General features: G+C 39.0%; 4 protein-coding genes and 1 long non-coding RNA gene across 10 annotated transcripts in view; 3 read left to right on the top strand and 2 right to left on the bottom strand.

The window, feature by feature from the left end:
* Nucleotides 1-10373, bottom strand: part of LOC131547540 (uncharacterized) — a 12737-nt gene extending 2364 nt beyond the window's left edge. For 3 of the 5 annotated variants that reach the window (XM_058788195.1, XM_058788192.1, XM_058788193.1), the window contains exon 1: nt 1-6336. This exon is cut by the window's left edge. In XM_058788195.1, the coding sequence (XP_058644178.1) occupies nt 4116-5777 (1662 nt within the window). In that variant the 5' untranslated portion in view covers nt 5778-6336 and the 3' untranslated portion in view covers nt 1-4115. The other 2 variants (XM_058788196.1, XM_058788194.1) reach the window with 2 other exon arrangements.
* A 6835-nt stretch (nt 10374-17208) lies between these two features.
* LOC131547490 (interferon alpha/beta receptor 1a-like) lies at nt 17209-41154 on the bottom strand. The gene is made up of 7 exons (XM_058788093.1): nt 41007-41154; nt 37228-37357; nt 25371-25561; nt 25046-25209; nt 23972-24119; nt 23460-23599; nt 17209-17532 (listed from the first exon to the last, which is right to left on the bottom strand). The coding sequence occupies exons 1-7, from the start codon at nt 41062-41064 to the stop codon at nt 17455-17457; spliced, it is 909 nt and encodes a 302-aa protein (XP_058644076.1). The 5' UTR covers nt 41065-41154; the 3' UTR covers nt 17209-17454.
* On the top strand, nt 30430-36890 carry LOC131547491 (uncharacterized). The gene is made up of 4 exons (XR_009272955.1): nt 30430-31422; nt 31716-31806; nt 32095-32173; nt 35441-36890. It is a non-coding gene; the product is annotated as an uncharacterized LOC131547491 (long non-coding RNA).
* Nucleotides 41155-52040: 10886 nt separating the features above from the next.
* Nucleotides 52041-57593, top strand: LOC131547189 (uncharacterized). Of its 2 annotated transcripts, none has more exons than XM_058787574.1 (6): nt 52041-53017; nt 53648-53704; nt 53788-55949; nt 56171-56360; nt 56437-56548; nt 57413-57593. In XM_058787574.1, the coding sequence occupies exon 3, from the start codon at nt 53837-53839 to the stop codon at nt 55487-55489; it is 1653 nt and encodes a 550-aa protein (XP_058643557.1). In that variant the 5' UTR covers nt 52041-53017; nt 53648-53704; nt 53788-53836; the 3' UTR covers nt 55490-55949; nt 56171-56360; nt 56437-56548; nt 57413-57593. The 2 variants fall into 2 exon arrangements, 1 of the variants encoding a protein (XP_058643557.1); XR_009272866.1 differs by having other exon boundaries at nt 52457-53017; nt 55895-55949.
* Nucleotides 57594-66875: 9282 nt separating this feature from the next.
* Nucleotides 66876-72089, top strand: part of LOC131547208 (E3 SUMO-protein ligase RanBP2-like) — a 67557-nt gene continuing 62343 nt past the window's right edge. The window contains 1 exon segment of the mRNA XM_058787601.1: nt 66876-67126. Coding sequence (XP_058643584.1) covers nt 67055-67126 — 72 coding nt within the window. The 5' untranslated portion in view covers nt 66876-67054.

The following is a 72089-nucleotide window of genomic DNA, read 5'->3' as shown; positions in this document are numbered from 1 at the left end:
GTGTGTGTGTGTGTGCACTTGGATGGGTTACATGCATAGCACAAATTCCGAGTATGGGTCACCATTACTTGGCCACACGTCACTTCAATTTCACTAAACTTGTTTATGTCTGGCTGCGCAAATTATTTTGCTCCAGACTGTTTTCTGAATGAGGGACAATTCAAGGCAGGTTTTGTTAAAAAGTTAAAACTCAAGGATGGATCAGTACCCATTGTTCATGATCCAGCTGCACCTCCAGAAGAAGTCAGTCTCACACTTTATATTTTTTATGATTATTTGCGAATCGCCTTTGCTCTTCCACAGAAGAGAGGGGCAGGGTGAGCAGAGCTCATTAGCATGTAAAGAGATATGCAGCGAAACGAGGTGCTGTGAACAGAGCTGTTTTTGACGAGGTAAAAAGGGTGTTATTTTTCACGACCACTGAGACCATTTCGAGAAGACCCTAAAGAATCATAGCAACTTGTGGAAAATGGGCATCCGATGTCCCCTTTGAAGCACAGCCACCACAAAATCAGACTTACTTTAAAGTCATTCTGAGGTTAAATACAGATTTAAAATCATAAGATATAGTTTAATAGCTATGATACTGCTTTTGAAATCAAATCTTTGCATAGCTATGATGGGAAACACTGGCATCTAACAATGCCTTAGAAAAAAAAGAGTTAATCTTAAAAAAAAAAAAAAAAAAAAAAAGCATATACATAAACCCATATAGGAAATATAAGAGTTATCGGATAAGCATGTTATAAACTTCTGAAACATTGATCTTTCATATTTTAGAGCAGTTACTACAATTTATGAAAGAAATCAATTAAATCTGTATGTGGGAGTGTGTGTGAAAGACATCAGAAGTAACCCCCTTTGTAATCCTTAATATTTTCATAAATAACTGTAATGTAATTACACATTTTTTCTTAGTAACTGTACCTAATTACAATGACTTTTATTTTGTAATTAAATTACGTAATTCCGTTACATGTAACTAGTTACTCCCCAACACTGTCAACGCTACAAAAGGCGATCAATAAATTACAGCTGCAGTGGTGTGGACGTTAAACGCGTGCCGTAATATTTTTTTTTACGTGGTTGACCCAGATTCGAATCCGCCCTTTACAAATCTCATATCACATTGGAAAGACATTTATTTTTTAATAATCGAAAAGGTGAAAATTAAGAAAGATAGGGGTAGGTGTAGGGAGGGCTTGTATTGTCCCAAATAATGTGGCATCCATTGAATAATTTGAATTTAATTGATAATTTACATTTAATACGTTATTGCATATTGTTTTATAATGTACTACAATTATGAGGTGCAAATAATTGCCACTCTTTGCAATAAGTAGTTTAACAATTTAACTTTCACCCCTAAAAAGAGCTTTCTGTATAAACTGACCCAGCTCTATGTACCCACCTCCATCTGTCAGCGGATCACCAGCTTCCTAACAGAAAGCCAGCAGATATAGTGAAGAATGAGGATGGGATAATTCACATCCAACACCCACACCATCAGCACTGGAGCTCCTCAATGCTGCGTTCTCTCCCCTTTGCTCTTCTCCCTCTACACCAGGGATGGGCAACTTCGGTCCTGGAGGGCTGGTGTCCTGCATAGTTTAGCTCCAAACCTATTCAAACACACCCGCCTGTAACTTTCTAGTGATCTTGAAGACATTGATTAGCTTCTTCAGGTGTGTTTGATTAGGGTTGGTGCTAAACTCTGCAGGAATGAAGTTGCCCATCCCTGCTCTACACAAAAGACTGCACATCTAATGAACCCTCTGTCAAACTCCTGAAGTTTACAGATGACACTACAGTCATCTGTGTCATCCAGGATGGCGACAAGTCTGCTTACAGACCAGAGGATGAACAGCTGGCTGTCTGATGCAGTTATAACAACCTGGAGCTGAACACGCTCAAAACAGTGGAGATGATTGTGGACTTCAGGAGGAATCCCCCTGCTCTCCCCCCACTCACCATCATGAACAGCACTCTGGCAGCAGTGGAGTCATTCAGGTTCCTGGGAAGCACCATCTCCCAGGACTTGAAGTGGGATGGACCTCTCTCACCCCGGCCTCAACCTGTTTGCACATTTCCCTTTAGGCAGACATTACAGATCTATAGGCATAAAGAACATCTAGGCATAAATAAAAAAAAAAAATTGCATACACCCATGCCATCTCCAGCCTAAAAAGCTGAAACTGAAATTATTACATTCAATTCAATTCAATATTGCTTTATTGGCATGACTGTAAAAAATACAATATTGTCAAAGCTTGAAATATATGTGGAGAAATACAATACCAATGAAAAGATCAAAATAATAGAATAAAAACCTTATAACAATATAAACTTAAATAAACAGTGTAACAAATAAGAACTTATTATGTGAACATTTCATACCACAGTGTTTAACACATAAACACACACAGGCTGAGGGTCACTGTGGTAGACAGCAGGGAAACACTTTGAGGTCAGATGTAATACACATATTACACACATTACACGCATTCACCTGCTGTCTCTCAGGCTGTGGCACGTCCACACACACACACACACACACACACACACACACACACACATTCACCACACGTATCTCGCAGCCAGTGCTGCTGTCTGTCCCTCTCCTAGTATTATCTTTATTTGTTCTGTTTCACTAATGGTTGTAAAGTTCTTTATTAAGTTGGTGAGTTTGTTGAAGTAGAGGTTTCTTATTGATATGTATTTATGACAGTGAAGGAGGAGTGCGTCTCTGTCTCGATCTCTCCTGTCTCACAGTGAGCACACACCCTTTGTTCTCTGGGTAACCAGCTCTTTCTGTGTCTGCCGGTCTCGATGGCTAGTCTGTGCTCACTGAGCCTGTACTTGGTCAGGATCTGTCTCTGCTTTGTGTTTCTGACACTCTGGAGATAATCTTCCAATTCATAATTTGATTTTATGGTCCGATATAGTTGTAATTTACTTTGTGTTTTAGTCTCTTGATCCCAATGTTCCAGATATATATTTTTAGATTGTTTGATAATTTGATTTATGTTGATGTTTGTGTGAGAAGCAGTGCTGGTCTGAGACTGGTTAGTGTTAGTAGAGTTAGTCAGGTTAGTAAGTCTCAGAACCAGCTGACTGAGTGGACTCTTTTCAGGGTTCAGTTCTTGGGTTTGTAGTGCTTTAAAATGTAGCGATTCTGTGGGACTCGATTTAAGATGCATCCAGAATTTGAGGGATCTTTTTTGTATATTTATAATCAATGGGAATCGGCCTAATTCTGCCCTACATGCATTATTGGGTGTTCTCCTGTGTAATTTTAGGATCATTTTGCAGAATTCTGTGTGTAGGGCTTCTGTTGGATGTCTGTCCCATCTAGTGTAGCTCTGATCACTGAGTGGACCCCAAACCTCACTTCCATACAGCGCTATGGGCTGAATCACACTATCAAAGATTTTACACCAAATTGGAAGCGGTATTTCAATATTTTGGAATTTTTTCTTGATTGCGTATAGAGCTCTTCGAGCTTTATCTTTGAGAGCATTCACTGCCGTACTGAAACTCCCCGATGCAGTGATGATCAGGCCGAGGTACGTGTACTGCATCGTGTGTTCTAGGGCGGTGCTGCCTAGACTGAACCGGTATCTGTGTTCCTGACATCTGGGCTTTTTCTGAAAGACCATAATGTTGGTCTTTTTGAGGTTTACTGCCGGGGGCCCAGTTCTGGCAGTAGTTCTCCAGCAGGTCTAGGTGCCGCTGTAGTCCCTGTGGTGTAGATGACAGCAGCACTAGATCATCTGCGTACAGCAAAAGCTTGATGTTTTTGTCTTGTAGAGTGAGTCCAGGGGCTGTAGACTGGTCCAACTGCACCGCTAATTCATTAATGTAGATGTTGAACAGTGTTGGACTCAGGCTACAGCCCTGCCGCACTCCTCTTTTCTGGGTGAAGAAATCTGTATGTTTGTTGCCAATTCGAATTGCACATTTGTTGTTTGAATATATTGATTTTACAATGTCATAAACTTTACCCCCTACACCACTTTGTAAAAGCTTATAATATAATCCATCGTGCCAAATAGAATCAAATGCTTTTTTGAAATCGATAAAACATGCAAATATTTTTCCATTTTTGGTCTGTTTTACGTGTTTATTAATTTGAGCACAGCTGTCTGAAGCTCAGGTGTGCTGTGTTTCAGCATTTCACCTGGAATGCTGTCAGGACCACAAGATTTCTTACATTTTTGGCTTTTGAGTTTGTTTGTTAATTCTTTATATGTAATTGGGAAGTCAAGTGGATTTTGATTATTTTTAATTGTGTCTTCACAGGTTTGTAGATGTTGTTTGATCAGATTATAATTGTCATTGAGTTGTTTTGGTGGGATTTCTTTATACAAATTTTCAAAATGCTTTGTCCAAGTATCTCCATCTTGTATTGGCAAGTCTTGTGGTTTTGTTGTGCTCAGATTATTCCACATATCCCAGAACTGATTATGATTTATTGAATGTTCTATTTCTTGTAAACTTTTGGTCAGATGGTGTTGCTTTTTTGCTCTTATTGTGTCTTTGTATTGTTTTAGTTTTGAACAGTATTCAGTTCTTATGTTGGTGTTGTATGGTTCTTTATGTTTCAGATTTGATAATTTTCTAAGTTGTTTTCTTAATGTTTTGCAGTCTGAGTCAAACCATTTTTCACCTTTTGGTGTTTTTTTCTTGGTGTATTTTTTGCCTTTCTTTTTCAATTCACTTATATATGCTGCTTTTCGAAATATGTAATTGATTTCATTTGTAGCCAAATTAACACCATCTTTAGTTGTTTCAAATTTTTTATTCATAAATATAGTGATTAGATTCTTCAGTTCTTCAGAATTCAGGGCTTGGATAAATTTTTCTGCTCTGTCTGAAGTCCATTTGTATCTCTGCTGGACCTGATACAAGTTGCAGGTTTCCTGCTTGTTTTGTTCTGGTGTGTGATGTGTTTTAATATAAATGTTAGTTTGGTTATGGTCAGAAAGCGGAGTTTGTTGTATGACAGTGAATGCACTGAAGGAGGAGGGGTCCATGTCAGTGATGGCATAGTCAACTACACTAGCTCCAAGACCTGAACAACACATGAACCTCCCTAAAGAGTCCCCTCTGATCCTGCCATTAAGCATGTACAGGCCTGAGGCTCGGCAGAGCTGCACTAATTCTCTACCATTTTTATTTACAGTTTGGTCAAGATTGTTTCTTGGTGGGAGGTTTTTTGTGAGACTCTGGGGGTTTTGGCCAAAGACATGCTCATTGCCCTTTGGATCTATGTTATCAGGTTCAGATCCAGTTCTTGCGTTCAAGTCTCCACACAGCAGCACGTTTCCCTGGGCCTGGAAACGGCTGATCTCTGTGTGGATGTTGTTCAGATATTCCTCATCATGGTAAGGGGACTCTGCTGGAGGGATGTAGATGGCACAAAGATAAGTGTCAGTGGTTGAAATGCCAATTTGATTGTTTAGTTTTAACCAACAATGAAATTTACTAAGTGTAATTATAGAAATGTGTTTGGCCAGAGCTTCCTTGTACCACACCAGAATTCCTCCCGAGTCTCGTCCACGGTGGACTGTACTTAATTTAACTGAGGGTACAATTACTTCATAGTAGCCTGAGGGACAGTAGGTAAGTGCATCATTTCGACACCAGGTCTTGGTGAGAATGATAATGTCAGCATCTTTGTTATTTTTCAGAAAAACTGGGTCTGTGCTTTTAGGACCAAAAGTCGAAGAATGAAGACCCTGAATACTCCAACAACTTATATGAAATGAACGCATTAGTATTTTAGTAATATTAAAGATAAACCTATTTGGTAAGACAGAGAGAATATAACCTGTGAGAATGTATATGGTAAACAATTTACATCTAGTGCAGTTTTCGGTCAATCGGTCAATTTACATCTAGTGCACTGTGTTTGTGCCTATTGTCCTTATCTGTTCAGGAGCTGGTTGCACAGTGTCTGCAGCATCTCTCTGATCTGGCTCAGTTCGCTGGCAGTTGTGGAGGTGCTGGGTGCAGCAGGGGGCTGGGCTGCAGCTTCAGCATAGCTCTGTGCTCTCGGCTGTGGGGGCTTCTCTTGGTGTGGGGTGGTTTTTGGTTTCTTCTTTCTTACGGGGGTTTGATGGGCAGCGGGTGGATGTGAAGTTGGTGACTGCAGGTTTACAGGTGTGTAGGGAGCCATTGCTGGGTGTGGTGGACGACGTGCAGTGTTTGTCCAGGCGATGTCTGTCCTCACCGGGGCCAGAGGGGGATGTCTGGGCATGTAGTGGTGAATGGGCCGGTGGTATTGTGGAGTTGGTAACAGGTGTCTCGGTGATGCTGGACTGCGGCCCAGGGCTGCATCTTTTAGGGTCTTTGCAAAAGTACGGACTCCATCTTTGTGTAGGTGAAGTCCATCATACAGGTGTTGGAGGCCGATGTGGTAGTGGTGGGCCAGGTGTACATTGGGGAGCGCAGAACAGCCACGGAAATTTCAGCATTGATGCTGTAGATGATGTGCGGTGGTGTGTCGTGTCTTGGGAGAAGCGTGGAGATTATGATTCGGGACTCTGGGAACTTTTTGCTGGTGACTTCTGCCATTTTCCTCACCGCATCAGAAGTACTGTTGCGCAGCGAGTGAAGGTCATTAGTCCCAGTATGAATGATAATACATGAGGGGTGTCCTGTGAAGTCTCTGATGATCTGGTGGGCGTGGCCTGTTGTGCTACATCGCTTTGCAGTGACTTTTTGGTGTGGAAAGAGTTTCTTAGGGTCTAGGAATTTTCCATTAGAGTCCATGAGGAGGAGAACATCTGGATCAGGTTCTGGAGTCTGGGCAGGTGAGGCCTGTGTTGCTGCAGGTGTCTGTGTGTTTGTCGTAGGCATGCATTCTGTGTTTGTGTAGTTTGGTTTGTCTGGAGCTGTATTGTGAGGTGCATCGTCTTTTGTGGTTTTCTGTAACTGTTCTTTCATTTCTTGCAGCTGACTGGAAAAGTTCACTTCCTTTTTCTCTGTGTCCTCCTCTAGTTTGCATAGCTGTAAGCGGAGAGTTCGGTTTTCTTCTTGAAGTCCTCTGAGAGCTCTTGTGAGTTCAGTGATGGAGGAACTGGTGTTTTTCTTCAGCTGCTGGAGTTCATCTTTGAGCTCCTGGATGTAAATGTTTGTGTCGTGTGTGCCTGAGAGTTTGGCCTGAGTGTGTTCTCTGAATTCAGTGAAGTCCAGTTCTAGTAGGGCTAAACTGTCTGAAGGTGAAGGATTCACTGGGCCTTCCTCCTCAGAGTCTGTGCAGTTCACATGGGTCTCGTCTCTCTCCTTCTCTACTCTGGCTTTTAGCAGGGGGAAAGTCTCCTCAAATGAGTTCAGGCTTGCTTCATTGCCTTGCAGTAAGAAGGTGCCTTTAGTATAGTACGTTATAGTGAGAATGGGGTTGTCTGTGTCTAGCATTTCATCTTCACAAATAGTTAACCTTCCACCTCGGCCAATTCCTTCTTTAAAAACATGCTTGTATTCCTCACAGATGGTCAGTTTCCAAGCATTAATCATAGTGGTGTGGAAAATGAAGTTGTTCTTGATTCGTTTCCCATTGAGCTGAATATAGTCAGCGTACAGAACATCAGGATTGTCTCTGAGAGTTTTCTCTTTGTGTTTTTTATGTGCCTGTATACTTCTGCACTTCTCTGGGTAACACACCTCCCTGCACTCTGTTTGCGCCAGGGTTGCCATGGTGATCAGACTAGGCACAGAGCCAGAACTGCAGCTAACTTTAGCTTTTAATGATGAGAGTTTTTACTTCAATACAATTAAATATTCAGTTTTTGTTCATGTTTTATGCCAGATAGAGCTCACCTCTTTGTTTAGCAACTGAAGATCAACAATTGTGGAATGTTTTTCAGTTGTAGTTCCTTTAAAAAAGTCCTTGGGTGTTTTGGAGGGAAATCTGCAGATAGCTGGTACAGTGGTGATCCAGTAGCCAGATGCTAATCCAGAGGTTGTAGTCTTCTTTTTTGTATTAAAATGTATTTTCTAGAAGAAAAATAGGTCTTTACACGAATCCAAGTTGTTCTTCTGTTGTTTTTACTTGTTTGTTGTCATTATTCTACTCTCTGTCTTACTTTTTTGGGTTAATCTTTTGTAATTTTTCAGGAGCTCATTCTTAGAGTGGCTGACCACTCTCTCTCTCTCTCTCTCTACATGTGTTCTGTGATTCTTCTCCATCTCTAAATATTGCCTCTCTCTGAAGTACTATGTAAATGCATATACAGATTTTTTATACAGCCAGAGTAAATAATGCAAACATCTGTACATATATCTTAAGCTCCAGATTCAAGTACATTATTATTTATTGTTAAGTCTTACTATTTAAATGTTTATTTTCTCATGACAGATTTGCATGTATGTGTGTCTCTGTGTGAGTGTGTGTGTGTATATATGTATGTTTTATTTATATATATATATATATATATATATATATATGAGGAATATCAAGGAATATGTTGTGTGTGATTTTTTAAGGAGCTCTTGGTGTACACACAGACACACACATAAATATATATATATATTTTTTTTAGAAATTAAACCGAAACATTGCACAGCAATATTATATATTACATTACGTTGTAACATTGTACATAACATTAACATTGTGTGTTTAGTATGTGTTGCCCTTTTGTGCCTCGGCTGCACGAACGTGCCGCTGTGATTTAATATGCTGAGATATGTCGTTTTTCCCACCATGTCCGATATGAAAATTAGTGCGACACACTTTGCAAAAGGCGTGGGCGTTGTTCACATGGCTTCGAGACAAGAAATTAAATTCTTCCGTCCAGCTGTTGTTAAATTTACACTAATATTTTCTTCGCCGGAGCACTAATTGACTCTTCTCCTTCCATTCTACCACTGATTCAACTTCCCGCGTCTACTACTTGCGCAGAAATCTACAGCGCAACTGGGTTGTAGGTTGCCAGGTTGAGGTCACAAATGGTTTGAAATTTGTGTATTGTGTCGATTGTGTGAGGTGATGCGTTGGGTGATGCATTTCATACAAGATCTGGAATAAAATATTGGAATTACCTTTGAATAAAATATTGATGTGATGATTATTCGTATTAGATTTGGGCAATACAAATTTGTTTGTAGTTTCCCGGGAGAAATAACAAATCGGGAGGTTGGCGGGAGACGGGTGTGAAATACGGGAGACTCCCGGGAAAAACGGGAGTGTTGACCGGTATGGTTACAAGGTCTCAGGTGTGAATGGGGAACAGGTGTGTTAAATTTGGTGTTATCACTCTCACTCTCTCATACTGGTCACTGGAAGTTCAACATGGCACCTCATGGCAAAGAACTCTCTGAGGATATGAAGAAAAGAATGGTTGCTCTACATAAAGATGGCGTAGGCTATAAGAAGATAAACTTATTTGGTTCAGATGGTGTCAAGCATGTGTGACGGCAACCAGGTGAGGAGTACAAAGACAAGTGTGTCTTGCCTACAGTCAAGCATGGTGGTGGGAGTGTCATGGTCTGGGGCTGCATGAGTGCTGCCGGCACTGGGGAGCTGCAGTTCATTGAGGGAACCATGAATGCCAACACGTACTGTGACATACTGAAGCAGAGCATGATCCCCTCTCTTCGGAGACTGGGCCGCAGGGCAGTATTCCAACATGATAACGACCCCAAACACACTTCCAAGATGACCACTGCCTTGCTAAAGAAGCTGAGGGTAAAGGTGATGGACTGGCCAAGCATGTCTCCAGACCTAAACCCTATTGAGCATCCTCAAACGGAAGGTGGAGGAGCGCAAGGTCTCTAACATCCACCAGCTCCGTGATGTCATCATGGAGTCAAGTCAAGTCACCTTTATTTATATAGCACTTTTAACAATACAGATTGTGTCAAAGCACTTAACAGTATCAAATTGGAGGATTGAGTGTCAGTAATGTTCAAGATTAAACACTCAATTTTCAGTTAAAGACATTTCATTGTGTCATTGTCTAGCTCAGTTTAGTTTAAATAGTATCTGTGCAATCAAATCGACGATAATCGCTAGAAATTAAGTGTCCCCAACTGAGCAAGCCAGATGCGACAGCGGCAAGGAACCAACACTCCCTCTGAGACAGAATGGAGAAAAAAAACCTTGGGAGAAACCAGGCTCAGTTGGGGGTCAGTTCCCCTCTGACCAGACGAAACCCGCAGTTCATGTCAGATTGTGTAAAGGGCTTATCTGATTCCCGTGGTCTTGTCCCGATGGAGCATTTTAATTTATAATTTAATGTATTTGTTATATTTGTGTTTTATTCATTATTTGAAGTTTTTCATTTATATGATTTATTCTTTTGCTATAATTGTAATGTATAGTTTAATGCATTGTGTTTCTCTGTCTATTTTTATAATAGATACAGTGGGGCAAAAAAGTATTTAGTCAGCCACCAATTGTGCAAGTTCTCCCACTTAAAAAGATGAGAGAGGCCTGCAATTTTCATCATGGGTATACCTCAACTATGAGAGACAAAATGAGAAAAAAAAAATCCAGAAAATCACACTGTAGGATTTTTAAAGAATTAATTGGTAAATTCCTCCGTAAAATAAGTATTTGGTCACCTACAAACAAGCAAGATTTCTGGCTCTCACAGACCTGTAACTTCTTCTTTAAGAGGCTCCTCTGTCCTCCACTCGTTACCTGTATTAATGGCATCTGTTTGAACTCGTTATCAGTATAAAAGACACCTGTCCACAACCTCAAACAGTCCAACTCCAAACTCCACCATGGCCAAGACCAAAGAGCTGTCAAAGGACACCAGAAACAAAATTGTAGACCTGCACCAGGCTGGGAAGACTGAATCTGCAATAGGTAAGCAGCTTGGTGTGAAGAAATCAACTGTGGGAGCAATTATTAGAAAATGGAAGACATACAAGACCACTGATAATCTCCCTCGATCTGGGGCTCCACGCAAGATCTCACCCCGTGGGGTCAAAATGATCACAAGAACTGGGAGCAAAAATCTCAGAACCACACGGGGGGACCTAGTGAATGACCTGCAGAGAGCTGGGACCAAAGTAACAAAGGCTACCATCAGTAACACACTGCACCGCCAGGGACTCAAATCCTGCAGCGCCAGACGTGTCCCCCTGCTTAAGCCAGTACATGTCCGGCCCGTCTGAAGTTTGCTAGAGAGCATTTGGATGATCCAGAAGAGGATTGGGAGAATGTCATATGGTCAGATGAAACCAAAATAGAACTTTTTGGTAAAAACTCAAAGAATGCTGAGTTGCATCCAAAGAACACCATACCTACTGTGAAGCATGGGGGTGCAAACATCACGCTTTGGGGCTGTTTTTCTGCAAAGGGACCAGGACGACTGATCCGTGTAAACGAAAGAATGAATGGGGCCATGTATCGTGAGATTTTGAGTGAAAACCTCCTTCCATCAGCAAGGGCATTGAAGATGAAACGTGGCTGGGTCTTTCAGCATGACAATGATCCCAAACACACCGCCCGGCAACGAAGGAGTGGCTTCGAAGAAGCATTTCAAGGTCCTGGAGTGGCCGAGCCAGTCTCCAGATCTCAACCCCATCGAAAATCTTTGAGTCCGTGTTGCCCAGCGACAGCCCCAAAACATTACTGCTCTAGAGGAGATATGCATGGAGGAATGGGCCAAAATACCAGCAACAGTGTGTGAAAACCTTGTGAAGACTTACAGAACACGTTTGACCTCTGTCATTGCCAACAAAGGGTATATAACAAAGTATTGAGATGAAGTTTTGTTATTGACCAAATACTTATTTTCCACCATAATTTGCAAATAAATTCTTTAAAATCCTACAATGTGATTTTCTGGATTTTTTTCTCATTTTGTCTCTCATAGTTGAGGTATACCTATGATGAAAATTACAGGCCTCTCTCATCTTTTTAAGTGGGAGAACTTGCACAATTGGTGGCTGACTAAATACTTTTTTGCCCCACTGTATTGTTTGTTTATTATAATTTAAATTTATAGTTTAATTCATTTAATATATTTCTGTTGTGTGTGTATATATATATATTTTATTTTTAATTTTTTATATACTATTTATTATTTTAGAATGTATTCATGTTTTCATATTTGTATATTAATGTTTTAATTAATTTTAAATGTATAAATGTATTATATTTCAATTTTTTATATTCTTGCAATTTCTAACAATAATAGTATTATGTAGTTAGGTATTTTATTATATTTTTAGTTATTTTGTTATATTTTTAGTTTTATTGTATTTTAGTCGAGGTCTTCACTGGGGATCAGTCTCTGGGGCTCATCTAGGTGTTCTGGTCTCCGCTGACGATCAGGGCTGTAGACATCATCTCTTGGTGCCGATCCACCATCTGATCTGGAGGAGTGGAAGAGGACTCCAGTGGCAACCTGTGAAGCTCTGGTGAACTCCATGCCCAAGAGGGTTAAGGCAGTGCTGGAAAATAATGGTGGCCACACAAAATATTGACATTTTGGGCCCAATTTGGACATTTTCACTTAGGGGTGTACTCAATTTTGTGGCCAGCGGTTTAGACATTAATGGCTGTGTGTTGAGTTATTTTGAGGGGACAGCAAATTTACACTGTTATACAAGCTGTACTTCTGTGAGATACTGTAATTATGTGTAATTATGGAAAATAAAATATTTTGCATTTCCCATTTTTCTGTTCTTTACCCTCTACCTTATTTACAAAATTATGGTTTCATCCCTACTTCCTTGTTTGCCCCATTTATCTAGTGACTGACAGCACCATTTTCCATTGGAAAATGTCCTTTTGTGCATACACAATTAGCATAGTATATTTGGCATGGTAGTTTATAGTAAATCCATTTAAATATACCACTTGTGAAGAAGAGTATGTTTATGAGAAATTTATTTTAAATATAGAAACCACCAGTTCTTTACCGTTTAACAGGTGTTTTTTGTTTTGTTTGTAAATGTTTGTTTGTACTCATTGTTTAAGTGGATTATTCTTTATTTTATTTATCAAAGTGAACATTTTCTTTTGTGAATTTAGTGTCAGATATATTTTGAATCTTATTTTGTATTACTTTCTGAGCCTTTTGCATTTTCTTTAGTTTGTATTTCAGTTTGTGTACATTTCTTATGTCTATTGTCACGAATCTGGTCTGCACTCCCGTTCATTCACCACTAGAGGTCACCCCCTCACCACATGGACCTTCACACCACACATCACATGGACTCCAATTCCCATCAGCCATCTCACCAATCACACGCACACAGCTGTCACCAATCATTCATTGCACTAATCACACGCACACCTGATCACACAGCATCTCTATCACACACACTATTTCAACCCTGGACATTCTCTCCCCTGGGCCGAGTATTGTATGCATTATCGCTGCTCTACGAAGTCCCGTTGGTTTCCCTAGTTTTGCCTCGCCTCGCCTCGCCTAGCCTAGCCTTGCCTTTGTTGGATTGTGTTTGCCCCTGCCTGGACTATCGCTGACGTTTTGACTACCTCTCCTGTCTCGCCCCCTTGGATACTGTTCGCCTATCATCGACCCACACTTGTCTTAGATCACTCTTCGTCTCGTCCTTGTTATACCTGTTTGCTGTTATTTGACCCTGCCTGTACGACCACGTCTCTTGCCAATAATAAAGTCTGCAAATGGATCCGCACGCCTCTCGTCTCGTCAGCCCCGTAACAGAATACTCGGCCCCACAAGGATCCAGCGGCTGTTCAAGTGGATCATGGCCAGGTATGAACACCGCGATCTTGTTGCTAGCCCTCAAGCAGGGTACACGATCACTTGAGGGTTACATTACGGAATATTTGGCTTTGGCTAATGGCTCAGGATTGCCGGACAATATGTTGATTGACTTTTCTGCGATGGCCTTAATCAGCCTCTAAAGACTAAAGTAATTCATAAGGGTCCGCTCGTCACTGCGTGCGTTTGTGGAATATGTTCTGTGGACTGTTGGTTCAGCTTTCACTGTGGGTGTCGCGGAGGAACGCGACACCGCACTCTCTCGTTGGATAGCAGCCACACTGGAGCAGACACACAAAGTGGCAGCGACAGCGAAGCCCGTTCGCAAAATGGCGGCCACAACAAACCCCTGTCTTGTCATCGCTGTCAGTCAAGAGCCAAATCAAGCCTCAGTTAATGTCAAAGAGCTAAGTCAAGTCACAGCTGACCGTCATGAGTCAAGCCAAGTCACAGCTTCTCTTCATGTATCAAGCCAAGACACAGCTGATCTTCACAAGTCGAGACAAGTCACCGTTGATCGTCACGCATCAAGTCAAGTCAGAGCTGATCTCCAAGAGCCCAGTCAAGTCAGAGCTGATCTCCAAGAGCCCAGTCAAGTCAGAGCTGATCTCCAAGAGCCCAGTCAAGTCAGAGCTGATCTCCAAGAGCCCAGTCAAGTCAGAGCTGATCTCCAAGAGCCCAGTCAAGTCAGAGCTGATCTCCAAGAGCCCAGTCAAGTCGCGGTTGCTGTTAAAGAGCCCAGTCAAGTCACAGTTGGTCGTCATCAACCGAGTCACGTCTCAACTGATCTCCCAGAATCTTGTCACGTCACGGCCGCTCGTCCAGTGTCACAGCAGCACGACACAGCCGCCCGTCCAGAGTCACAGCAGCACGACACAGCTGCCCGTCCAGAGTCACAGCAGCACGACACAGCTGCCCGTCCAGAGTCACAGCAGCACGACACAGCTGCCCGTCCAGAGTCACAGCAGCACGACACAGCTGCCCGACCAGAGTCACAGCAGCACGACACAGCTGCCCGTCCAGAGTCACAGCAGCACGACACAGCTGCCCGTCCAGAGTCACAGCAGCACGACACAGCTGCCCGTCCAGAGTCACAGCAGCACGACACAGCTGCCCGTCCAGAGTCACAGCAGCACGTCTCAGCTGATCTCCTAAAGTCAAGTCACGTCACAGCTGCTCGTCCAGAGTCACTTCACGTCTCAGCTGATCTCCTAAAGTCAAGTCACGTCACAGCTGCTCGTCCAGAGTCACTTCACGTCTCAGCTGATCTCCTAAGGTCAAGTCACGTCTCTGCTGACCGTCCAGAGTCCCAGCGTCACGTCTCCGCTGACCGTCCAGAGTCGGGTCACGTCTCCGCTGACCGTCCAGAGCCACAGCCCGTCACGGCTGACACACTCAGATCATCAAGGTCAGTCTACCATTATCCTGATTTGATGTCTAGTTTGAGGGATGTACCGCTGGTGTCTGCACGCGCAGCTGGTATCCCCAAACCAACTCACTCTAACTTTCCTGTTCTTCTGCATATTCCCCTGTCCGAGACACTTCCCCTGATGGGAATCGCTTTGTGTTGCGTTTGGGCTGCGTACACCACCGCAGAACTGCCCGAGGTGGCGGCGCCTGCTGTAGCTTCTCTAGAGGTGGCGGTCCACACTGCAGAACCTTCAGAAGCAGCGGGGCTCGCGTTGGCACCTTGTATGGTGGAGGCACCCAGCAATGAACTCTCCCTGTGTCCTGAGTTTACCGCTGTAGAACCTCCAGAGGTGGCGGCAGCTGCTGCAGAATCTCCAGAGGTGTCAGCGGTATCCGTCAAAGAACTCTCGTCCTGTCCTGTCACGGCTAGAGAGGCCGTCAATGAACTCTCGTCCTGTCCTGTCACGGCTATGGAGGCCGTCAAAGAACTCTCGTCCTGTCCTGTCACGGCTAGAGAGGTCGTCAATGAATTCTCGTCCTGTCCGGTCACGGCTATGGAGGCCGTCAATGAACTCTCGTCCTGTCCTGTCACGGCTATGGAGGCCGTCAAAGAACTCTCGTCCTGTCCGGTCACGGCTATGGAGGCCGTCAAAGAACTCTCGTTCTGTCCTGTCACGGCTATGAAGGCCGTCAATGAACTTCCTATGTTCCCTACCCCAGTCCTTGTGTCTGTGCATGTTCTGTCTTCTCCTTGTGTCTCCGTCCTCCCTAGGTCCCAGGCTCTGCTGTGGGTTCCTGATCCGCCCTGGTGGGCTCAAGTCCCGTCTGGTCCGCCCTGGTGGGCTCAAGTCCCGTCCGTCCGTCCGCCTGGTGGGCTCAAGTCCCGTCCGTCCGCCTGGTGGGCTCAAGTCCCGCCCGTCCGCCCTGGTGGGCTCAACCTCCGTCCGGTCCGCCTGGTGGGCTCAACCTCCGTCCGTCCGCCTGGTGGGCTCAACCTCCGTCCGGTCCGCCTGGTGGGTTTCAACCTCCGTCCGTCCGCCTGGTGGGTTTCAACCTCCGTCTGGTCCGCCTGGTGGGTTTCAACCTCCGTCGGTCCGCCTGGTGGGTTTCAACCTCCGTCCGTCCGCCCTGGTGGGTTTCAACCTCCGTCTGTCCGCCTGGTGGGCTCAACCTCCGTCCGTCCGCCTGGTGGGTTTCAACCTCCGTCCGTCCGCCCTGGTGGGCTCCAGTCCTGTCTGCTCCGCCTGGTGGGCTCCAGTCCCGTCCGCTCTGCCGGCTCTACCGGTCCCAGATCACTCCCTTGCCACAAGGACCTGGCCTCCATCCTCCCCTGTTCCGCCTCCGCTCCACCTCCCTCCTGGATCATATCTGTGTGGAGCGCCTGGAAGCCGCCTTGGGGGCTCTGTCACGAATCTGGTCTGCACTCCCGCTCATTCACCACTAGAGGTCACCCCTCACCACATGGACCTTCACACCACACATCACATGGACTGCATTTCCCATCAGCCATCTCACCAATCACACGCACACAGCTGTCACCAATCATTCATTGCACTAATCACATGCACACCTGATCACACAGCATCACTAATCACACACACTATTTCAACCCTGGACATTCTCTCCCTGGGCCGAGTATTGTATGCATTATCGCTGTTTCACGAAGTCCCGTTGGTTTCCCTAGTTTTGCCTCGCCTCGCCTAGCCTAGCCTTGCCTTTGTTGGATTGTGTTTGCCCCTGCCTGGACTATCGCTGACGTTTTGACTACCTCTCCTGTCTCGCCCCTTGGATACTGTTCGCCTATCATCGACCCACACTTGTCTTAGATCACTCTTCGTCTCGTCCTTGTTATACCTGTTTGCTGTTATTTGACCCTGCCTGTACGACCACGTCTCTTGCCAATAATAAAGTCTGCAAATGGATCCGCACGCCTCTCGTCTCGTCAGCCCCGTAACATCTATAGAGCGGGAGATTACACACTCTGTGGGAATTTTGTCCAAGTGGACTTTACTGTAACCATATACATTGGTTACGGTACACTGTTAAACAGATAATAATTATGAAAGGACTACACAAAGCACACGTGTCAGCACTTTTAATTCTCAAAGAAAACAGTGCAATAACAAGGTAAAAGTGACAATATAGTACTGATCAGTGCACAAAAACTAAATGTTATAAATGTGAAGAAATTGTCCAATTATGGTTGGATAAGAAATATAAATATTTTCTATTGTATGATATATTTAATCAGGTTTGTTGGAAAAAGGCATTTAAAAATTGATTTTTGGGAAGTTTATGCAGCAGCTTAAACATTTCAAAGGAAAATTTAAAGTTTTACTTCAGCAGCTGCGGTAGAATGATTCAGTTGGTGCCATTTGATTTTGGTGCATTTCCATCCTTTGACCTAAAAAAAAAAAAAAATACAGAAATTTTGTTTTAAATTTGAGTTTAGACAAGGATTGAATGCATGTTATTGGAGTTATCCATGTACAAAGGAGGGATGTGATTAAATAAGTCTGGTGAGTCTGTGACCTTGTTAACCTGTGCTGGTCAGGGGGTGTAGCTCAGCTTAAAAAGGAGGATGTAAACTACATAGCAATTATTATATGCACAAAAAAAGGAATAACATATAGTCTGTTTATAACATAAGTTTAAATGAATTAATGAATTAATGAAAAATAAGATCCTAATAAGTAGCCTACATACAAGTAAATGTGTTATTCATTTTTTTTTTAATCAATTGTCACTGCTATAATAAGAATTTGGTCATAATTTTATTTTATTCGTATGATGTCACATGCCTCATAAAAAGTGTGTTACAGCTTGTTATTTGCGTATATATAAACACATATGTGAGAAACAAATGCGATTAACTATTATTATTCTTTATAACATTCCTTTGCAAGTTCAATGGGCAGAGTAATACAGTGTTTACTCACGGATTGAACTAATAAGAAATTACAACAGCAATGTATCTTCATGCAGCAGAATATTCAATGTAATATGCATTTAACAGCTTTATTTTGCCAACTCGCAGCTTTATTCTTAAATTTCTGCTTATTACTTTAAATGTCGACAACGCTTCGATGTAGGCTCCTTGGTGCTTGCTGTGTGGAACGTCGAAAAACATTCAGTAAAAAAACGAAGAAAAGCCGGACAAAATGCATTTAAAGTTGCTGCATATTAATGTGTGAGGCGCGTGCACACGAGGGGGATTGGATTTCGGCGCACACGCGCAGACAGACGGGACACAGTAGAAATGACAGTAAGATGGTGACTGTGATCAAAGTGAACATGTTCCTGCAGAACATTACTCTTACCTGTTTTTGTGTTTTTATTCGTCTTTACTAACTTTTTAACAAATTATGTAAGGTTTTTGCCACTGCTGTTCTAAACTAACAGCATTGGTGATTACCAAAGTCATTTTTTAGCTTTCTGTAGGCCTTTTGGTTAGCTCTGTAACAGTAATTGGCTATTTCTAATGCTATAATATACACTGAACAAAACTCAACACTTTTGTTTTTGCCCCCATTTTTCTTGAGCTGAACTCAAAGATCTAAGACTTTTTCTATGTACACAAAAGGCCTATTTCTCTCAAATATTGTTCCCAAATCTGTCTAAATCTGTGTTAGTGAGCACTTCTCCTTTGCCGAGATACTCCATCCACCTCACAGGTGTGGCATATCAAGATGCTGATTAGACAGCATGATTATTACACAGGTGTGCCTTAGGCTGGCCACAATAAAAGGCCACTCTAAAATCTGCAGTTTTACTGTATTGGGAGGGTCCGGGGGGGTCCGAAAACCAGTCAGTATCTGGTGTGACCACCATCTGCCTCACGCAGTGCAACACATCTCCTTCACACAGAGTTGATCAGGTTGTTGATTGTGGCCTGTGGAATGTTGGTCCACTCCTCTTCAATGGCTGTGTGAAGTTGCTGGATATTGGCAGGAACTGGAACACGCTGTCGTATACGCCGATTTGGTTGTTTCAGTTTGTTATTTGCCCAATAAATGACAAAAAGTTTTTGATTAAAATTTTTTTTGACAGATTCCCAAAATATTTGTGTTTTCTCTTTATTATTAAAGGTGGTGTAATAAATTGTTAAGCACTGTATGTTTTCATAGCATTCAGTTGGCACGTTTGTTTGAAGGACATTGGACAGAATGTGTAATAGTGTGTTTTTTGTCAATAAAATAAAAAAATATTTTTTTATCCGATTAATCGAAAGAATAATCGGCCAACTAATCGATTATCAAAATAATCGTTAGTTGCAGCCCTAGTTGCTATTCTGCTTCTCGCTTCACTGCTGCAATCCAGGCACGTTTCTCGGAAATCTAAACCCTTTAATTTCCGATTATTTATAAATTAACGTTAGTTCCAGCCCAGAAGGAGCACCCAACCACCAAGCAACAAGGATCTCAATTTTAATTTTGACATTTTAAACAGCAGGATTAAATAAATTATTGCAATCCCACAGTGCATCAAGCGCCTGCCGCTATTGTTTTTAATGCGCTCGAACACTAACTGGAAACGTCCAAGGACCAAAGACGTCACTTCCTTAAACAGCTGAACAGCCGTTGAAATGGTCTATAACAAAATGTGGGGTCCCTCAAGGATCTATATTGGGTCCAGTATTATTGAACATCTATATGCTGCCTCTGGCTGATATTTGTCAGAAACACATCATCTCTATGCTGATGACACTCAGCTTTACCTCCCTTTAAAGGTGGGGGACAGTTTGGATCTACAATCCTTCTTTAGTTGTTTTAATGATATTAAAGAGTGGATGGCAGCCAGTTTTCTTCACCTGAATGAATCAAAGACTAAAGTGTTAGTGTTTGGCCCTCCGAGTTGATCCAAACCTTTAATTTACTAATCAAGTAGGCCTCTTCTGTGGTTCTTAATCCTGGTCCTGGGGACCCCCACTCTGCACATTTTGTATGTTTTTTTTTTTTTTTGACACACCCAGTTCAGTTCATGGAACTCTTTCCAAATGAGCTGAATCAGGTGTGTTAAATAAGGGAGACACACAATGTGTAGAGCAGGGCGCCTCCAGGATTAAGAATCACTGGGCCTCTTATTCAAAGGTAGACAATCAAGCAAAGAGCCTTGGTATTAATGCAGAGTTTGATAAGCATATAAATCCTGTGGTTAGAAGTATAGGGTTCCTACGCATTTTCCATTTCAAAATTCCATACTTTTCCAGACTCAAATTTCCAAACCTCTCAGTAGATTTTCAGACCATATTTAACATAAATGGTTCATAGAGCATTATTTTCAGCTTTATATTTGGTATATAGTTCAGTCATCTGTAAATATTTTTATTTTCTCAGGGTTTTTTCATTTATTTTCTCGAATTGACAACATACAGAGTCCCTCAAATAAAAAATAATAAATAAATAAATAAATAAATACCGACTTTTACATGCACACAAGAAACTTTTTTGTACCCTTGAGAAACTATTCACATGTGCATGGTAATGTTTTGCATGCTTACGCATTACAATTTCTAGTTTTATATAACCTATTTCCTTTGTGCATCACTGCCATCTTACTATGAATAAAATGAGAGCATGGGTGCAAATGAATTTGATCAAAAGTTTGCTTTTCTTATGTAGTCCCTCTAATATCAAGGCCTGATGTCCGATTTAACACATCCTCTGTGGAGGCAGAGAGACCATGACACGAAATGGACTGATGGCATAACATTTGCCAAGTTCAAAGGTCTATAAAAAAGACTGGTACTGTAAAAAAGGGTTTAAAGGGTTAGTTCACCCAAAGATGAAAATTCTGTCATTAATTACTCACCCTCATGTCGTCATACTCTCCAAAATGGCGCTAGGGTGACACAGAGGAGATGAATTGTTGAATAAAGTTGTTATTTTTTAATAATTATGTGACATGGATTATTTTACCGATCTCCTTGCTACTTTTCTGGACTTGGGAACATTGCAGTTGCCTTGCTGTCTATGCAGGGTCAAGACAGCTCTCAGATTTCATCAAAAATATCTTAATTTGTTATCCGAAGATGAAGGAAGGTCTTACGGGTTTGAAACAACATGATGGTGAGTAATTAATGACAGAATTTTCATTTTTGGGTGAACTAACCCTTTAAGATTCAGCTTTCATTGGGGCAGTATGCCATATTTCAAGGCCTTAGGTAACGCATACTATGTGGCGGCCAAGAAACCACACCGCAAAATGGGTTGATGGCACAACAGGCTCAGTGTGAATTGTCCTATATGCTAAATTTAATGGTTCATTGTACGCACATAAAAGTCTGTATATTTTTTATTTTTGCAAGGTCCTTGAGGTTATGTAATACGGTGCAAAGAATATAGTGTGAAGAAACCCAAAATGCTTATAACCTGCATTTTGCATAATAAATATAGTGCACCTTGAATTCATTCAGTCATATTTGGCGATCAATAAAGAATCACTAAACAGCTGCCATGAAACCTGAAGAAGAAGAAAAACAAAACAAAAATTTTCCAGACCTGGAAAATACTTAAATCAAATTCCATACTTTTCCAAACCCCATAGGAACCCTGGAAGTAGATCCTCTCAAATCAGAAACATTGAATCCTTTTTTGTCTTTAAAGGATTTGGAAGTTGTTATGCATGCTTTTATTACATCCAGACTGGACTATAGTTACTCGTCATCATTTCACGCCTGCAGTTGGTTTAAAATGGTGATGCTAGGCTTTTGACTGGGACAAAGAACTATGCAAATGTATCCTCTGTATTAACATCCCTCCATTGGCTTCCAGTCAAATTCAGAATCAAATCAAATAAGTTATTTGTTTAAATGGGTTGGCACCCAACTTCTTCAGTTACACATGTCCTCTAGGCCATTAAGATCTGTACAAAGGTTTCAGTTAAATCTTGGTTAAAATCGAAAGGCATTCTCTGTTGCAGCTCCTCACTTATGGAGCAGCTTACCTCTTCATTTTAGATCTTGTGCTACTCTTGATGCATTTAAATATCATTTAAAGACTCATTTTTTCACTTGTATTTGACTCTACTTAATTTTGTATAATTTTGTATTTATTTAATAATCCTACGAATGTGTTAGGTCCTGATATGTAAAGCCAACACGTGTTATATAAATAAATGTGATTGATTGATTGATTGATTGATTGATTGACTGACAAAAATGCACTTAACTGTGTTTTACAGAGAGGGTAAACTTTTGATATATGACTAGAAGGGCCAGGAGCACCCAATGAAGAAGAAGAAAAACAAAACAAAAATTTTCCAGACCTGGAAAATACTTAAATCAAATTCCATACTTTTCCAAACCCCATAGGAACCCTGGAAGTAGATCCTCTCAAATCAGAAACATTGAATCCTTTTTTGTCTTTAAAGGATTTGGAAGTTGTTATGCATGCTTTTATTACATCCAGACTGGACTATAGTTACTCGTCATCATTTCACGCCTGCAGTTGGTTTAAAATGGTGATGCTAGGCTTTTGACTGGGACAAAGAACTATGCAAATGTATCCTCTGTATTAACATCCCTCCATTGGCTTCCAGTCAAATTCAGAATCAAATCAAATAAGTTATTTGTTTAAATGGGTTGGCACCCAACTTCTTCAGTTACACATGTCCTCTAGGCCATTAAGATCTGTACAAAGGTTTCAGTTAAATCTTGGTTAAAATCGAAAGGCATTCTCTGTTGCAGCTCCTCACTTATGGAGCAGCTTACCTCTTCATTTTAGATCTTGTGCTACTCTTGATGCATTTAAATATCATTTAAAGACTCATTTTTTCACTTGTATTTGACTCTACTTAATTTTGTATAATTTTGTATTTATTTAATAATCCTACGAATGTGTTAGGTCCTGATATGTAAAGCCAACACGTGTTATATAAATAAATGTGATTGATTGATTGATTGATTGATTGACTGACAAAAATGCACTTAACTGTGTTTTACAGAGAGGGTAAACTTTTGATATATGACTAGAAGGGCCAGGAGCACCCAATTAAAAAAGAAGGGGAAAAAACAAACACTTGGAACAACAGAGGAGCAGCTGATACAAAGAGCTAGATGAGAAATAACCCTAATCCTACTATATGCAGCAATAATGAGTCAGGAGACCCTACATCATACTGTACATGTAAAATATACAATTCATTCAGAACGGCTCTCTACACCATCTTCTGTCTTTTCCTGAAGAGAGCTGATAAATGTATTTGGACAAACAGTTCATCTACACATAACTACTAAAATGCAGAAACTGACCTGAGACGCATCAAATGTATTTGAAACCGTACAATATCAGATGAATTTGAAGCAGGTAACAGAGTATAAATGTTCTGTACCTCCTGAATGTGATCCGGGAGCTGAATGGCTGGGCAGAAGGTGTTCTTGAGGAGCGGAAACATCTTCTTAAAGCAGAAGTACAGCAGCAGCAGCAGAGAAATCAGGAAGTACAGGAATATCTGCCAGTACGGCATCTGACCTGAAATCACACACAGCGTTCAGTCGTAGTGTCACTGTATGTCACACACACATTCGTCTGACAGAAGATTCACTTGCCGCCGTAAGCACTGACTCTGCCTTATGTAACATCATCCATACATGTAGGGAATTAATGCTCATAAATGTGGATGAATAACCATGTAAATTACTTACAAGAACTCACAGGTATGAGTTTATGACATTTATTAAATGAATCGTTTTCCCAAAACGGTAGCCTTTACTAGGTACAGTGCCAGATGTTTGAGGTTAAGTCGTGCCGCTGGAGCACTGTTTTTTCTTTCTGTGGCTGCATGTTACACACATTTTCTTCAATCTGACATGATGTAATCGTGTGTGTGACGGAGCTGCTGACCTTCAGTGCGTGTGCAGTGTGTGTCGCTGAAGACACTGCTCTTCTCACTGAAGTCATCACGGCTCTGAACTCTCACACAGTACCACGTCTGTCTGTCCAGCTCAGTCAGCGTCACCACATTATTCTTCGTCTCCAGGACTTTAGCCGTCTGCAGGGACAGTCAGAGCAGGAAATGATGTCACTCAGCAGTGCCATCTACACAGTAATACTGCATTGAAAACACAGCAGTCACAGCCGTAAAATAAGAAGGTCCGTGAACACGACTGAATGCATCAGGTATTCTGAAATAACAATGAACTATACTTTCACTGCACTTATTATTCCTGCCTAGATTAACTGTTGATCAGCACACACTTTAACTGATGTGAACATATTTTGTTTTGTGGCACATCTCATGATATAATGAAACCATTCACCCGTGAGATGGGGAAACACTCAAACTCTCTGATGACTAAGCAGCACAAACAGACACTGATACTGCTCATCAAATGATGCTATGCAACAATTACCCTTTACACACAGCACCGGTGAAACACAAACCTGCAGACTAGTGCGAGTTCACCTCTCAGTGTGCTGTGAGAAGCCCGATACTTCATTTACTTTATACACACTTGATGAAACTGGTGAATATCTAAATAATAATAATCATCGTTAGACATTATTATGATTAAACAAAAACACAAACTAAAATTTTAGCAGTTAATATAATATTTAGAAACTATTTCTTCTTTGTTTTACCTTTTTCAAAGTCCCAAAATTTTATTTAAAGCTTTAAAAAGAGAACAGTTCCCACATGTTCACAGACTATTGGAGCCCAGTGTGTGTGAGACAATAGTTTTAACTATAAACATTTTGAGAGGAATGAATCTGGTTTGAGATCAGAAACCACCATCTTTCTACAGGATGTGGTCATGTTACTTAGCAGCAGTTCTGAGATTGAAACTGAAGATAATTTGAAGTGCTTTGTGTTCACAGCTTCTACTAGTCCTCAGCAGACGCCACATTCAGACAGTATCCACACGCAGCTCTTGCTGAAACCATGCGAGAGCTTTCGGCGCGAATGTGCACATATACCTGAGGCTCTTCAGAGCGCCTCCAGTACTGGATGTGGTAGCTAAACCTGTTGTCCAGCAAAGTTTTCATGGACTGGTTAGTGCTGCTCAGAGGGTCGGTGATGATGATCTCTAGATCTCCTTCAACCGAGTTTAGCGTCACGCTGGAGGGAGGACCTAAAGCAGCTGACAGCAGAAGAAAAGAACCGGGGTCAGCATCAAAGAATCAAACGCCAGTGCCAGGAACAGAGAAACAGACAGACAGAATAACAAAGACAGAGTACTGACAGACAAAGTACTGACACTGACAGACTGACAGACAGACTACTAACAGACAGACAGCTCACCATGTTTATCAGGACAGAATCTGATCTGGACCCAGCCGGAGGTCTGCTGTGACGTGTTGGCCTGCACACGCAGCAGATATATGCCTAGGTAATGCAGAGCAGCTCCAGTCAAATCACAGTGATGCTCCAAAACATTGACACACACTGATTTCCAGTACTTCTCATAATTCTTCTTCTGTGTCCGAAACTCCCTGTTGGAGGAAAGAACGACATGAGTGCACTTGATCTGTCAGTAAAGCAGTGCTTCCCGAGCCTGTTCCTGGAGCCCCAGTGCTGTCTCCATCAAACACACCTGATTCATCTCATCAGCAGACACTGAAAGGAGTCTGTCAGATAAAGGAGATGTGCTAGATGTGGTTGTGTGGGGCTCCAGGTCAGTTGGTCAAGAATCATTTCCACGATCAGAGACACTTCTATGAGCTGCGGCGATGTTGCATCACACATTAGACTGTGATCATGTGCTCGACCTCAAACTATCTATTACAGAGTGTGTGATGTCTCATGACCTGTACAAATTATTAGCTGTATTTTTTTCTTCACTTTAACAGCTGATTCAGTCACAATGTTATTGTTATTAAGCTGTTATTAAGCCTCATTAAAAAAACCACAACCTGACCCCAAAGAATTAATTAATTACAGACCGATCTTGAATATCCCTTTTCTGTCAAAGATATTAGAAAAGGTAGTATCATCACAACTATGTTCCTTCTTAGAGAAAAATTATATATGTGAGGATTTCCAGTCAGGTTTTAGACCATATCATAGTACTGAGACTGCTCTCATTAGCGTTACAAATTACCTGCTCTTATCATCTGATCGTGGTTGTATCTCTCCATTAGTGCTACTGGATCTTAGCGCCGCAGATCCTTTGTGGGTGGCAGATCCTTTTGACACTATCGACCACAACATTCTTCTAAATAGACTAGAAAATTATGTTGGCATTAGTGGAAGTGCACTGGCATGGTTCAAATCTTACTTATCTGACCACCATCAATTCGTGGCAGTAAATGAAGAGGTATCATATCGATCACAAGTGCAGTATGGAGTACCTCAAGGCTCAGTACTAGGCCCCTTACTTTTCACGCTTTACATGTTACCCTTGGGAGATATTATCAGGAAACATGGTGTTAGCTTTCACTGTTATGCTGATGATACTCAGCTCTACAGTATCTCACAGAAGTGAGTACACTCCTCACATTTTTGTAAATATTTTATTATATCTTTTCATGACAACACTGAAGAAATGACACTTTGCTACAATGTAAAGTAGTGAGTGTACAGCTTGTATAACAGTGTAAATTTGCTGTCCCCTCAAAATAACTCAACACACAGCCATTAATGTCTAAACCGCTGGCCACAAAAGTGAGTACACCCCTAAGTGAAAATGGCCATATTTTTTTCGAAAAACATGTTTCTAGCATTTGTAAAAGTGCATATCTAAATTACGACCCATGCTCTCAATGTCAAATGCAGAAACATTAATTCATGCTTTCATGACCTCAAGGTTAGATTATTGTGATGCTTTATTGGGTGGTTGTTCTGCACGTTTAATAAACAAACTTCAGCTGGTTAAAAATGCAGCAGCTAGAGTCCTTACTAGAACCAAGAAGTATGACCAAATTAGCCCGGTTCTGTCAACACTGCACTGGCTCCCTATCAAACTTTGTATACATTTTAAGATCTTTCTAATTACCTATAAGGCCCTGAATGGTTTAGCACCACAGTATTTGAGCGAGCTCTTATTGCATTATAGTCCTTCACATCCGCTGCATTCTCAAAACTCTGGCCGTTTGATAATACCTAGAATATCAAAATCGACTGCGGGCGGCAGATCCTTTTCCTATTTAGTGCCCAAACTCTGTAACAATCTACCTGACACTGTTCAGGAGGCAGACACACTCTGTCAGTTTAAATCTAGATTAAAGACCCATCTCTTTAGCCTGGCAGACACATAATACACTAAAACATTTCTATAATTCAAATCCGTTAAAGGATTGTTAGGCTGCATTAATGAGGTCAACTGGAACCGGAAACACTTCCCATAACACCCAATGTACTTGTTTCATCATCAGAAGAATGGCATCTACGCTAATATTAGTCTGTTTCTTTCTTATTCCGAGATCACCGTAGCCAACCGGATCCAGACTGTATCCAGATCAGATGGTGGATCAGCACCTAGAGATGACCTCTACAGCCCTGAACGTCAGCGGAGATCAGGACACCTAGATGATCCCCAGAGACAGATCCCCAGTGAAGACCTCGTCTCCTAGACGGCCATCAGGACAAGACCACAGGAACCAGATGAGTCCTCTGCACAATCTGACTCTGATGCAGCCTAGATTTAAACTGCTGATTGTGTCTGGCCAGAGGAGAATTACACTATTTCGACACACTATTTCCGCATCTAAATACTGTAACGCCCGTTTCACAGCCCAAGCGTGAGCAGCGTGTATTTTTTGGCGCCCATGTTAACAAATGAGTGCATTCACACCGGGAGCAGGAGCAGCGCGTGAGCGTCAAGCAGGAGTGTCGCGTGAGCAGCGCTGCAGCGATGGTTTCAGCGCCGAGTCTATTTTTGCTGTGCCGCTCACGCTCAATTAAAGTGACAGCGCACTTTTGATGGACAAAATAAATATGATTTCACACAAAATGTGCTAAAAATGGACAGAATAAGCATGTCCAGTGTGTTTTAAGACGAATTGGAGTAGAGCCCTGCATTTCGGCCCGGGCCCGACGGGCCCCGACTTTTTTACGTCCCTAGGGCCAGGATTCGGGCCAATTTTCACATCATAGTTCAGACGAGGGCTGGGCCTCCGGCCTGTTTTAGTTTTCTCCTTATTTTTATATTTTAGACATCCATCAATGTCTAAGCCAAGTGCTTAGATATATAAATGTAAGGAATTATTATTATTATCAATTAGTGACGAAAAAAAAATCACCGCGCTGGTGGAAACAACACGAGACCGTGCCGGGACTGTGAAGAGCGGCTCGACGGTGTTTAGAGTCCAGCAGCGATCGCGCCGTCAGCGCAGCTGTTCTGCGTTCAAATACACGCAATAAAGCTTGCAGTAAAGCCCAAGCAAAAGTAATTACCACGAATGTGTCCAGGGGAAATAGTAAGGAGATATTTGAATTACTTACTAATAAACTAGTGTTTTCTGTGTCAGTGTTGCATCAGTGTGGATTCATCTCCTCATTAGACGCGCCTTTAGAGAGAAGTGCATCTTCACGGATTAATAATGAATGAGTTTTTGTTTTTGTTTTCGATTTGATTTATTTCGTTAAGTAGTAATTTAAAGCTTTCTACAGATATATTTATCATGTCTGTGAGGCATGTATTCGCTGACTTTCGGTTCATTATTGTGAAGCGCTCCTGTTCAAGACGAGACGGCAGAAAGCGTATCGTTTTCTTAAAAGCACGACGTTTTGTTGATATTGTGAGTGCACACAAATAAAAGTAGACCCTTTACAGTTCCGAATGATGTATTACTCTTACCTTTATGAGCAAAAATGACGGCCTATTTTAAGTTGTTTCCATTGAAAAAAAAAAAATGTAATTGATTCCTCCACACAAACTATTGGATGCAGCGCACATTTATCTAGGTTTAACGTTTAAACATTTTATATGCTTGAACTGTTTTATTATATCTATAGATTTTATTTTAGGCAAGTCGTGATGATTTGAGAAGGCTAAATTGATCAAACATGCTGATCAACCTGCCGGTCTGCCGCTGGCCGCTTGGTCGTAACTTTAAGAAAGAAATATCTTGCTTAACGAACAAAAAATGCTCCAAATCGGGTCGGGCCGGTAATTCTGATAAGCTGTCGGACACGGGCCGGGCTAGGGCCTGAGCACCTCGGGCCAGGGCCGGGCTAGGGCCTAACTTTGAGGCCCGTGCAGGGCTCTAAATTGGAGTATGTCAGGAAAGAAAATGAACAATCAAAAATATGTATAGAAGATTTACCCATTTTAACTTGTTTTTCATTTTTAATTGCCATAAGAAAATTATAACTTTAAGCGTTTTATCAAACTCACAACGAAATTCATCTTGCTTAGGATCTTAAGTTACAATGGAGTATATACAGTAGGCCTACATAAGTAATTCATTATTCATTCATTACTGACAGCTTCTGTAAATATTGTATTCTGTAAAAACACGTGTTCACTTACGATTGACGTGACAAACTTGCGCCTTTTATTTATTTTCAGGAGCTAGACAGATTAATGCACATGAAACATACTGACATTCAACATTTGGCCAATGCTCAGCTCAGCGTGTTCACCTTGGTTAGAAACACATAGCCTATTTATTTTTTTATTCAGCTCTAAATAATAACTTAAACATTTTGACATTCTTACTTAGCCTATAAGGATTAGTTAAAATCCAACGAATAATTCACATTTCTCCCGATCAGTTACAAAAACGGAGCTTAATCACAAGTAATTTACATAAAGCATATTGACAGCTTCTATAAGAAATGGAGATTATGGGTAAAAGTATATATTATTAAAAAACAAAAAACAGTATAAACAGCACTTTCTATATTTGAGTGTGACTGAAACAACATGGGAGCTGTTTTTGTTGTTTACTATTTACACGCGAATCCCCAAGACTTCAAAACTTTCAAATTTATAACTGACCAACTTATAAAAACAAATTTATAGTTGTCTTTGTAAAGAAATATCGCTTTACCGCTGCTGTGACGCTGAACAAACGCTTCCAGTGCCCTTACGAAAATTAACCATGGTTTTTTGTAGTAACCATGGTTTAACTATGGTTTTTGCAGTAAAACCATAGTAACTACAAAATGAACCATGGTTTTACCACAGTAACCATAGTTAAACTATGTTTTTTGTAGTAAAACCATAGTAACTACATAATAAACCATGGTTTAACTATGGTTTTAGTAGTAAAGCCATAGTAACTACGAAATTAGATTTATCTATAGTTTTTGTAGAAAACCATAGTAATTGCAAAATGAACTATGGTTTACCACAGCATTTTTAGTGGAACCATTACAAAATAACCCATGGTTTTTCAAAAGTATTAACTACATATTTAGTTATTTCTTACTCTTAAAAAAAATAGGGCTCAATAAAATAATCATAATTAATCTCATGATTTCTGAAAATGAAATAATCAAATTTGGCAAATGTGTTGTCAGTTATTACAAAAAATACACTCTTAAAAAATGGTTCTTTGGCAGGGTGTATGGTTCCATGAAGAACCTTTAATATCCAAAAGAACCTATCCATTGCACAAAAGGTTCTTTAGACTATTTAATGGTTCTTCACAATCAACATTTTTGTAAATATTTTTTTCTGGAAAGTGAGATCAAGTGAGCTAAATGTTCCTAGCTGCCTGGTCCAGAACTCATTCCAGACTCATTTTCTTTTAGTTGTGTTCAATTAAAGCTCAATAAAGTATTAATTTTTAGTTATAAATAGTGTTTAATTAAAAACACACCAGTAGATCAGTCCTTTTATACTTTTTACTCCTATTTTAATGCTGTTTTGCATGACTCAAAAAATGTATTATGCTTATTTAGCAAAAGCAAAGTTTAGTATAAAAATCATGTTTTAAAATGAAATAAAAAGGCTCAGTGATACAAATCTTAAAATATTATTTTTTATTTTTTATTTATCCCACTATCATACATTTTGCACCAATGTATTGGTCGTAGAACTACAAAATGAGTTTCAAATTCGCGATTTAAAGAAAGATTTTAAGAGGTTTATGAATGCTGCATGACTGTGACGTGTTTAAACGGACTCGCGTGCTGAATTCGCGCGCTCATTCAAACGCTGCAGCGGAGGGAGTTTCCATGGAAACGGTACGCAACACTGTAACTGACGAACAGTAAATCTCCGTCTCTCGCTGCTGTTTTCACTGCTTTCAGATGAGTTTAGTCCCTAAAATCACACAAATATCACATACAACTGTTCCAGACACTTTCTTACATGTAACTGACATGTTTCTGTTGAATATTTACTTCACAGAAATGTTTTACAGTCTTCGAAAAAGTCCGCTAGCATCTGTTTTCAGGCGAGGTATGTTAGGCTAACTATGAAGCTTGAGCTCTTATGAAAGTTTGGGTTTTTAATCACATCTTTATGTGTAGATGAGAGGTTTTGATAGCTTTGTAAAGGGTTTGCTGTCAGTTTGTCAATGGTTTATTGGAAGTTATCTAAGTTATTTCACCTAAAATATGTGCTGTATACTGTTAATGGGTGACGTCACTTACATGAAGCACGAATTAACTGAATCTAACATTAGTTCAAAAGTGCTTTGATCTTTCATGGTAAACAAATATTGATAAATTAAAATTGTTCTGTGGTTTCAGGAGTGATAATATAATCTTTCTACAAAGGAAGAGAAGCTCCAAGATTTCAAATACCTGACGGGAGCTGCTGACAGAAATGCAGGAAACACAGGTGAGCATAGAAGAAATATGCATTCATATGCTTTTTTTTTTCACAACATATTTTCTTATATCACCATGCATCTGTTATATTACAGTTCATTAAAGGAAGGTTTTGACAGGTAGTGACACAAACCTAAATACATGAATGTTAATAATTTTATTTTAAGAAATTGTTTGTGTGTGTGTGTGTGTGCATGTACCGTTTTCTTTTCTGCGTTTCACTTCTGCTATAGCTTGTGTCCTTTAAATAAAGCTAAATATCGTTGGCTCTGTGATAAATTGCATATTATGTTTCTAGATTATGATGGCCGTGCAGCAGAGGAGTGCAGAGTCTCCTGTCGGACAACATCTCTAAGTCGCTATGAACCATGTGACTAGTAAGTAAAACCTCAAATATACAGGACACTACTGTTCAAAAGTTTATTTTTGATTTTTAAAAATGTTTTTTGAATGTGTTTTTTAAGTAAGTCTTCTGCTCACCACTACTGTATTTATTTGATTAAAAATACAGTAAGAACATAAATATTGTAAAATATTATCATTTAAAATACAACTTTTTTTATGTGAATATATTTTAAAATGTAATTTTTTTGCTGTGATCAAAGCTGAATTGTCAGCATCATTACTCCAGTCTTCAGTGTCACATGATCCTTCAGAAATCATTCCAAGATGCTGATTTGCTGCTCAAGAAACATTTCTGATTACTACCTTTGCTGAAAACAGTTTTTGCTGCTTAACATTATTATGGAAACAATACCATTCAAACATTTGTGGTAAGAAAATAAAGAAATTAATACTTTTATTAATCAAGGGTGTATTACATTTATCAGAAGTAACAGTGAAGACATTTATAATGTTGGAAAAGATTTCTATTTACTAAATTGTTTAATACATTTAATAAATGTTGTTAATTGTACTTTCTATTCATCAAAGAATCCTGAAAAAGGTATCACCGTTTCCACAAAAATGTTAAGAAGCAAAAACTGTTTTCAACTGTTTTAATAATCAGAAATGTTTCTCGAGCAGCAAATCAGCATATTAGAATGATTTCTGAAGATCATGTGACCCTGAAGACTGGAGTAATGATGCTGAAAATACAGCTTTTATCACAGGAATAAATTACAATTTACAATATATTAAAATAGACAACAGATCATTTTAACGTTTAATTATATTTTGCAATATTACTATTTTTTTTCATCAAAAACACTGTAATGTTTCCAAAATCTTGACAGTTACTGTATAATTGTTACTATATTGCTTAAATACCATTAATTGGATGGATTGGTGGTCCAAGATGCTGGGATAGGCTTCAGCCCCCAAGACCCTGGAGAGGATTTGGTTTGGAGAGTGAATAGATGGATGCATGAACTTCCAAAATACTTTGACTTGCTTTGATTTTGTTTCTATTCCGACTGTTGTTCAGCTTAAAAATACCTTTCCATTATGCTAAACCTATTAAAATTAATTCAATTCAAGTTTATTTGTATAGCACTTTTTACGATACAATCGTTGCAAAGCAGCTTTACAGGAAGTTAAGTTTCTACTATATATATGCATACGCATACGCACACATGTACGTATATATACATACATATACACATACACACAGAAGAAACCCAATATATTTAAGTTATGACAGACTTAACTTGGTAATGTGTTGTCTGAGGGTTGGCAAAATTAATTAATTCATCGCCGCGAAACCCCCTTTTTGGTTCTTTCTGTCACCTTTTTTTAAGAGTGTAGATGAGTGTGCAGAGGTGGGACCAAGTCATTGTTTTGCAAGTCACAAGTAAGTCTCGAGTCTTTGCATTCAAGTCCCGAGTCAAGTCCCGAGTCAAAATAGGCAAGTCCAAGTCGAGTTGCAAGTCCTCAACTTTTAACTTCAAGTCTTAAACAAGTCATTAGTGCTCTTTGCCCAAATTAGTGTCTCAGTATTAATTCCCATATTAAATTTATAGTAATTTATATCAGGAAGTCGGGTAGAATATGTTTTTACATAGTTTAATTTCATGTGAGATGAGTTACTAAAACTACTCAAATTCAATTTAGGGATTGTGGCAAAATAGTACAAGCAGTGGAAAAGAAAAAAAAAAAACTATTTTATTTGTAACAGAATATCAAAGACAACATAATTTCATAGAAATTACATGAAATACTTCAAAAGTAATTAAAATTAAAATAAATACTTTTTTTTAGAAATACTTTGCATGTGTATAAGAAGAATATATGCTAGGTGTTTGTTATATCTAAGCCAATGAGCTATTATTTGGAACCTCAATGAAACAGATTTAAAAACATGTGAGCAGAAACTCAGAAAGAACCGCTTTGAAAGAACTAGAAGAAATAACTGCTACCATACTTTATGTGAGAGGAAACCTGCAATATGGATGCAGACAAACTCATGAAGACAGTCATTCAAAAATGCTGTGCTACCATTCTTTATAACTAAGAGTAACAAAGACAAAATGTTGTACGTTAAATGTTAAGTATATAATATGCATAGTTGATCGCTAAATTTAGGGGCTATATGTGCTATTCACGTGTGCCTGGTGAAGGGGGAGAAAAATGTAGTATATTTTATAGTTATATATAGACTAAAATTCACAAATCATTTTGTGAAAGAACACTTCTTCAAATTATATTTTAAAATGATCATTAGGCCAATTGCTCCTTTATTTTTTTTCTTCAAATTATAGCTAATTTTTTTGCAATAATTAATTTTAAACCTAGCTTAAATCAAGGTTTATCTAATAATTATTTTGCACCAAACTTTAAACCTTTAAAAATAATCAGGTTTACATTCTAACCCATCATTTTGATCCTGGATTTAAGTAATATTTAAATCTTGATTATGGATTAACTTTAAACTTAACTGAGGTTTAATTGAAAAATAAAATGCACATGCCATTAAAATATGCAACTGATTGAACAAAAACAGTGGAGATCTGACAAAAAAAAAAAAAAGGTCTCAGAGAGGTGTTTACCAATAAAAATGAAAATTAAAGCACATCGAGTTGGTAGAGCTGCGAGGGGTCGTGGCGGGATGCGGATCCGTCACTCGTGGTCCACCTCGGCGTCGGACAAACAAAAGAAGTGAGGAATATGTTTAGCATTTCACAGCAGCAGTCACGGTGATGATGAGGCGAGCACCAGTGATCTTCTTTCTCCTGCCTGCCGCTCAAACGGGCAGGGCAGCGCTTTTCACGAGCGGAGATAGCAACTACTTTTTTTTTCGTATCTCGGTTCTTTTGTTGTAAGTTATGCTATTATTCCATTAATTTATACTAGCATATACTGTATATCAAGCACTCCCTGAACGCAGTCTCTGGCTCATTGCCAGTCAAGCGCAAGCACGCTGCACCCGTCTCGAGTGATAACGACGCTGATCTGATCAAGTCTTTCCGAGTCACAGGGCTCAAGTCCAAGTCAAGTCTCGAGTCATTGCTGTCAAAGTCTAAGTCGAGTCTCAAGTCTTCTTTAATTATGTCGAGTCGAGTCACAAGTCATCAAATTTGGGACTCGAGTCTGAGTCAAGTCTTGAGTCATGTGACTCGAGTCCACACCCCTGTGAGTGTGCAACTGACCAATAACAACTGAGTATTCCAGCAAGTTGTTTATTAATATATTCTTCTCATTTTTAGGTCCTGAGACCATATGGGGTGAAGATCAAGGCAACCAAACCAAAGGTGGACTGTAACCTACTGGACTATATGATAGACTTCATACTGACCACTACTGCCATGTATGCAGCATGAAAAGTTTTTGAAAAGAGGGGCATTTCCTTCACCAAGTAAAAGTGTGGAGGATTCATCTGGCCTTCATCGGGCCTCATGAGGTGACTCTGTAGATGTAGAATAAATCAGCTTGCTTTAGGCTTGAAATGACTGAAATCTTCTCGTGAGTTGATATCATTTTAAACATTCTTTAAAGTACTTCTCATTTCTTGTGAATGTATTTTGTAGTATGTGTAAAACTTTTCCACTGAAAGAACCTTTTTTACCTTCATTGATATTGTAATCAAGGTTGTTAATGCGATGGACTGCACACATCTGCCTGTGTTGGGCTTGTGTTTACAGGTCGTATAAAACTAGGCCTGGCTGCAACAACTAATCGATAATTAAAATAATCATCAACGAATTTGAATAGTGCATCAAAACAAACAGACCACTCATAATTCTGACTAAAACACACATTTTGCTCAAATATTTTTTTGTTAGAAATTAAGTGTAGGTTTAAAACCCTACATGTAACACAAGTAATCATATTTATGAGAGCAGTAACAGTGAAGGCACTATTGTTGGAAATGTCCATTAATATAATATAATATAATTGCTCTGTTCAGACGAATGATTGTGTTTGTTACTCATACCTCTTACAAGTTAACATTGTGTTTTTTTTGTTTAAATTGTTTTAAATTCTGTTTCAAAATAACAAGCAATCTGTTGTTTTTAGGTTTAGAATGTAATGTTTGTATTTTAAGACTTTAATGCTTATAATGAACAGCAGAGCCTACATAGAGAAATGACATTCTTTAAAATAATGGATTAAAATTATTTTAATTAAAAATTATGTATATATTTTATTTATTTATTTATTTGTCATCCAATTACTAGTATTAATAAAAAAAATCTACAAATAAATTGGTTATCAAAAAAAATTGTTAGTTGCATGCAGCCCTACAAAAGATATTGTTAAAGAGGTCGGCGGTATAATGTTGTGTGTGAACACGAAGTCATGTTTATTTGTACAACATGTAATTAATTTCTATAGAGATAATGCATTATTACAGTGAAACTATTTGCTATTTTTATTTTGTAAATTAGCAGAAAACCATCTCTACCACTGCAGTGCTTTATCACTATTTTTTAAATAAAGTTATAGTTCATAGTTCTGAATCATTTTGTCATGTGACAACAATATTTTCTTTCAGATGATGCTATAATAAAGCCTGTATCGTAGAATAGTAACTTGTCATTCTGTTTTTATTTTGTAGATGTTTGTTGAATAACTAGGCTTAAATGTAATTTGAGGTACTTTAGTAAAACCATGGTTAAACTATGGTATTACAACCATAGTTCATTTGTGGTACTTGAATCATGGTTTTTAAAACCATGGTTCGCACCAAAAAACCATGGTTACAACAGTCATGGTTTATTACAGTTTTACTATAGTATTACTACAATATAACTGTAGTAAAACCATGGTTAATTTTCGTAAGGGTGTGAATACTGTGAGTCTGACGTGACGCTCACGCTTGCGGTGTGAAACGGGCGTAAAGCTGATATAAAGCCACCCAGCTTATAACAAGCTGATGTAAAGCTGCTTTGACACAATTTGCATTGTTAAAAGCACTATACAAATAATAGTGACTTGACAAACCCAAATAATGGGTCACGTGCATGAAGCAAACGCAGACGAAGGCTCTTACTGTATATACTGCGCAGTGAAGGTGACGGTCTGGTTGGCGGCGGTCTCGTGAGGCCAGTCCCACCGCAGCACATAACGGGTGTTGAGCGAGTCCATGCTGACATTCTCAGGACGCCTCAGATCTCCAAATCCTGCCAGACACACAGAGACAGCACACCCACGTATTTATATATCAATGGTCTTTTTATGTGGGCTAGTCACAATTATTTCGGTTTACCAAAACCTTAAGAGTGCCTGCCAGAATAACATTTACATTTATGCATTTAGCAGAGACTTTTATCCAAAGCGACTTACAGTGCATTCAGGCTATACATAACATATATATATTATATACATTTTGTCATGAATCCGGTCTATGAACTTCTGTTCACTCACCAGAGGTCACTCGCTCATCACATGGACTCTTGCACTACACTACTGTTGCACTTCACCAGACTATTTCCCATCATCCATTGCACTGACGACACACAGCTGATTGCACTGATCACACGCTCATACCTGAGAACTATGGCACAATCACACACTCCATATAAACACTTCCGTTCACAGTTTGTCGAGTATTGATCTGCGTATAGCTCTCTTCTAGCGCTAGCTGCCGTGCTATTCTGGTTTTTTGTTCTGTTCCCAGTATTGTTCTGCATTTATCACTCCCCTAGTGTTAGCTGCGATAAGGAACCTGTTTGTTGTTTTCTAGTCTGTGTTCCCTGTATTTACCCCTGTCTCACCATTCGGACTCTGTTTATGCCTCGCCTGGATTATTGCCCTTGTACCTGGATTATCTCTCTGCCTTGCCTTGTTGGATATTGTTCACCGATCATCGACCCACGCTTGTCCTAGCATTACTCTGTGTCTTGCCCATGCCATACCTGCTTGCCGTTGTTTGACCATGCCTTTGTTTAATAAAGCTTTGCACATGGATCCGCACGTTTCACGGGTCGTTGGCAACGTTACAGAATACTCAGCCGCACAAGGATTCAGCGGCTTTTCTAAGGAACCCTGGCCAGGTATAGACCCATTCTACCAGCTGCTCGATCTACGACAAGGGAGTTCATCTATTGAAGAGTACATCACTCAATTCTGTGAGCTAGCGTATAGGATTCCATTTGATGAGGTTGCATTAAAAGACATTTTGCATTTTGGATTAAGTGAGCCAGTCAAGTCATGTTTACCTGAGGGGAAATTGAATTGTAGTTTAACGGATTTTTTTGGACTATGCTTTGCTGTGTGCTGCCTTTGTTTAATAAAGCTTTGCACATGGATCTGCACTTTTCACGACACACACACACACATATATATATATTTTTTTTATCAGTATGTGTGTTTACTGGGAATTGAACCCACAACCTTTTGCGCTGCTAATGCAGTGCTCTACCACTGAGCCACAGGAACACATAACTACAGAATAACTACCAGCCCTGCACCTGCTTTACAAACATTCCAGTAAACACTGCTAATAGGGATCAGAAGTGAAAGAAAATGACATTTTAAAGCAACTGTGAGAAAACAAACCTGAAAAGAAACAAATACAGAGAAATTATTCGGTGCATTAAGTGACTTGTTCATGGGATTGATCGGTAGGCCTAATTAAATCACTAATGCACAGTATGTGTTGCCTGTTTTACAGCAGAATACAAAGCAAAAGAGAAAACAATCCAGATGAAAAGACACAGCGACTGAGAAGAGCTCGTGCCACAGGCATTACTGTTACAGCACGTCACATTAAAACACAGAGCCTTTCATCATTCTCCTGACGTCTGAACGTCAAACTGAAATGATTTGTTTTGGTCTTTTTGAGTGGAAATTCCCCAAACCGGAAGTGCCTCCCATAATCTAAAAGCAGCAGGCTCCCCAGATAGCAAGCACATTCGGGCCGATTCCAGCAGAAATGCGGCACTGCCGGCTCAGTCTCAGCATCGGTGATAATGTGACAGAGCCGTGCCGACTCTACAGAACACTTCTGAGTGACAGACAGCTCTTTCTCTATGGGCCGATCTCTACAGGGCAGGTCCACACTCAGTGTAGTCAGCTGCCTTCGGCCCGGGTTCGTTTAGTCACAGGCGGGCCGCTGCTAGAATGAAGGAAATCAGTCACCGTTGCAGGATTGCCAAATCCACAGTTTTTGCATGAAATTGGGCTGATTTTAAACTGTTACGGAGGGTTGATTTTCTCTCGTGGGTTAAAGTTTGAAATATTGCATGAATTACATTTGACTGAAATGCTTGAATTGAAACGTTCTGATAAACTGTGGTAGATGTTAGGTTTTGTGAAGGATGGCCACTGATAGGAATCCTTTTAGCGGTTTATGATCAATCTGCATACATGTGACTGTAAAATATACTTTTAGAAATTGAAAAAAAAAGATCTCTCTATTTTTGGGGATTTTTTCGATAACGATAATTAGATGATATTTTGCAGAGTGTGTTATTGTGCTGATATCTGACTACCGTAGACAGCTGCAGTTTTTGATATTCTTCATATTCTGTGTGGTCAGTTCACATAATTGATAGAAATTCATCTTTTCATATAAGTTTAAATTGACTTTTACCTTTTATGGGCAATTTTACTTTTAATAAAGCCATTTTGTTCCCTAAAAGTGTGCATCTTTTGAAACAAATTGTTATATTTAATCAGTCAATTAGCATAATAAGACATTTAGGCTGTTACCAAATAAATTAAACCAGTATCAACAAAATTAATGTTTGCAGAAGTTGCACCTGAAGTGACATTTAGATGCATTTACACACTGTTTAATGCAGCTCAGAGGGACATGGAGTGCTTTAACCTGCAGTTACAAATGCATAATGTTTTGATATTTTAAACATAAAACATTGAATACTGATATTTGAAATTATTTTAAAATGAAAAGATACTTTAAATGTGAAATTAAAACCGCCAGCAGGTGGCAGCGAGTCACTGTTAACAAGTGAGTCATTGTGACTGAACCGAATCATTTAACGGTTGATTCATTCAGGAACTAAACACCATCATCCTGTTGCTCAGAGACACAAAACAGTGCTGTGGCTGTTTGGAATGATTTTTTGTTGGCGAAATGGAACAAAAACAGGAAATATGGTGTCTAAAACATAAGTCTCTTAATATTAACGGTTTTATTTAACTGTTGAATGAAATCAATATCACATGCTTATTTTTGAAGGAAAAAACGGCACTCTTCATGTGATTTTAACCATATGAAATGATATATATATATATATATATATATATATATATATATATATATACACACACACACACATATTTTCAGCCGCATATCTTGAATTTTGTGATCATTCTTAATGCATTTTATTAGACTGAATCATGCAGTGAAGGAACACACTCTTAATGCGCATGCGCACTAGTCTAGACTTCATCACGTGATGTAAGCGTGCACTCCGTAGGTGTTTTGTTTGGTTTTTGCTAAATACTCCATAATGTCAAATTGCACATCGTTAAAACAACAATTACAATATTATCGCAGACGATATATATCGCACAGGTATGGAGTTTTGATATGTGGGATATGGTCATTGTGCTACTTTGGGGACTACTTTAACCCCCGCCCCCCACTTCATCTGCCCCCACTGTATGTCTTTTGACAACTAAAATATGGTCACACTATCTTTAGGAGAAACATGGATAAAGAACATAGTAGTCGCGAAGTTAAAGCTACTGAAATGAAACACAGATGAAGCACCAAACAAGGACTGAAACTAGTTGTGATGTAAACAGAGCGAGGCGTGTCGGTACAGAGACACACATGGCGCTGTCAGATTATTAACTCACCCGCGGACGCGTTCAGCAGAAGCAGAGAACAGACGCTGAAGCAGCGTAGCGCCGTCATGTTCCGAGCATCGCGCTGCTGCTCTGTGTTTGAACACAGCGTTCTTTCGCGTCTGCTCGTGTAGACCACACAGGAAGTAGAGCTTCAGTCCTGCGGAAGTGATGTTCGATGGCTCAGCTGTTACGAAACTACAAGATGTTCTCACACAGAACCCTAACCGTAAACAGAATAAAACAGGGAGTGTTCATGCATTCATGACCTCTAGACTGGACTATTGTAATGCACTGTTAGGTGGTTGTCCGGCATCTTCAATAAACAAGCTACAGATAGTCCAAAATGCAGCGGCTAGAGTCCTTACCAGGTCAAGAAAATATGATCATATTACCCCAATTTTACAGTCTCTGCACTGGCTACCTATTAAGTTCTGGATCAATTACAAAATACTATTACTTGCCTATAAGGCACTAAATGGTTTATCTCCTGCGTACCTAACTAGTCTTCTACCATGCTACAATCCAACCCGCTCCCTAAGGCCGCAAAACTCTGGACTCTTGGTGGTTCCTAGGAGAGCAAAGTCCACTAAAGGAGGCAGAGCTTTTTCACATTTGGCTCCCAAACTCTGGAATAGCCTTCCTGATAACGTCCGGGGTTCAGACACACTCTCTCTGTTTAAATCTAGATTAAAGACACATCTCTTTAGCCAAGCATTCACATAATGCATCTTATAATATTGTACTGCAGTTATACCTGATCAAATGTACACTATAATTCTTTAGATTGGGTTGAACAAATAATTTTTGCTTGAATAGAACAGCAGCTACGCTAATTATGTCTCTATCTGTTTCTCTGATTCTTCCATGGGATTAACATCTAGAGGTAACTAGATATTACTGAAGCGTCAGTCTGGATCCAACCCTTAAAAACATCCGAGATGACCAAACACCTGAGAAGAGATGATGGCAACCCCTCAGAGGACCACGGAGGATGCCAACCCTCAGACAACACACAATTACCAAGTTAAGTCTGTCATAACTTAAATACATTGGGTTTCTTCTGTGTGTATGTGTATATGTATGTATATATATGTGCATGTGTGCGTATATGTGTATGCATATACTGTATATAGTAGAAACTTAATTTCCTGTAAAGCTGCTTTGCAACGATTGTATCATAAAAAGCGCTATACAAATAAAATTGAATTGAATTGAATTGAATTGTTCTACTGACACAGCTGCCCTCACATCAGCAGCTGGGACGCGTTTATGGGATGATTAGATTCAAAATGATTAATGCACGCACAATTATCCATGTACTGCATACATTTTATGCATGTATCTTACTAACCAAAAACAAATGCCTTTCAATTTGGGTCTGTGGAATTCAGGATTAAAACAGACATGTTTGCGCATAAAAATGTTCTGATCTGCATTAATATATCATAAATTGCTCATGCAAAAAGGAATCCGTGCAATTGTGGATCAGCTGACACGCGTACATTTATTGACATCTTGTTCGCGTTAATCTTGTTCAGTTTATTTCGATTTTGAGACTTCATTTTTGGAGTTTGCAGCATTTCACTACACCCACACACATAACTACAAGTGAACAAGGCCCAGTGCAATTCATTAATGTGTACACGATTTGAAAAATTCGCAAATGTGCATCACTACACTGAAACAAACGCTTTTCAACCAGTGTCTGCAGAGTTAAGAATTACATCAATGTGCAGCATTTTCTTCAAATAGAGACATATTTTTGAATACAAATGTTATAGTTTGTATTAAACTATCATAATTTGTGCATGTGATTAAAATGGAGAGAGAGCAGGCGCAAATCCTGGCAGCAGATCCCCAGATGCCATGGCAACTGCCACGGTTTTTCCCGCTGTTTCTGCTGTTTGTTCGGTAAAAACTACACTGTTCTCAGTGCCGTGCATGCGGTGGTGTTTTTTTTTTTTTTTTGAATGATGCAAAGTTCCCACAATTGTATTACTACTACTATTATGATTATTATTATTATTATTATACATTTTTATGTATCAGCTGTCAGAGTTTGTGCCAGGAGTCACGATCGTTTGTCGCCGTTTCTGCTGTAAACTACAGTTTTATTTTTAACTAAAAGCTTTGATGATGCATATTATGTAGGCTACCAGCAAGCAGATGCGATCAGAATATGAACCCAATAAGCTAAATTGCATAAGTATTTTCCCATAAAGAACATACACACAGATACTGTATACGCACACACGCGCGTGCATACACAAACATTTATTTTTTTATGTATTTAATGTAACACTTTAGTTATTAACTAGTTGCTTGCATATTACTATATTAGCTGTTTATTAGTACTCATAAAGCACATACTATGCCTTATTATGCGTGATTCTACATCTTACCCTACCTGAACAGAAAGGAGTTTGAGGCAAAAGTCAATAGTATGATAACAGTGAGAACACATACACACACAATATATAACCCTATTAAAATTATCATGAGACCATTTTAATTGAGACACTTACGTTTTTATTGATTTTTTAATGTATTTTTATCATTAACTGATTTTTTTATTTATGATCCTGAAGGATCTTTATTCACTCTTTATTAATTCTTTCCTTTGGACTGTATACAGTGAACTGTTGAATCCTGAAGGATGAAAAATTCTTTCAGATACTCAACGACTGACTATAATCAGGATCTGTGTGCTTTGACGCAACGTGTTGTGACGTTCACACCCGGAGTAGTAGTGGTAGTGTAAGCCACTAGTTTACACCAATACTACCACTTCTAAACTATCATTTCCAAAGCTTTCTGCAGCGCAGCTACCAGAAAACAATAGCAAACACTTAGACACGATAAAACACAGTATGCTTTTCTTGTTTAGAAATATGTTTTGAATGTCCAAGTGACACTTTTAAATGGTTATTATATACAATTATTTACAGTTATCAGCAAACAAGTCCAAACAGGGGCAATCCAGAATCTAGGTCAGAGAACAGGCGGTAGTCAGTAATACAATCAAATGGGCAAAGCAAACTAACAAACAACAATCAACCTCTCTCACGGGCAAACACACAGATATTCTCAGGCTTACTAACACATGTAACTAACTAGCAGAGTCAATAACAAGGCAGAGCAAACAAGCTGAAGCAGGAAGTGATGACGAAGTCTCTTATAGGCAGCCAGGAGTCAGCTGACCAGGCAGGGTGTGGCACCAACTGGACTGCAGGAACCAATCAGACTTCCTCCTGCACAGAAACGCACACAAACACCTCCCAAACAAAAGACAACACAGAGAAATAGAACAAAAGGGAAGTAACAATGTCGTAGTAGTTATCAATAGGTTAAATTCTTAATGACACTGTATTGATACCCCGAGGGTGCGATTCAGGTCACGACACCATTGTTATTGTAAGTAGTGCATCAGAACTTAAGCTTTCAGATGATCATTATCCTCGTCATTGTAGAGGAAGCTATAAACACTTGGTAGTACAAACAACAGGGGCACACCCGATGACGTAATTCAGAATTTAATGTGGTTTTCCAGTTTTCCTCCACAAATACAATAAACAGAAATGTTAACATTTACTTTCAAAGTTGAAATCCATCTCTAGAGTGTAATGAAAATAATCTCTATCTTCTGGATAAGGTCTGATTGTTGCAGGGCTTGATAGTGCAAGTGTAACAACAATATTAAAGTCATTTATATATTTTGAGATATGAATATAAATAGTTTTGTTGTATTTTTTCCACAGGTGATAACAGGCTTCATGAGTGAACATCGGTCGGTATCAAGGTGCTGTGATTGATCTGTCTAGAGTCGGTGGATCTTCTCTCAGAGACTGTGTGAACTATGATCCTGTACTTTTATTTTCTTGTTTAAATAATGGCTGCTTAACATTAATGTAAAACTGTTAAAGAAAATGCCATTGCCACAGATTTAGAATTAACCACATTCTGCTGTTTTTATTTTCTTGTTTGGATAGTAGCTGTTTAACAAATGGAAGACATTTTTCAAAAATGTAATATTCACAATAAAATATGTTGTGCTAAATTCGAACACTATTCTTCTTGCTTAAGTCAACAAATAATGTGTTATTGTTTGTGATGTACACGTGATTAAAACGTTTTATAGACGTTCAGGTCGGACTGGACCGATTTTGACCTTTGTCAAGTTCAGATGTGTAACCCTCAAGACATCATTTAATGCCTTTCACGATGTTACACTATGGGTGTGGGTTATACAATATGCAGGTTAATGTATACACTTAAATTATGCAGCAGCACGTCTTATAAACATCCAGAAGATGACACATTTAGATGTCCAGGGACGCGCAGAAAAGACGTGCAGTTCACGGTCAAAGACGTCGGTTCAATTTTCATTTTGGATATATTTTTCAACCGTGACGGGACGTGTCCGGAGGGACGTCTTTTCAACGGTCATTAAACGTCCAAATGTTTGCTGGGTAGGATTAGGGTTGTGGGGTAAATACGTATCATATGTACATGAAAACTCCATATCATATGCACGCCAACAAATTTCGTGTCATATGCAATCAAAAGCTGGTAGCCTATTATATGCACGCCAAAGTCAATATTTGCATATCAATACCACAATTTTAGTTTTTATTTGGCATGCTATTTATAAAACTATGACGCTCGCTCTGCCAGGAACGGAAGAACAAACTAAAATCTCTTCTGTAAAAATGCCCCTGTAACACAATTTTTATCAAGTCTTTTTGGGGCAACAACGTCACCAAATCTGTAGCAATGAAAATCACCAACATGCTTAAAAACTCTGTAAATAAATGTTATTGTACGTATTTTCAAACAATTTATTTTAAAAATGTGTTTCACTGTCATTTCATTTTTTTTTTTCATAAATTTAATGGATCCTTGAATTAAAGTAATTTCTTAAAAAAAGTAATGACTCCATACATTTGAATGCTACTGTAAATATAATAACAGTCCTCATTATAACACAAAACAATAGTTCAATAGTCAGTGAAGAAAACCGGCCTATGTTTTTGATGGGGGGCGGTGAGGGACCTGAATAATGGGTAGAGGGGCGCTGGCCCAAAAAAGGTTGAGAACCACTGTTCTATAGTAACGTGCGTGCTAGTGTACGAGTCAACTCATTATGTACACATCTGTGCGCAAGCACTGTTAATAAATGAGGGCCCAGGTGTTTACCGGTTGATCTGATCGCAAAAAAAAACTGATTCTTTTCATTTTTATAATGCACTGTTTTTGTTCAAATTTACTGATTCAAATCAGTAATTAATTATTATTTTAATACTCTGAGCTAGGATGACCACCTGGCTATAGATCTGCTGCAGGACAGTAGATGTGGTTTTGAGGGACAGGTGTGAGAGTCATTATATGAAACGGGTGCCATTTCCACTTTGCAATTTTCAAAAATTTCACTAAAGACAAACCTTTCTTTCAAAAACCTACAACTTGAAAGATATGTTAATCCTTCAGAATACACATTTTCCCGCCTCAGGCACAAAATCCTTAATATTATTGCCCTGTTTATTCAGGAAAGGGTGCCTTTATTGTACCACCCTGTAACGGACAATATGTACACCATTAGAGTAGTAAACAAGAAATAGATTTTTAAAATATGATGTTTTCCTAATAGTAAAATGTCCCTTTTTTAGAATCTATCAATAGAAAGTATGTAATTTAGTGCATTTTTTTTATTCTTAGATTTTTAATCTTGAAAATTGAATTCAACATTTCAATCGCCTCGTTGTTTGTACTGAAAAAACAAATTCACTTAAAAAATACAAATAAATGTAAATTGATTGGATTTGTCCACACAACAAGAACAACATTCAGCATTAATTTATGTAACATTTCATTTCCTTTCTATACATTTTTAACAAAATGACCCTGTGACGGGGTGGTATGGAAAAGTCATATACACCATATGTAAAAACAGTTACTCATCAGTGATAGGCCTGCTTCTTTTTCTCTACAAGTGTCCATTTATTTATAATCCTAACTCAGAATCAGAAAGAGCTTTATTGCCAAGTGTGTTTACACACACAAGGAATTTGTCTTGGTGTCAGGATCTTCCAGAAGTACAAACACAGTGCTGACATACATATAATGTAAGGTAATAAAAACAATAATAATAAAGAGAATAGGCAATAAATTATAAATAACAAAAGTAATAAAAATATAGAGAAAAATAAATGTCCATAGACAGAATTGTGAATGTGCATGCTATTTACAGATGAAGGTTTGAGTTATTTACAGATGTACAGTCCTGAGATGTGTAATGTATTGTTCAGGTGGGATTGGCCTGAGGGGAAAACTGTTCTTGTGCCTGGCTGTTTTGGTGCTCAGTGCTCTGTAGCGCAGACAGTTCAAAGAGGGAGTGTGCACTATCTGATCTTGAAGATTCTAACTGCTACTTTGACTACTGGACAAGACAGTCTGTGCTTAGCCTTTCTCTTTTCTCTTCTTGTTGTGATTCCTCGACTTTTTATGCAGCTGATGCTTCCCTCGTTCACTTAGATCACTAATCTTCTTCTTTTTTCCTTGCTCTACAGCCCCTCTCCATCTCTGACATTCACTGAGGGGTGTCAAACTAGTTCCTGGAGGGCCACAGCCCTGCACAGTTTAGATTCAACCCTAATTAAAGTTCTTCAGGCTTATTTAAAAACGACATGGTTTGTGTGTTGGAGCAGCGTTGGAACTAATCTCTGCAGCGCTGCGGCCCTCCAGGAACCGAGTTTGACACCCCTGCTCTAGATATTTTTTCCTCCTCTCAGGATCAGCATCCCAACATGCACAGCATCGCTGTTGTCTCTCAGCAGTGCTTAATGTAGCCATGATGGAGACAGTTCTGTCTTCAAATGTTATAAAATGTAATTCATTAAACACAGATAGTGAGTGACTGAGTGACTGAAAGAGATACGTGTGATATAGTAAGTGAGTGAATGAACCAAACAGGGTTAGATTAACAGAAAAATAAATTAATTAGCCTATTAGATCCTTGATTTCACACATCCTCACATTCAAACAGGAAGCAGAACCTCTCAATTACATCCATTACCACCGCGTCACAATAAAACATGTTACGGGGTGGTAAATTTCATCCCAAAATGGCCACAGATCTCCCATGTAGTCAAGTTCCACACCCAGCATACATGCATTCAATCTGAAATATAATTTTATTTGCATTAATAATGCAAAAAATGCAATAAAATACTGTTTTCCCTATCTATTTTGCGTGACGGGGTGGTTGGTTTAAGCTTGACGAACCCTGCCTAACATGTAAAAGCAACACATAAACAATGTAAAAGAATGTCAGGACTAGCCTACTTTTGTTCTGGGTGGCTACAAGGCTTAAATGATGTCATTTCTGCTAAATGTGAAGTCATTTATAGCAACAGTACATTACCCAGATAGCAGACGGATGTGGGCCACTTCAGGCAATGATGCGGCACTGGTGGCCTTCTTGTGGCCCGGACCAAATGTGTCTGAGCCTGAAGTGGCCCACATGTAAAATGGCAAATATGGCCCAAAAAATGTAAATCACATCTGGGCCATTTTAGGCAAAGATGTGGCACTTATGGCAATGTGTAATCTGAATCTGAGCCTAATGTGGCCCATATGATAGATAATAAACATGGCCCAAATATGACAAACCAAATGTGGGCCACCTATGGCAAAAACGTGGCACAATTGACAATGACTAATCTGGATGTAAACCAAATATGGCCCACATATGTTTCAGCAAATGTGGCCCAGTTATCTTAAAACACATCTGGGCCAGGTTTGGCAAAGATATAGCTCAGTGACCACTGGCTCATCTGGATGTGAGCCAAAAGTGGCCCATATAATGTTGCAAATGTGGCCCAGTTATCTCAAAATGTATTTGGGCCAGTTTTGGCAAATATATGGCATAGTGATCACTGGCTCATCTGGATGTGAGCCAAAAGTGGCCCACATATAATCCTGAAAATGTGGCCCAGTTATCTTAAAACACATCTGGGCCAGGTTTGGCAAAGATATAGCTCAGTGACCACTGGCTCATCTGGATGCAAGCCAAAAGTGGCCCACATATAATATTGCAAATGTGGCCCAGTTATCTTAAAACACATCTGGGCCAGGTTTGGCAAATATATGGCTGAGTGACAACTGGCTCATCTGGGTGAGAGCCAAAAGTGGCCCACATATAATCCTGAAAATGTGGCCCAGTTATCTCAAAACATATCTGGGCCAGGTTTGGCAAAGATATGGCTCAGTGACCACTGGCTCATCTGGATGTGAGCCAAAAGTGGCCCACATATAATCCTGAAAATGTGGCCCAGTTATCTTAAAACACATCTGGGCCAGGTTTGGCAAAGATATGGCTCAGTGACCACTGGCTCATCTGGATGTGAGCCAAAAGTGGCCCACATATATTTATGCAAATGTGGCCCAGTTATCTCAAAACACATCTGGGCCAGGTTTGGCAAAGATATGGCTCAGTGACCACTGGCTCATCTGGATGTGAGCCAAAAGTGGCCCACATATAATGTTGCAAATGTGGCCCAGTTATCTTAAAACATATCTGGGCCAGGTTTGGCAAAGATATAGCTCAGTGACCACTGGCTCATCTGGATGTGAGCCAAAAGTGGCCCACATATAATGTTGCAAATGTGGCCCAGTTATCTTAAAACACATCTGGGCCAGGTTTGGCAAAGATATGGCTCAGTGACCACTGGCTCATCTGGATGTGAGCCAAAAGTGGCCCACATATAATGTTGCAAATGTGGCCCAGTTATCTTAAAACACATCTGGGCCAGGTTTGGCAAAGATATGGCACAGTGACCACTGGCTCATCTGGATGTGAGCCAAAAGTGGCCCACATATAATTTATGCAAATGTGGCCCAGTTATCTTAAAACACATCTGGGCCAGGTTTGGCAAAGATATGGCTCAGTGACCACTGGCTCATCTGGATGTAAGCCAAAAGTGGCCCACATATAATCCTGAAAATGTGGCCCAGTTATCTTAAAACAAATCTGGGCCAGGTTTGGCAAAGATATGGCACAGTGGCACTGGCTCATCTGGATGTGAGCCAAAAGTGGCCCACATATAACGCTGCAAATGAGGCACAGTTATCTCAAAATGTATTTGGGCCAGTTTTGGCAAATATATGGTACAGTGGCACTGCCTCAGGTGTGAGCCGAAAGTGCCACCCATATGACATGGCAAATATGGCCCATATAATTCATAACAATTTGGGCCACATTTGGAAAATATGCACAGTCAGCATTGGCTAATCAGGGTGTAAGTCTAACTTGGCCCACATTCCAAATATGCCCCCCCAAAATTTAAACCTACGTGGTAAGTCCATTTCTGGCTTAGATGCAACACTTCTGACAATGGCTAATTTAGCTTAGAAAGGACAGACTTTGAACCTGCCTTAAAAAAAATTGTACAATATTTTTTGGTATAGATGCAGCAGACACAGCAGGCTGTGTGTTGTGTCCACCAATGCGTTTTTTTTTGTTGTTGTTGTTTTTCTCACGCGACTGGTGTGTTTATTCAATTGTTTTCAATGGGAGTGCCACGTTTTTAAAACGCCATGCATTTTTCTGGCTATAAAGCTCTGAACACTCTTTTTATAGATCGGAGAGTTAAAGAATGTTAAACTTTGGTTAAAATGCTCATCACTGTCACTTTCTACCAGACCGTCCAATCACAATGAAGAAGGGGCGGGAAAAATACCACACCGACCAACTGTCACAACATTCTTTCTGTACAACATCAAATAGCAGAGTAGATGGAAAAATAATATTTCTGGTTTCCGAACATACGTGTCTATACCATATGACATCCGTGCTATATAAACATTATTAGTATTATACAAATTATCAGCGAAATCAGTTACAAGTAAACTGCTACAGATATTCTGTATAGCAATAAAGCGTCTCAACAAAAAAAATTTAAAAATAAAACAACAACAAAAATGCTGCACTGCCAAAACACTTTCAATCGCCCACAGCTAGGCGTTTTCAGCAGATTGCCTAGCATTTTCGGCTGGCTAAAACGCTTTGGTGGACACATGGCCTTAGGCTGGATGTGAGGCTACATGTACTTATATCTATGACATATTTGCTATTGCTGACATAAGTTTTGTAGGTAGATTGTCTCAAAAGTTCAAGTGTCCAAGTTCAAACTTATGAAGAGTTTTTTTTATGGTTTTGGGATGTGCAAGAAGATACTTTAGTTGCTGTTTGTGCAAAGCTTTGGGCACAATGATTTTGCCAAGTACATGTCCCTGTATCAATATTTTTGTTGATCTTGGAACATCATTCCTGTCCATAAAAATAGTCCTAACACTCACCCTAACCCTACAATCAGAGGGAAATTATAATAACACTGATCTAGAAGCATGGTTGAAAGCCTAAACTTGGCATAACTTCAAACTTCAATTTCTAATTGGTCGATATGAATGCTGTTCCAGGATCAATAAAGATGTTGAGCCAGGAACATGTTGTAGCCTACTCGGTGAAACCTTGCTTATCTTGCTAGCAGTGTCATATAGGCCTAACTTCTAGAGCAGACGGATGAACTTCCAATGGGGCCTCAAGATGAGTTAAAATTATGACAAATTAGTCAATCAAGATATTTCTTATTATTTGGCTATTTTTATAACTGGATTTGTTGTGGAGAATAGGACTATAAGGAGACATCAAAAAGGTTGTGATTCACTGTTCCTATGTGTCTCAAGTGACCCACAAAGGGTAATATTTGAAACAACCTTAAAATATTCAAATTATTAAAAATAATCAAATTGAAATATTAAAATATTGAAAATATAAAAAATTGTAATATTTTAAAATGAAATAAACATTTTAAATAAATAAATAAATAAACATTTAATTTGATTACATTCAGGGTTCTCAAGTTTTATCAAAATCTTGGAGTGAGATCACATGCAGTTAGGGAGGAGCCCTAATGGAGCCCGCCCCCAATTTTACCCATTGTTCATAATTAACCAGCACAAATTAAAATTATAACAATTGGTAAATCTGATAAATGACAGAGCAATTCATCACATCAAATATACTCTTTAATGTTATATTTCAAAATTACAAATATACAAAAATTACTAAAATATAACTAATTGCTCAAGTACACACTCCAGCTTATGAAATGTGTTTTGTGTTGTAAGTGTTTGTTGCACATTTTGATGCCTTGATAACAGGGGTAGGGGGCTCCCACTTGAAGCACTGTCTCGATGCCAGACATTTTCACTGTCATAATGGATGACAGTGTTCCGTCCAGAGCAAACCTGTTTCTAGTTTTGGTTTTGTTCAAACCTATCTCCAAACCTATCTCCATCACGCGATGTTGTTGGTTACCTAGTAACGAACGTAAGGTGGCCGAGAATGTTCCGTCAACTTGCGCGTGTTCGCGGCTTCGCGCATCTATGTTGCCTATACGCGCTGGCAGCAGGAAACTTCACTTTGTGTGCCTGCGCCTCGTACACAACGTTACATATAAAGCTTGCAGGACAGCTTGGTTGGCATTGCCTTCTCAGCGTGAGAAATACACGGTGTGGCGTACAGCGTGTGAACTGGTTGAACTGCGTGTGTCTCAATGCGTGAGACTTGAGAGGCTATAAATAATCTTTCTTAAAGATAAAAAATATGTAATTTTAACTGACATTATAATTGATGAAATACGATTAAATGAACGACAAATCAGCAGAAGCTCTTGTGAGAAAATATTATTTTGATAATTAACTTTTTCAGCCCCCTGCATTCATGAAAAAATTGTCCCATTTTTTTTCTTCAGCTTACTTATTTATTTGAGATAAGATCTCTATTTTGTTTATAACAAAATATTTACTGCATTTGAAGTTGTCTTTGAAAATAAAATAAAAATCAAACTGACTCGGCCCTTTAAATTTAAACGTAGCCGTAAAGCGCGAAAAAGGCGCTCGAAAGCAAAAGGTCAGAGCATTGTCAGCTGGAGGGAGGACGAATACTGCAAACAATCAAGGTAAGATCGATACATTTATATTTTCTTAGCGATTGCTTCGTTATATCTATGTTGTGTGAGTTAATGGAATAACTTCTAATTTCGAAGTAACATTATTTTGGCAGTTTAACTCTTAAGATAGATCTATTATGGTTATCGAATGCGAAATGAACAAGTATCGATTGAACGGCCCGCCAATATTTGCTCATGTTGCTCCGATCTTGCCAACCTTCAGTCAGTTCTGCACGGTGAAAGTATTTAACTCTTATTTTGGCACAACAATGAAAAATGTGTATATATAATAGCCTATAGTGTAATTTTTCATTCATATTTATACTTTGGGCATACAGTAATACTGCAGTAACTGCACTAGTTTTATTACTTTGTGACAGCATTTTTCGTTAACTAGCAATAATGCACAAATTACTACATGCTTTTTCTTACAAGCTTTTATGAGATGATTACAAAGTAACAATAGCCTAATAGATATTATTGAGCAAGTTGGTTCAGGTATTATTACTCTATGTATTTCACATTTTTAGTATAGTAATTTTAAAATTAGTTTGCCTGCTTTTTTTTTCTTTTTCATTTAATGTTTTGAGTCAGGATGTCTTTCACCTTAATAACACATGTCAATGTGATTTGCTACAGAAAACTGCTGGTGGGAATAAAATAGCCTACGGTTTAGAGTTCACTGTCCCCATTAAGGTAAGCTGCTGATACATTTCATGTGGTACAAAATAAAAAAGTATCAAGGAAAAAGTTTGTTTGTTTGTTTGTTTGTTTTTCAGCGCACCTGGTTACTGTACTTCATGTAATTGTAGGTGTAATTACTGTGTCATGGAGAGAGAAAAGTGGAATATCACTCGCAGCAATTTAAGGAAAAGGGCTGTTAAAAGAGTCACCCAGTTTATGAAATCTTTGAATGATGAGGATATGGATTGTACTAATGAAGAGCATAGTGTTGAAAATGAAGTAGTTACTTCAAGCTTTGTTTTGCCACCAATCTGTAGATCAGAAAGTGATGGGGAAAGTGAATCAGCAAGTGACGAGGATAGCCTTGATATTACTAAAGGTTTAGCGGGATGTTTGAGAGACTGGGCAACACATTTTCGCATTTCATTGATTGCTTTGTCTGCCCTTTTGTCGATACTGAAAGTCCATCACCCATCTTTGCCAAAAGATGCAAGAACATTACTCAAAACACAGACTCAACATAGTGTTGTTTCCTTGGCGAGTGGATCATTCCATTACTTTGGTATACAGAAAATGTTCAGCCACATATTTCAGAAGCTTACATCAGTTGTCCGGAATCATCACAGCTTCAAATTGCAATTAAACATGGATGGTCTTCCAATTTTTAAAAGTTCAGGTGTACAGTTCTGGCCAATTTTAGGAATGCTCCAGGCTTACAGTAGAAAACCTGTGCTGATTGCTCTTTACTGTGGGAAATCGAAGCCTCAGTCCTTGTCAGAATATCTGAAGGATCTGGTCTGTGAGTTGAAATCCTTGAGCACTGGTTTTGTTGTTAATGGAAAGACCTTCTTCTTGACTGTGTGCTCGGTAATCTGTGATGCTCCTGCGAGGGCTTTTATTAAGGGTATTAAGTCACACAATGGATACAGTGGCTGTGATAAATGTGTACAGTCTGGCATTTACATTAATAATCGCATGACATTCCCAGAACTTAATTCTAGGGTAAGAACCGATGTTTCTTTTTCAAATGCAGAGGATGAAGACCACCATGTACAACATTCCCCATTTTGTGAAACATCTGTTCCCATGGTTAGTGGATTTCCACATGACTATATGCATTTAGTGTGCTTAGGCGTGGTGCGTCGTCTGCTTGATTTGTGGATGGGAACTCGCGGCAAGTTGAGTTACCGTATTTCATCCAGGCAAGTGTCTATCATTTCTGGCAAACTGCTTGCTCTCAAGAGTTACATACCCTCTGAATTTGCTAGAAGACCAAGGGCACTTGATGAAAGGTTACGATGGAAAGCAACAGAACTTAGGCAGTTCTTACTTTACACTGGTCCAGTAGTTTTGAGGGATGTGCTGACTACTGAGGTTTACCAAAATTTTATGTTGTTGTCTGTGGGCATATATATCTTGGCAAGTCCAACATATTGTTTGCTGTTAAATGACTTTGCAAACACACTACTTAGATCATTTGTTAAGCATTTTGGGGAACTCTATGGTCATTGTTTTTTAGTGTACAACATACATGGTCTGACTCATCTCAGTGATGATGTGAAGGTGCATGGCCACTTAGATTTAATTTCAGGGTTTCCTTTTGAAAACTACTTAAAAAAAATTAAAGGAATGGTTAGAAAACCTAGCTCACCACTGCAGCAAGTTATACGCAGAATTTCAGAACTTGATTCAACAAGTTTAAATGATGAGGAAACCCGGAAAGCTCACAAAAATGAAAATGCTGCACTCAGATGGACCTGTTCCAGAAGGATTCACAGGAGCGGTCTCCCAATTTAAGGAACTGTCGATAGATGAGGTTGTCATCAACACATCAGAGAGGGACAGATGTATAAAGATGAACAATAAGATACTATTGGTTCAGAATATAATTGTCTTTGAAGGTGAGGAATATATTGTCTGCAAAGAATATAGACACATTGCAAAGTTCTTTGATTATCCCATTGAGTCCACAGATTTGGGAATTTGTTTTGTGTCAGATCTGTCACCAAAGCTGATGTGCTTAACATTAGATACCAATATGCAGAAGTGCGTCCGGTTGCCTTTGGAGGTTGGATTTGTTGTCATTCCACTTCTTCATGCAGACCCATCCTAAATGTCATTCATAGCGTGGTGTTTTGGTAGTCTTTAAATCTGAATTTTAGATAGTCCAATCTTTTTCAAATTGAATTAATTTATGTGCAGATTGGCATTTAGACAGCAGTGACAGAGTCCAGCCTGCCTTGGGTTATTTCAGTAGGTGTGTATACCATATTTATACTTCTAATAACTTGGTTCTGAAACATGTGTTAATAAGGACATTTATGTGCACTTAAACCATCATTCACCCTTTAAAGCCCTTATTATGATTATCATAAAAAAATGACTTCTAATTATGTTCATTTGTTTAAATTAAAAAAGTGCAAAAGTTATAAGTGCATACTCTTAATGTTAGTTACTTTATGCCTCTTTCTGTTCTAGGTCATGTTTTACATTGTAGAGTTTCTAGAAACCCAAGAAGTTGAAGTGGTACCAGCACTTTGGGTTGAAAAGGAAATATGTCAATGGCCAGCTCAATACAGACGTGATGAATTAGTAAAGGCCATACGAAGTGAGGAGCAACCTGGACACACGTGGGACGCATATTGTGTTCGAATTTTATATAAAGCTGGTATGCATATCACATATTATTATTTACCAATAGGCTTCACTAGTTTGAAAAAAAATCTAATGATATTTCTTTACAGCAACCTACAAAGCTGCTCGTCTAAAACTTCCTCAAGCGGAAACACAAACTGACCTTCAAACAGCAGAGGAAGAAGATGTGGATGACATTCCAAAGAAAAAGCGAAAAAGGCTGTAAGTATTAAACTGCCATTCTACTACTATTGCTGTAGGCATAAAAAATGGTGTTTATTGCTTGTAATATGTTTTTGTTCCTCTTTAATATTTACTTTTTGAAGCTATATTTGTTTATATAAGCTACAATTTAAAAGTGTAATTTAAAGTGTAAAACTTATTTTTTAAAGTGTAATTATTTTATTAAAAAAGTTCTTATAAATACATACAGTATGTAATTCCATCAAAAACATTTTTTGAGGTGACTCAATCATGATCATGAGGTGACTAAAGATTCCCAGTTCCCAGCCATAATACAATGATTTATTGCTTGTCTTTGTTGAATAATACAGAAGATAAAGAGCTTAAAAATCTAGTATATTAAATCGCATTATTAGTAAAAAAAAGTAAATAAATAAAATAAAAATAAAAAACACATTTAGATTATTTTCCCAAATCGTTCGACTAACATTATTACATGTTCGGCCTCAAACTCTGACCATGATGACATTGTGTCACTACTAAAAGAGATTGAATCTGATCTTAGATTTGTTAGTGCATTAACATTTCTGCAAATGTTTAGACTGGTTGGGGGGTAATATGCTTGTTATATATGCTTAGGGAAACCCTGGACATTGGCCTTAAATACAAGCTTAAATTTAAAAAGCGTGCAGCTGGGCAGATAAGGGCAGGAACACAAAGCATTGACGATCCTTAAGAGAAACAGTTGGGCAACTAGGAGATAGTGGTGACAGAAGCGAGAAACAGGGCAGGCAGGGAGGAACAGGAACAGCAGAAATTTGAGACACTACCAGACTAGACTGAGACTGATCTGTGAAATTGATTAAAATAAATTTTGATTTTATTTTCTGTGCCCCTGACAAGACCAAACATTCACTTTGAGAGCGACGACGAAGATTTGGTCAAACAAAAAGGATTGTTGCCTCCAGCCCCAAAGATAACAGGACCAAACTTTGCAATTGAGTCTGCAATAAAGAGAAGGGTTCAAAAGCTTGAAACCCCAAAGCATATGACAAGTCCTGAGCCCAGACACTCTGTGACAAGTCCTGAGCCCGGCGTGCTGAAAAAGCCCCAACCCAGTCGGTCTATGGGAAATTCTGAAGCACAACAGTCAGGAACAGTTACTTTAAGTGGTCTTGCTCGTAAGTGATTTATTAAATAAATACTCATGTCTCTTTCTAGATTTGTTTTCACAGGTAAATACAATTTATTATCTGTCAAAATTACGTAAATCACATGTTTGTCTTTATTTTTAGCTCTTCTGCATAGAATTCTTACAAATCAGGAAATGATGATGGATCAACTCAAAGTCATTCTGATGAACATGCAGAAAATGGGCGAACCTGCTCATGGGCAGGATCCCATCGACAGAGACTTACTGCCACTGAAAGATCTTACCTCCCTGCTGGCTCTGGAAAAACGTCTGAGGGAAGAGGCTGACCTCAAAAAAAATGGTAACTAACACTTTGCCTCACCAGCATATTGCATAAACTACTCTGACATATATTCAGTTTGACTAAACTTTAATCAGACAATATATTAATATTCCACTTTATTGGACCATGGAAAACTAAAATTGATATTTTAAACTGGGGATCATTGCGGTATTAGACTTGCAGCATTTTTGTTTTGTTTTACTATAGTTTAAAATCTTGTGTTTAAACCTCAAGGACACTGCAACTTCATGTTGTCAGTTGAATATGGAACTGCATCAGTGATAGAGTGACAGTCCTACAGTAGATAACAGGTTAAGAAAGCAAGTATCCAACAAAGAGACTTGTTCTAAATGCCAACTAAGCGTGAAGTGATATAATGTATTTTTTTTATTTTATTCTGAATTAGGTAACTGTGAGTAGTGTTTATATAAAACATTTATCCATGTTTTTTAAATGATCTTTTTTAGATTACTGCATTGAGCTTCATTGGAGGAGTTGATGTTAAGGATAGCGTTTGGCGGGTTATGGGGCACTGTATTACCAACTCCCTTGGCAAACAACTTAACTGGCGTGGCATCAATGGCAAAACAGCTTTCCACAAACTGCAGCTGAAAGATGTCATTACTGGTAAGTGTTACAGTACATTGCATCTTCAGTCTAATAAGTCCATTCTCTATTTCTTGCATGCTTGATGCATATTTACTCAAATTACGTAATTATTAAAAAAGGTTGATTAAAAAAAGTAAACACTTAAATGCATACTTGCACGGGTATGACAGCCAGCAGTTTATCACTAAAAGCTTTATTGTGGAAACAATCCCAAACATAGCTGTCCATCTCCACACATGGAGCTCTCATACAATAAGAAACTGATGCAACAGGCAATCCGTATTTCCTGATGCATCCCTTACTAAAAAGAAGTATACTTTACAGTTAGGTCTGGGCGATAAAACAATAATGAAAATTATCGCAATATAATTTTTCTCAATAAAACAATATCAAGAGTTTGATAAATGTTTGATAATGTTTATGCGCCAGAAGCGGAACAAAACTCATTTGAACCTCGCGCCACACTGAACATGTATCCGCCGGCTCAAGTCCAAACTGCATCGCAGCGTTTATCAGATCAGATGTGTTTACTTGCTGAATGGTCTTGATCACACGACCACTAAACAGCTGTGAGATCCAGTGAGAAGCGCTTGAATTCAGCGAAGAACACCAATGTCTCAGTGATTTAAACCAGTTTAAAGGCACATGAAACAGTGCTGACAAACAGGAGAAACACTGTGTGCAACGAGGCAGTTAGAAGGCTTTTCCGTCTACAAAGTCCCATCATTTACCATGGATTTACTGTAACGTTAGCCTAGTAATATTAACTGCACAATGAAATGTGGGATATACATATTGAATTGTATTATATTATTAATGTAGACAATGTATTAAAGGACTAATGGAATATAATTACTGTATTTAATAATGTATTTAGGCTACTGTTTTTCATACAAATACCATAGAAACCATAAAGTTACATTTTGCCATGATAGTTAGGTGCTATAGGGCTATGCCTGGTTTTATCTGTAGTTATCATGATCTAATTGCATGACACTGGATGACCAATGGTTCATTTTAACAAAACTCAAACAGTCAGAATATTAAATTTTATCAAATAAAAATGAGGTTGTTCTATTAAACATGCTGTCGATTGTGCCATTACTGCGAATATCACAACAAAAGGCAAAGAGAAAATCACTCACAGCTCTTGAATAAATAACTTCAGCTTTAATAAGCATTAATCTATCTATGATAAACTATGCAGTGTTATTTTATATTTGATTACTTTATTATAATTAATTTTTAGACCATACCTGAACAGTAATGTTAGTTGACCCTCCTGAAATTAAAGCACTAGGCCTATATAATGTGTATCTTTATTTAATTGTTTATCTTTTTTATCTATTGTTTATCTTTGTTTAATACTAGTGCAAAATGCCCGTGCAAAATCAGTTTTGTTTGTGTTTTAGTATGCTAAACATCGAGAAAATGCTACGCTTGAGCAAACAGTTTGTAAATAGGTTACTACAAATGATGGCAAAGTGCCCGTGCAAAATCAGTTTTGTTTGTCTTTTAGTAATTGTTGGTTTGGTGTGTTTGAGAGCTCATTGTTACAGTAACACAGCAAAAGTTCTGTGACATAATTGAGTGCAAAATGCATGATTAAGGTGTAAAATGGTCCCAAACATAACTCCGGCGTGCTCGCTATACATGTTTTGCGGTTGAGCAGCACGCACGTGCATGAAGACCTGCTTAATCGATGATTGATAAGTTGTATCGATTAAATGTATTATCGACAATTAATCGATCGTCGATTAATCGTTGACATCCCTAGTGATGGATGATTAAGGAATTTGGCCTTTGTGTTTCCTCATATTTAAACTCCTCTGAAACAAGAAATCATAGCTATACAATTCCATGTTCCTAGTCACCCTGGTTTGCTAAAAAAGGTTAAACTTGTGCATTTTGGGCATCTGGAAACAAAGAGTGTCCTTGTCCGTGGCCAAAATGTTCTTTACAGTGGCACTGGCAAAGTATGCACTTGGCTACTGCTTGTCTGCTAAGATTTTCAAAAGTTGTCTAATCCATCCTTGCATTTACAATGTTATATATTTTTAGGAACTGTCAGAAACAATAGACTTACAGCTGCGGCCACCGATCAAGAAATTGAAACATTTATTAAAAAATGGCTTCATCTGTCAAGTGACCGAGACGGAGGGAGAAGAGAAAGGGAGAAACGGAGGAGGTCCCAAGACACCTGTAAGTCAGTTACATTGTGTTTTTGCTATATGTGTATAGCATGGTCTGTCTGAATACTTGATTCTGATTGGCTGCAAGGTATACATTAAAACATTGGTAAAACTTTAACATTAGTTAAAGGGTTAGTTCACCCAAAAATGAAAATTCTGTAAGTAATTACTCATGTTGTTCCAACCCCGTAAGACTTCCGTCCATCTTCGGAACACAAATTAAGATATTTATGATGAAATCTGAGAGCTGAATCACTCCTCCCAGGCTTCTAAGGGATTGAAACTTGCCCGCCCAGAAAACGTATTGAAAACATCGTTAAAATAGTCCAAGTGACAACAGTGACTCAACCATAAGTTTATCAAGCGATGAGAATAATTTTCATGCGCAAAAAACAACAACTTTATTCCACTATTCATTTTCGGCTACTTGGTTCAATCAAGTTCACGTAGTGTAACTGCGGGTTCTACGTTACCGTGCAGGCTCACTATTGGCCGACACTGGTCATGTGTGTGATGCGCTGCGCAGTTACACTATGTGAAATTACTTGAACTAAACATAGAACTAAGCAGCCGAAAATGAATAGTGGAATAAAGTCGTTATTTTTGTTTGTTTTTTTGCGCACAAGAAGTATTCTCGTTCACTTTCAAATTCGCGATCTTGGTGTCACATTCTACAAGAACAGATAATTGTCTGCTTATATCTATACACCTTTCACTTTTTAAGACTAAAACAAAAGATGGATTCATTGTTATTCTTAATTAAAAAGCTCAACAACAATAAAACAGTACATTGACAATGACAAACTAGCTTACATAACAGTTATTAACAAACACGAATAAGATGAGGCATGGCATAATGCTGTATTATAGACCAAGTATATTACAGAATGTTTAGCAAACTCTGAGGTCTTTTACTTTAGTTTGAAACAAAATCCTCCGTTGCACTCCGTCCGCGACGCGGCGAGTATAAACCAGGCTCTACCCATGAAGCGCTCGCGCTGAAAGCACCTCTCTTCACGTGATCAGTGAGATCTGACTCCTGCTACAATGTGCTGCGGCTGGCAGCACGCTGTATGAAGCAGACACTTTGGAGCAGCGCAGATCATGCACTCGTACAAATGCGACCACGTCAAATTTTAACTCGCAAAAAATTACCATTTTGGTCGCAGTCTAGAGCCCTGTCATGTTAAATTTAATCTTCGTATTACAACAATAAAAAACATTTTATTTATAAAAAGCTTTAGCAGCAACACTAATATTAGCAGTAAGCAAAATAAATGTAGAATGTATAATGTTTTCAAATGGAGAAAATAAATAAAGGACAAGAGTCATATCAACTTCATTTTTAACTACAGTTTTAGTAGGTTTATAAGCTGTTAAATAGGCTAAAGAGTGAAGAATAATTCACTGGATAATGTTAATTCACTGAATAATATTCTCTGGAATATTGGAATATAACAAGCATTGTATTTTATTGCATTTCTCAACTGGCATGCTATATTTTTTGTCATTCTAAATGATGCTGCTGACAGTGCGGTTTATCTTTGCATTTACACAGAACTATACTCAAACTGCGATCGATTGCAGAGAATTTCCATAGAGTTGTATTAATTTAGATGTTTATAAACAAAATAATGGTTATATAGTAAGTGTTAATACAATTTAGGGTGCTTCAAAAAAGTGAATCTTGTTAAAAGTTACATGCAGTGGCCGTGCTGAGCATTTTTTGAGCATCAACCAGCTGAGTGAACTGCAATATGAAGCGGCTTCACAAGACTAATGATGAGCATATAGACAACAGAGAGAGAATTAAATTCAATGTTTTTATTTCCAACATGCAATCATTCATGGCTGTATTATTTAATTCATGCAAAGTTACGTCTTTATTGGGAGAGGACTTGACGGATTATCTACGTGACTCCGACTTCACGAGACTAATAGACCACAGAGAGAATTCAATTCTGCGCTTTTATTTCCAACATGCGCTAATTCATGGCTGTGTTATTTCACGCAAAGTTACATCTTTATAGGGACAGGGCTTGACAGAGTATCTTATTTATCGTATTTCTTATAGAGCCAAGTTGCATAAACTACATATCAGGCATTTATGTAATACATCTAATTTGTGCATTAATGACTGTAATATTAAATAGTTTACTAACTACAGCAAATCAAGTACCTGCACGCCGTTGTTGTTGTCTCATCTCCCCTCGGCGTTTATTGGTGAATCCGATATTACAAAACCGATATCCGATTATGGAAAAATGGCTAAATATCGGGGAAATATCGGTAAATCGATATATCGGTCGATCTCTAATTGTGACGCTCCCTAATGCATTATTCAAATCAAAAGTTGTATTTGTTAACATTAGTTAATGCACTGTGAACTAACATGAACAAACAGTGAATGACTGTAACATTAAAAAAGCTTAAATAATGCAGTTCATGTTAGTTAATACATTAATTAATGTTAACAATTAAGGCCTTAGAGTTACCAAACTGTTTAATGCACTGGTAGTTCCAGTCCATTTTTTCCCCATTCAGTATTAATGTGCTATTGCTATTAAAACACTATTGTAAAATCAGCATTCTGTTACTGAGTCAACAGTGTTTTTTTTGTGTGTGTGTATCCAATAAAGGCTTGCAAGATTGCCATGATGACACAGATGGGCCCAGTCAAGGAGGTCAAATTCTTTAATTTTGGATGGCTCCATTTGCCAATGTTTTCTAGTGTGTTTACTTCTGCGTTGTCTGTTTTTTGTTTTTGTTTTTTTGGATGACCAACTGGAAACATGTTTTGTTTTTTGTTTAGTTCTAAGATGCTTTATATGCACATATTTTGTGTTTGTTCATTATTACTATTTTTTTTTTTTAGATTGCTTTCCAGTTTTGAAAATGGAAACTTGCACTTGGTTGTTCTTTGACAATATTAATAAATAATGCAAATGATTTCAGAAATGTGTTTAAATCATCTGTTGTAACTTCTCTTAACATAAAAAGGGGGCATTTTTACATTTCCCTTTAGTTTATATCTCTTAGTGTCAATGATATGGCACAGCATGCACACACAAAAACACACAGTTATGGTTTATTTATGTAATTCTTGGCTAACATGTGGCTGAACAACTGGCCTACTTGTGGACCAGATCTGGCAAACAGGAGTGCATTGTAAAAGTGCCACCATTCCATGCTGCATGAGGAATGTTGGGAAAGACCAGGGTTTGTATAAAAATCAACTGAGGCCAGGTGTGGTTTATTTGGTTTGTTGTTGGGTTACATGTGGCATTGCTACGGCTTAATTGTGGCTCAAATCTGGCAAACAGGAGTGGACTGCCTTAAGTGCCATAAAGTTCATCTGGCCCACATGCCGCGTGAAATGATGGCACTTGGGCGGTCCGCTCCTGTTTGCCAGATTTGGGCCACAATTAAGCCATAGCAATGCCGCATGTCAGCCATAAATAAAATAATGAAGCAGAACTGGCACACATCTGGCCCAGACACCAAAATTGCTGTGGCCCAGATCCGGCCCACACTTGACACTTTCATCTGGCCCACATACCCTTTGAACTGTAAACTGTGGGCCAGATGTGTGCCAGTTCTGCTTCATTATTTTATTTATGGCTGACATGCGGCATTGCTATGGCTTAATTGTGGCCCAAATCTGGCAAACAGGAGAGGACCTCCCAAGTGCCATCATTCCACGCGGTATGTGGGCCAGATGAAAGTGTCAACTGTGGGCCGGATCTGGGCCACAGCAATTTTGCTATCTGGGTTTACAGCTAAAACAAGTTAGTGTGACGGGGTGGAAAGTCAAACTGAGGGACACACACAAATCATAAAATATTTACAAAAAAAAAGTTTTTTTTTTGTAATAAATGTGTCTTATGTAAACAGGGCCACCTAATTGTCCAAAAAAATTAAATAAAAAAAATAAATAATTAGTCCTATTTGGTGATATTTTAGATGCAAATATCATATTGGTCAACATGGACATGTGTAATTGAAATGTACTAATGAAAAATTATTAAAAAAATAGAAAAAATAATTAAAAAATGTAAAAAAATGAAAAAACGCGTCTGTTTTCTGTGAGAGTGAATGGATGGGAATCCACCTGCGAGCAGAGAGGTTTGCGCTCGCGCATTTCATGCGATCTTGCATATAGGCTTTAATGCGTTCTGGACATTTGTCATTAAAATAATTGTATATATAAAGCGCATCAAACGAACCATTCAAATGAGAAGAAGGTCGTGTCTGAAAGCTGAAAGAGAACACGTGTTTTTCCGTCGGATGTGCTCGAGCACTTGATGAGCTTTATTCCTAACCCGCACCCTTAATCCTAAATATTGCGTATCATATTCAGTGTTGCCAACTCATTTTCAGAGAAAGTTGCTAAGGGAAGGTCAATTTGTTGCTAGAAGTTGCTAAATGACGTTGCACGATGACCTCATTGCGTAATCACGGTGCAAAACTGTGTCACAACATCAAATCTCAGCAAAAATATATATTTTATATATGTTAATTTAGATTTGTTTGTAAAATAATATGCATAATATAATATTAAAATATAAATAACTATATTTTAAAATACATTGAATCATTGAACACTTACACATTTTTGAATGATTACAATTTAAGTTTTTTTTTTCTTTTTTCAATAGCTAGTAAACTAGTAATATAACACATTCTCAACAATTATGCTTTAAGCAGTGTGTTAGTGTTAGTGTGCTACACTCCAAGAAAAGGCTGTAAAAATAGGGCACAATCTTCTATGTTAATATGAAAGAATTTTCTGTGTCGGTTTCTTTACCTGCATTTTAAATTACGCATTGTGTTTTCAGGTTACAGGGTTACAATGGATAACGTCCTGGAAAAATACTAGTAGCTTATTTTCCATTTTTCTTACAGCATACTAACTGATCAATAATCGCAAATACAAGCTATAACAAAGTGTAGCCTATCATAAATGAACAATTATTCAGTTGTTATTATTATTATTATATTGAAGAAATGCAAATAGCGGCTAATTCAATTCACGTGATGTGTGTACTGCGAGGCATCTTTGGTTTTCTTTTTGTGCAATTTGGATGGAAAATGTGTGTCTTTTTATTGTCACTTATCAAAAGTTGCTAAAAGTTGCCAAATAATTTTTTAAAAATTGCTAAATTTGTTGCTAGGTGCTTTTGGAAGAAAAAGTTGCTAGGGTAGTCTGAAAAGTTGCTAAATTTAGCAACAAAACTGCTGAGTTGGCAACACCGATCATATTCACGCCAAAGTCCATTTCTGCGTAAATAGAACGCCAAATAGAAACAGAAACTTGTGGTAGCCTATTGATTCGCACTTTCATAATTTACGAAGCAGCATATAGATGTTTATTTTAAGACGATCATATGCTCTTTGACACATGCCCTACAGCACTGCAAACGTTGCAGCCTGTTCATTATCAGAATACAATACAGTCAACCAAACATATACACTGGTTAATTTTAATAGTCCCTCGTGCAATCCGTCCCGTTCCTGAACTCGGGCCAAGCACATATTTGCTCACGTGAAGAGGATGATTTATTTATTTATTTATTTATTTTTGGCGGAAAGCACGTTAAGTACAATTTAAGCCTGGTTTACATAATAAATAGTTTAGCATTCAGATACATGTAATTTGTCTGATTGTTTTCGGAAAGCATTGCAGGACTGACTGAAATGTACAGAATAAACAACAGTTTGTTCGGTTTGATTAATAATATTATATTATTAGCAAAATACTTTATACTTAATGGTAGATGTTTTAAATCTCCTCTGTTTATTGTTTTTAGAAATGATCTAAAATACTTCTCAGAAGCCCTTAGTAAAATAAAATAATAAAAAAAATAAAAATGCATTAAAACGGTTTAATTTTTTATAATATGACTTGTAATTATATTTTCTTTATATTATCTTTTTTTAATTTTATGTTTGTTTCTTGGTATGTTTTGTCCGGAATTAATATGGTTCTATTGTGTTGATACCAGATTCTTTTTTGTATGCTAAATAAAGACATTTTGTTGTATTCATATTTTGTACTTGTTTAGGGTGGGGCCAGGTGAGGGGATCATTTTCATGGCATAATTTAGAAAAATCCACCACTTTGACAACACCCACAATGGGTCAGAAACACCCACTTCTGCTCTGCACAGACCTCAGTCTCGCGCGTGAACAGAGAGTGATAGGAGCCGCAGATCCGCGCTTCAATGATCAGCTTCTGAAACAGCGACGCAGAGTGTGTGACAGCAGCCATGAGGCGGACTAAAGCGGACGTGGAGCGCTATATCTCTACAGTTCAGAGCGCCTCGCCCTCGCAGAAAGCGGTAAGAAGAGACTGACGAACAGATTTCCAGACGCGACACCTGCTTCTGAAGCTCGCCGCAGCTGCTTTATGACTCACGCGTCGCCATACATCTTGTTAAACATTGCCGAGAGTTTGCTGAATTATTTCTGAGAAAAACAAAGTCACACTGTCTGTAATTTCAGCTCCCTCTGGAAGCAATCTCGAGACTGATGTAATCTGTGTGTGTGAGGAGTTATTATTGTGTCTGTATGAGTAATATATGATGAATCCTCTGCTCTCAGAGAGTTTAACCTGCTCTTGATCTTGTGCTGCTGTCAGCTTCATCTCCGCATCTGAGCTCATCACTTATGAAGCTGATGAAGTCCAGAAGTCTTCAGATTCAGTTTCTGTTCTCCAGAAGTATGTTAATTGCTCAACTTACAATGTTAATGACTCACACAGTTTGATTGCCCCGAGCATTGTTTTGTGGGTGAGGTTCAGTTCCCATCACGCACTGCTGTTCAGATAAATGGACAAAGACATATGATTGACTGCTTTATTGTTGTGTGTGTTATATATGTGAACGCCGCACAGAATGACAGTAATTCAGTTGCTTAATGAGTTTCTCTGGCATGTTCTGACACACCTAAACCAGACAAACATCTGAATATGATTGATATACATGTTATTGTCATGCTCGGTATCTGTTTGAGCCACTGTGCACTATGGGAAATGAGCCCCGCTCCACAAGACCGTGTTAAACGCAGTCAAACAGTAGCTGAGTTTCCGTCCAAAGGTGCAAATTTAACTTGTGCGCAAAATTGGAACATCACATCAAACATTTGTGAATAAGCACTGTTTCCATCCAACACGTTTCAGATGCTGTGCAACGAGATCAGTCCGCTGGTTAGCCAGGTTATGCCATCCCATCTCGCAGAGACACAGGGAAATTCCATGCAAATGTCAGCCTTCCCTGCTGATGAAACAACAACAGACACCATCACAAAATTTGTAATGGTTTTACAGGTTATAATGGGGAAACTAATGGGCCCTGTGGGTTTCTAATTGGCCACCTTCTATATTAAATCCACTTAATCCTAATGGAATATGTCCCAAAACACTACAAAAAATATTTTATGGAAAAAAATGTAAATGGGCACTAAATAGGAAAAGGATCTGCCGCCCGCAGTCGATTTTGATATTCTAGGTATTATCAGTTTTGAGAACGCAGCAGACGTGGAGGACTATAGTGTGATAAGAGCTCGCTCAAGTACTGAGGAGCTAAACCATTCAGGGCTTTATAAGTAATTAACAAGATTTTAAAATCTATCCGATGTTTGATAGGGAGCCAGTGCAGTGTTGACAGAACCGGGCTAATATGGTCATACTTCCTGGTTCTAGTAAGGACTCTAGCTGCTGCATTTTGGATCAACTGTAGTTTGTTGATCAAGCGTGCAGAACAACCACCCAATAAAGCATTACAATAGTCTAACCTTGAGGTCATAAACGCATGAACTAACATTTCTGCATTTGACGTTGAGAGCATAGGTCGTAATTTAGATATATTTTTAAGATGGAAAAATGCAGTTTTACAAATGCTAGAAACATGTTTTTCGAAGGAAAGATTGCTATCAAAAAGTACGCCTAGGTTCCTGACTGATGAAGAAGAATTGACAGAGCAGCCATCAAGTGTTAGACAGTGATCTAGGTTATTACCTGCAACAGCACAAGTAACATTTGTGGAGCCCCTTAAAAGTGTTTTTAAATATGGTCCCGTGGCTTACTTGCTACACCACTGATTAAATCATATGCATTACCACGTTACTGATGACTGACACTGATAATTAATTCTAATAACATTATAGAAAGTGCATTCGGGTAGGAACATCGCGGAGATTTGCAGTGTCGTTTGCTGCGCGGGTCAGAAATAGGGACAGGCGGACTGTAAATTGCCAAAACTGTTTTTAAATATAGGCCTAATGTTCATTGTCAATATAACCTTATTTAAACCTTTTATGTGTTTCAAATACGCTAACTCTTGTCGCTATCGGCGCTGCATGCAGGCAGAGAGCAAGACAGGCTGCGTTACGTGTTCAGCGCGCATATGCTGCTTACTGCTCACAGTCTATATGTATAGCATTTTTATAAATATTTTAGCTACTTAACCTAGGTTGCATCATAATTCATTAATGCATAAATGGTTTATTAAAACAAGTTTTTATGACAGCGACATCCGTTTAATCTTGGTCAACAACAACCAGGGGTGATTCTAGGATTTTCATTTTAGGGGGGGCTCAGCCCCCAGTGAGGGTATAATTATAATATTAAAAAAATATAAATAAAAATAAAAAATGTTTGAGGTTCAAGTCTCAGGGGTGGTATACTAAACTTATTGCAGTATTACACTGTATTGCATAGATGGGTATAACATTTGAGTAGCGAATAAACCAAAGCCTTCCTGATCTCACACACACACACAGTCTGGTATTTGTGGTTTACGGGGACTCTCCATATGCCTAATGGTTTTTATACTGTACAAACTGTATGTGCTATTATCCTACACCAACCTACCCCTTACAGGAGACTACTGGCAATTTTTGAATTTCATAAAACACCATTTTGTATGTTTTTTAAGCCTTTTGTTTTACGGGGACATAGGAAGTATCCTCATAAACCAAGTTTACGTTGTAGTACCCATGTTATTATACACATTTGTGTCCTCATAAACCATATTTACCAGTAGGCCTACACACACACACACACCTGTTTACTGTACAAACACAACATTTTACTGTTTGCACTTCTAGTACAACCCTCTTTCCTTAGCTCACGTATGCTTTGCCACATGCACTGTAATATATTTTATATTGAAAGTTAAATTTTCAAATGAAAATGGCAACAAGATCATTTTATAAAGTATGCAATCATATGTGTTAAGGCAGGGATTCCCAACCCTGTTCCTGGAGATGTACCTTCCTGCAGAGTTCAGCTCCAACCCTGATCAAACACTGAACCAACTAATTAGGATCTGAAGGAGCACTTGATAATTACAGACAGGTGTGTTTGATCAGGGTTGAAGCTGAACTCTGCAGGAAGGTAGGTCTCCAGGACCAGGGTTGGGCACCCCATGTTAAGCCCAAAACACACTGCACAAACTGTGATGATTACACAATGATTAGCGCAATACAATCAATGAACACTTAGTCAAGTCAAGTCACTATTATTTGTATAGCGCTTTTAACAATGCAAATTGTGTTAATGCAGCTTTACGTCAGCTTGATATAAAGCTGGGTGGCTTTACATCAGCTTTACAGTATTTAGATGGGGAAATAGTGTGTCGAAATAGTGTCGTTCTCCTCTGGCCAGACACAATCAGCAGTTTAAATCTAGGCTGCATCAGAGTCAGATTGTGCAGAGGACTCATCTGGTTCCCGTGGTCTTGTCCTGATGGCCGTCTAGGAGACGAGGTCTTCATTGGGGATCTGTCTCTGGGGATCATCTAGTTGTCCTGATCTCCGCTGACGTTCAGGGCTGTAGAGGTCATCTCTAGGTGCTGATCCACCATCTGATCTGGATACAGTCTGGATCTGGGTGGCTACGGTGACCTCGGAATAAGAAAGAAACAGACTAATATTAGCGTAGATGCCATTCTTCTAACAATGTAACAAGTACATTGGGTGTTATGGGAAGTGTTCCCGGTTCTGGTTGACCTAATTAATGCAGCCTAACAATCCCTTAACGGATGTGAATTATAGAAATGCAATTGTGTATTATGTGTAAGCCAGGTTAAAGAGATGGGTCTTTAATCTAGATTTAAACTGACAGAGTGTGTCTGCTTCCTGAACAGTGTTAGGTAGATTGTTCCAGAGTTTGTGCGCTAAATAGGAAAACGATCTCCCGCCCACAGTTGATTTTGATATTCTAGGTATTATCAAACGAGTTTTGAGATCGCAGCAGACGTGAAGGACTATAGTGTGATAAGAGCTCACTCAAATACTGAGGTGCCAAACCATTCAGGGCCTTATAGGTAATTAGCAAGATCACAGAGCCATATCACCCTGCAGCCCAAGACTGGTTGCCCACTGAAGCTAAGCAGGGTTGAGCTGGTCAGTAGCTGGATGGGAGACTCCTGGGAAAACTAGGTAGCTGTTGGAAGAGGTGTTAGTGAGGCCAGCAGGGGGCGCTCACCCTGTGGTCTGTGTGGGTCCTAACGCCCCAGTATAGTGACGGGGACACTATACTGTAAAAAACACCGTCTTTCAGATGAGACGTTAACCTGAGGTCCTGACTCTCTGTGGTCACTAAAAATCCCATGGCACTTCTCGTAAAAGAGTAGGGGTGTAACCCCGGTGTCCTGGCCAAATTCCCAAATTCCCAAAACTGGCCCTTGTCAATCATGGCCTTCTAATAATCCCCATCCACTTGATTGGCTCTATGACTCTCTCTCCTCTCCACCTGTAGCTGGTGTGTGGTGAGCGCACTGGCAACGTTGTCCTGTGGCTGCCGTCGCATCATCCAAGTGGATGCTGCACACTGGTGGTGGTTGAGGAGAGATCCCCCACATGATTGTAAAGCGCTTTGGGTGTACGGCAATACACAATATAGCGCTATATAAATGCATGATTCATTCATTCATCTTAAAATGTATACAATGTTTAATAGGGAGCCAGTGCAATGTTGACAGAACTGGGCTAATATGGTCATATGGCTAATATGGTCACTTAGAATACATGACTACAATACCCTTTAATAACACAGTTCTGTCCTAGACAAATAAGTTATACACTCTAATAGTACTAGGCAGGAACGATTTCCTATATTGTTCTTTCAAGCAACGAGGCTGAATGAGCCTGTTGCTAAAGCTACTCTTAAGCTTATCCAGAGTTTTATAGAGGGGATGAGCATCATTGTCCATAATCGCCAGCAACTTTGGCAGCATTCTGTCCTTGACCACTTCCTCCAGAATACCAAGCTCAGAGCTGATGACAGACCCAGCATTTTTG

Source organism: Onychostoma macrolepis, chromosome 09 (genome assembly GCF_012432095.1).
Source record: "Onychostoma macrolepis isolate SWU-2019 chromosome 09, ASM1243209v1, whole genome shotgun sequence".
Taxonomy (NCBI): Eukaryota; Metazoa; Chordata; class Actinopteri; order Cypriniformes; family Cyprinidae; genus Onychostoma; species Onychostoma macrolepis.
The sequence above is the reverse complement of the archived record's forward strand: the minus strand, read 5'-3'. Positions and strand labels throughout refer to the sequence as shown.

Coding starts and splice junctions, on each gene's coding strand:
- LOC131547189 (XM_058787574.1), top strand. CDS start 53,837: ATGGAGAGAGAAAAGTGGAATATCACTCGCAGCAATTTAAGGAAAAGG.
- LOC131547490 (XM_058788093.1), bottom strand. CDS start 41,064: ATGACGGCGCTACGCTGCTTCAGCGTCTGTTCTCTGCTTCTGCTGAAC. Junction 37,358..41,006: donor TCTGCTGAACGCGTCCGCGG/GTGAGTTAATAA, acceptor TGTGTCTGGCAG/GATTTGGAGATCTGAGGCGT. Junction 25,210..25,370: donor ATTCTGTCCTGATAAACATG/GTGAGCTGTCTG, acceptor TTCTGCTGTCAG/CTGCTTTAGGTCCTCCCTCC.